Genomic DNA, 72,089 nt, shown 5'->3' on the forward strand with positions numbered 1-72,089 from the left:
GTGTGTGTGTGTGTTTACGCGTCTCTCCTTGCTCATTCAAATGAGTGTCACATTATTCTGTTGAAATCTGATCTTCTGTGGACTGTAAAGGGAAATGAAGCTTCACCCTGTTTCTCTGTTGCTCTTTGAGGAAGGTTCAGAGGCTTTGAATTGTGTGTGTGAGTCTGTCTGCTGTCTGGCTCTGCAGGTGACTGATCCACAGCAGCTCTGATGTGACTCAGCACTGCGTCTGTCTGTGTGTGTGTGCATTTAGGGATGACACCGCCTGGATCGTTTAATTTTTGTATGAGAGAGAGAGAGAGAGAGATATTGTGTTGTTGCATTTTAATGCACATTTTGTGATATCACATTAAAAATTTAAGCAAAAAAAACAGGGATTGGAAACTCCAAGCGTTTCCTAAGTGAGCATTAAAAACTTAAAAGTGTGGTTGATTGGGATTTCACTTTTTTAACTTCAGTTAATGAGTAATGCTGCTGTTTTAGCATAAACACACTTTAGTTACAACACTCTTTAAGAACTACAACAAGATTCTTCATGGGTTGGTGACATCACTAACCCTAAAAGTTACATAAGCCCCGCCCCCAGGAACATGCAACAAAGGCCATGTTGAGAAGAGGAAGAGTTGTTGTAGTCGAGCTCAAGCTGTCATATCCGTCTTTCACATTTATTGCAACACAAATGCAATAAAGCAGCAATAAAGCAAGATGACAACATAAGTTATAACCGTAATTCAACTAAACTATACATGTTCTCTCTTAATGCAGCATATTTTCTCTGGATCATCATACAACAGTTCCCATATGAGCGACTTATAGATTATCATGACAGAATATGCTAATCAATGACTTGAAGATAGTAACCTCATAAATTCGTCAACTAACCCTTCCGAAACGTCCTGTCTCATTCTACATGTTGTCACTTCTTCTTGAGTCTCTCATTCATTGTCCGACTGGTTTGAACAGAAAAGGCTGAACAGTTTCTGAGCTGCTAGCACAAGCTTGTGAAGCCCCGCCCCCTGTATAGAAGAGGGCGGGGCTTCACAAGCTTGTGCTAGCAGCTCATTTGACCTCTGGGGTTTTTGATTTTGAGCTAAACCTTCACACACACTCTAGGGGACATCAGACTTTTTTTGCATCTTGCAAATGGGCATTATAGGATCCCTTTAATTGAGATTAATGGAGTCAGATACATTTTTTTATCCATTAAGAAAACATGCACATAAACTTAAAGACTAGGCACTAATGTACAAGTGGCAAACCCATTCACTAGCGCTGGTATTGACTGCTCAAGGTTTGGTACTATGACAGCCATTATATTTGTAGCAAGTAAAAGGAATTTCTTTGTTTTGTTTTGCATGTTTTTTCCAATAATTTTGTAATGTTTAGTTATTAATGAATAAGATGTGAAGTCTGGCTCTGTACGGCAATTCTTCCTGCTAGTTCCAGTCGTCTGTTGGCATCTGTCTGAAATGTCTCTCTGTGCTCTGTGCAGGAGGAGGTTAAGCGATGAATAAGCTACGGCAGAGCTTCCGGCGAAAGAAAGACGTTTACGTGCCAGAGTCCAGCCGGCCGCACCAGTGGCAGACAGACGAGGAGGCTGTACGCGGGGGCAAATGCAGCTTCGCTGTAAAGGTAATGGACACACACACACACCCACACACCTGTGCTGAACCACCTGCAGCTGTCAATCATTTTCATGCTGTTCATGCTAGAGATGACTAGAGCTTTGAGGCACTTGTTGTCTGCTACTGTTGTGCTTGTCTGAACACTCATCTCTGACATGTTTTTGGAAAATAATATGCTGTAATTCTCACCGTTCTTTGATGCACTATATGGGCAAAGGTTTTGGGACGCCTGCCTTAACATGCACATGAACTTTAATGACATCCCATTCTTAATCTGTAGGGTTTAATATGGAGTTGGCCCAGCCTTTGCAGCTATAACAGCTTCAACTCTTATGGGAAGGCTTTCCACAAGGTTTAGGAGTGTTTGTGGGAATTAATGACCATTCTTCTAGAAGCACATTTGTGAGGTCCAGCACTGATAATAATAATTCATTACATTTATATAGCGCTTTTCTAGGCACTCAAAGCGCTTTACATAGAAGGGGGAATCTCCTCAACCATGTTGGATAAGAAGGCCTGGCTCAAAGTCTCCGCTCTAATTCATCCCCAAGGTGATCTTTTTGGGTTGAGGTCAGGACTCTGTGCAGGCCAGTCAAGTTCTCCTCACCAAACTCGCTCATCCATGTCTTTATGGGCCGACGCTTTTGTTGGAACATCCCCAAACTGTTCCCACAAAGTCTGGAGCACGAAATTGTTCAAAATGTCTTGGTGTGCTGAAGCATTGAGTTTATTTCACTGGAACTAAGGGGCTAAGCCCAACCCCTGAAAAACAACCCCACACCATAACCCCCCTCCACCAAACTTTACACTTGGCACAATGCAGTCAGGCTAGTACTGTTCTCCTGGCAACCGCCAAACCCAGACTCGTCCATGTGATTGCCAGACAGAGAAGCGTGATTGGTCACTCCAGAGAACACGTGTCCATTGCTCTAGAGTCCAGTGGCGGCGTGCTTTGCACTTGATGTAAGCCTGATTTATACATCTGCGTCGGACCTACACCATGGGCTATGCGTCAATTTTTATTTATACTTCTGCGTCCTTGTTCATGTTGACGTGCAGCTACACATGCAGAGGGAGCATCTGTATCCCTGAGGATGGGGGTTCTGGCAGACCAATCACAGCACTTGGGGTAGGATCGACGCCTTGTTACATTTTTGGAGAGGTGCACATCAGGGCACAACACACAGCCTATGATGTAGCTATGGCGTACACTTCACGCAAAAGTATAAATAGCTGCTCTTGGTTTGATTGCGACTGTTAAACTCTGGATTATATGCTAGAACCATTGTAAATTTAATTTGGGCAATTAAAGGATAATTTAACAAAACAGCGTTAAAGCCAGGATCCCATGAATTAAGGACAAAGCCCTTTTCTCTTTAAATATGTTTTATGAACCTTTTAATAGTTTTAAAGAATTTTAACTGAATTAAATTGATAACGAGAGCCTCAAGAAAGACAGATGTCTTACTTAAATGAGGTATTATTGTTTTTAAAGGGTTGTTTCTACCCAAAATGTCATCATTTACCCACCCTAATGTCCAACCATGAATTACTTTCTTTCCTTGGAACACGAAAGAAAATCATTTGAATCTATTTTTTCTAACACAAAATAGAATAGCCTAACCAAAATGGTTTGGTTTCCAGCATTCTTTTGTGTATCACAGAAGAGAGAAAGTCATACAGGTTTGGAACGACATGAGATGGAGTAAATGATGAACGCATTTATTAGCAATAAATTTACTTTACTGCATCTTAGCTCAACATCAGTGCTTTACTCTAAAGTGCATTTCTATGTGACAAAAGTCCCTGTCTTAGTTTTATTTATTTATTTATTTATTTATTTATTTATTTATATTTAAGTCCCTAAACCTAGCAAAAACGTTCACGTGGGAACTTGTGGGCCGCCTGGGCTGGATTTGTCCAGGGCTGAATTTTAGCCCCAGGCCAGTCCAGGTCTCCACGTTCTAACCATCAGCGCTCCAACCATCCAACTCTCGTTTTTTTTTTCTTCCTGTAGATGTCTTTTTTTTTCACCTCTGTTTTTAGGCTGGCTTATTATTGTACCATAAGGTCACAGTAAATCGGTGGCCTCTGGTGTGTGTGTGTGTGTGTGTGTGTGTGTGTGTGTGTGTGTGTGTGTGTGTGTGTGTGTGTGTGTGTGTGTGTGTGTGTGTGTGTGTGTGTGTGTGTGTGTGTTCTGTTGTCGTGTCCTAAATTTACTCATCATCTGAGCTCTTATTTCTCCACCTGCTGATCATAAATATACTCAATACAGCTCTCTGTGTGTGTGTGTGTGTGTGTGTAAAGCAGTGAGTCAGTGTTTTTATGGCTTGTGCTTTTGTTCAGTTGAGGTGCTTGGATTTCAGGAAAATGACATCCAGTGAATTGGTTGTTTTGGTGCATAAATAACTCTTCTTTTTTTGAAGTCCTTCTTAAAGGAATAGTTAACCCAAAATTGAAAAATTCCTCATTATTTATTCCCCCTCCCAGGCCATCCAAGATGACTTTCTTTGGTGAAGAGTAATTAAGTTTTTTCTCCATATAATTCAAGTGAATGGTGCTCAAATTTCTTTGTAGTTCACGGATTGGTTTATAGTGAAACTGAAGTTTTGCACATCCTTAGCATTAATCAGTTCATATTTTTAGCACTCATCATGGATGTCTTGATGAATAGATCTGTGTTTAAAAGCAGTCATGCAGTTCTGAGCTCATGCACATATTAGCTGCGCATTTTTTCCCAGTTTTACGAGCCACTTAAAATGTCAATGGAAATCTAATAAACAATAACCCCGGGATGCGTGTTATAGACCGTTAAAGTATAAAATATAATTCTAAAATTTAATCTAGGCCATACATTGATCAGGCATAACATTATGACCTTATATTGTGTTGGTCTCACTTTTTCTGGCAAAACGGCCCTGACCTGTCGAGGCTTGGACTCCACTAGACTCCTGAAGGAGTGCTGTGGGATCTGGCACCAATATGTTAGCAGCAGATCCTTTAAGTCCTGTAAGTCACAAGGTGGGACCTCCATGGATCGGACTTGTTTGTTCAGCTCATCCCACAGATGATCAATTGGATTGAGATCTGGGGAATTCAGAGGCCAAGTCAACACCTCAAACTTGTTGTTGTGCTCCTCAAACCATTCCTGAAGCATTTGTGCTTTGTGTCAGGAGCATTATCCTGCTGGAAGAGCCACAGCCATCAGAATACCGTTTCCATGAAAGGCTGAACATGGTCTGCAGCAATGCTTAGGTAGGTGGTACGTGTCAAAGTAACATCCACATGGATGGGAGGACTCAAGGTTTCCCAGCAGAACATTGCCCAAAGCATCACACTGCCTCCGCCGGCTCGCCTTCTTCCCATAGTGCATCCTGGGGCCATGTGTTCCCCAGGTAAGCGACACACTGTGATGCACTGTGTATTCTGACACCTTTCTATCAGAACCATAATTAACTACTTTAGCAATTTTAGCTAGCTTGTCTGTTTGATCGGACCACACGGGCCAGCCTTCGCTCCCCACGTGCATCAATGAGGCTTGGCCGCCCATGACCCTGTGGCCGGCTGCAGTTTTGGAGATGTCTAGCATCACAATTTGGCCCTTGTTAAACTCACTCAAATTCTTACTCTTGGCCATTTTTCCTGCTTCTAACACTTTGAGGACAAAATGTCCACTTGGTGCCTAATATATCCCACCCACTAACAGCTGCTGTGATGAAGAGATCATCAGTGTTATTCACTTTACCTGTCAGTGATCATGATGATCTTGTTAGTTATTTTTTAGTTTGCAAATGGAAAATAATCCATATGTTTTGGGATATTATGATTTAATTCTACCCCCAAATTCTCAATACTGTAATGCAGTTGCTGTTTACAAATATACTGATTAAATAATATACTATTAAATTATCCATGTATAATGACATATGACATTGATAACTTTTAAATGTTTTTGTAACGCACTACTATTTCTCCATCAGGACTCAGCACAGACCGGGCCAAGTTTTGATATCTGGCTATTGAGATACATTTTTTTAAAATGTCTGATGACCATAAAGTTGAGTTGTGTTGAGGACACACTTTATGTAAGCAGTCCTGACTGCTCAAGAAGAGGAGCTCTATGAATAACTCTGTGCCCATTTCCCAGCTAAATTACTGCTCTGTTCTTTTACAGGCTATGGAAAACGGCTGCTCTCGTGGTTATAGACAGCTGCTGTTCTCATTCATGCTCAATAACTGGTTCATAAGTAGGGATGTGCACAACGACTAAGTTCATTAACGCTTAAACAGAAATTTTGAAACTGACTAGTTAGTGCTGCACCTAGCAATTTTTTTGATCAGTGATTAATATGTTGATTTTTTCAAACAATAGGAGAAAAAACAAAAAAATATACATTTTATGTCTCATTATGCCCAATGCAGTCCTCCAAACAATGTGTAGTATAAAGCATATGAAAGCAAATATTGTAAATATATATATATATATATATATATATATATATATATATATATATATATATATATATATATTATATATATATATATATAATATATATAATGTATGTATGTATGTCAGCAATGCTGTACATTTATAAGCAATAAAAGGGTTAAAAATTGATTTTTAACCTAAAAAAAAACAATTTGCTTACTATTTAAAGCAGAAATTAAGATTATTAAATTAAATGAAAACTAAATTAACAATTATAATAAACATAAACAAAAGCTGTGTTGAGTACTTTCATCTAAACCTCTTAACTGCATCTGGTTATAAATCTTTGTCTAAGCCACGTCTCTGTGGTAGGTGTGGTGGCCTATAGCTGTTGTCTATAGTGATGCTATGAAAATTGTCATGACTGAATTTCATGATGTAAAGTCTTTGATGGCTTTTAAAGTGCTTGCTCTCACCACTCTGTATCGTGCTCCTAAGTCTGCCAGATTTCTTCTCTGAACTGAATGAACTGCTCACTCTGGCCTTTGCTGTATCCTCCCGTTATGCTGCTTGGTGATTTCAATATCCATTTTGACACCGTCTGCTCCAATGCCAGTGACCTTACGTTAACTTTGGACGATTTCCGTCTTGTACAACATGTTGATTTTCCTACTCACTGTCATGGTCACACGCTTGATCTTGTTTGCGCTTCAGGAATTAGTAACGTCTCTGTCTCTGGATCTCACACTGGTATGTCTGATCATAAACTGATAACAATTAAAATGTGACTTTCCTCTTCCTGAACCTCTTCTCAAAACTACTATTAATTATCGCAATGTTGATCCTCTGTCATTCTCAGACTCCTTTAATGCATCTTCTCTGTCTTCTTACTCTGCTTTCTCTTGTCCGTCTGCTGTTTTCTCTACTTACAACTCCACTATCTCTGAAGCCTTGGACAATCAGGCCCCTATGATAACTAAGCTAGTACCTTCATCTCATGCCTTGGCATACACCTGAGCTCTGGCTGCTTAAACAAACTGGCAGACATCTTGATCGCCGATATAGGAAAAGTGGCCTGGAGGTGCATTATCAAGATTTCTGTGCTCACCAGCTGAAATGCAAGGCAGCTCTTAATAGCACACGTACAGATTATTTCCACCACATAATCAACATAATCAACCGACCTAAGACATTATTTTCAACTGTTAAACTCCTCACCTCAGCCCATATAATACACCCTCTCTAGCTTTACTCCCACTAGTTCATCCTCTGTTAACAACATAATTGCTCAAACTAAAGGCTGCAACATACTCCGCAAGAACAGAGAAAAAAGTTCTCGTTCCCAGGGCTGCGATAACAAAATGACGTTGTGTTGTTCTCACAGCCCTGGTTTGGGAGTTCTCGACACATCGCCTGAGCAGAACTTTTTTCTTGCGGGTGTTCGAGAACTATTGTGTGATTGGTCAGACATTTAAAGCGGCCGTGGTTAATGCGGAGAAACGCAGATGATCGGCACCTGCTTTTCTCGTGAAGTATGGGATGTACTGCCAGAACGAACTTTGTTCTTGTTCTTACCACCTCGAGAAAACGAACAAATTTCTTTGTTCTTGCAGAGTATGTTCCAAGCTTAACTCAGCTACTTGTCAGTTAGATCCAGCGCCTAGCTCACTTCTTAAAACCTGCTCTCATACCATCTCATATCCTATTGCTCATCTGATCAACTGTTCTTTTTCTGGGTCTGTCCCGCTATCATTAACAGCTGCAGTCAGTCCTATTTTAAAGAAACCTGGGCTGGATTCTTCAGTTATGAATAATGTCAGACCTATATCTAATCTTCCTTCTGGTTCGAAGCTGCCTTAAAAAGTAGTTGCCGCCTCAGCTACAAGCTCACCTTTTCTTTAACAATCTTCCTGATCCCTTTCAATCAGGCTTCCGGTCAGGCCACAGCACTGAAACAGCGTTGGTAAAAATCACTAATGACCTGCATCTGCATCTCAATCAGTCTGCTGATTCTGGTTGTCCTAATGTTCTCATCATGACCTTACAGCTGCCTTTGACACTGTCTCATGATATATTTACCTCTTGGCTATCAGTTATCAGCATCATGGGTAGTGCTTTGTCTTGGTTATCATATCTAATAATCTTGTCTAATGACGGAGAACTACAAAATGTACAGTGGTGAGGGGACAGGTTTCAGAACCACTGGTTTAACCGACTAGTCTCGCACATCTCTATTTTTTTCCTCAGGTTTGGGCGCCATTTTCTTCATATTCATGTATCATACTACATGAGTCATAAAAGCCTGATGTATCAAATATGATACTAACAAAAAAAAAATTAAAATGCAGAAAAGTGTTCCATTACTCTATTACTGTATTTTTTTATATGTCAGGTTTTACAGGGTTAATATTAGGACTGGGTATTGATTGACACAAATTTCCTAGTTCATTTGATTTTGATTCACAAGTTTGCACTTAGATTTAATTTTGATTCCGATTATTTAGGATATATATCCGGTTCAATACATGGCAAATTTCCTCAAGGAAAACAAATCTCTGAACTAATACTGTATACTGTGAAATTACTATGTTGTAGCCTACTATAATAGGCTATTGAAGGTAAAAAAAAATACCTGATTTGTTTACAAACACTTAAATTGCGCTCAATTATCTTTAATATTTGTTTTATATCAGTAGTAACAAAACACTTTATTGCAGTTTATTGGATGGGAGGTGCGCTACAATGTTCCGTTCATTAAACTGAAAACGAATTGATTAATCGAGTCTTGAGATTTAAGAATCGATATTGGTTCATGAAAATGGTAATCGATAAAAAAATCGAGAAATCACTTTTTTTTAATATATTTTTTTTTATACCCAGCCCTAGTTAAAGGTAGGGTAGGTAAGAATTGGTTAAAAAATTTTTTTTCCAAATTTGTTTAAACGTTCTTTATATATCAGTACACAATTAAAATGTAAGTACTCTGAAAAAGAAAGTATAAAAATTGAGTGTCTGTAGACAAAACAAAGTTTCGAACGGTTATGAATCAGCGGATCGATTCATGATTCGGATCGTATGTCAAACCCCCAAACTGCTGAAATCATGTGACTTTGGCGATCAGAATCATGAATCAATTCACTGATTCATAACCGTTCGAAACTTTGTTTTGAGGTCGGCCCATCACTATATAAGTCGTTATTTCGTTTTTTTGCACACAAAACTATTCTCGTCTCTTCATTAAATGATTGTTTGTCCGCTGTAGTGAGATGGGCTTTGTAACGACGTCTTTAGTGCCTTTATGGGTCTTGAGAGAGGAAATTACATTGGTGTCAATAAAGGCCTTTCTGAGCCATCGGATTTCAACACTAATATCTTAATTTGTGTTCTGAAGATGAACGGAGGTCTGATGGGTGTCGAGCCACATTAGGGTGAGGAATTAATGAGAGAATTTTTGGGTGAACTAACCCTTTACTAAACAGGTGCACACCTCTAGCTGCTCTCATATGTGTGTCAGCCGATGTCACAAACTGACAATAGCCAAGCAGCTCCTGTGTGTTTTACTAGGGGAAGGGGAAGGACTTCCTCTCTGTACAATAGCTGTCCGCCACTTGGCCTGACCTCAGCCGCCACAGGAGGCTTTTGGGCGAGACGCAGTGATGTCTTCTACAAGGGAGGTCTGTGTGGGTCGGGGAGGGCGCCACTTTTTCCGGCCACCGGAACGGCAGCTCCAACAGGAATAAATGGGTCTGCGTGACCTCTTCCTTTTGGAACGGGAAAGACAGAGTGACACTGTTTCAAAGCTAAACTACTGTTTCCCTGTGTGTGTCTGTAGTATCTGGGGCACGTGGAGGTCGACGAGTCTCGTGGCATGCACATCTGTGAAGAAGCCGTCAAGAGATTGAAGACGGTAGGTGTACAAACCCACTCAACACGTCCTTCATTTGCCAAATCTCCTGCTCATCACCTTAACAATCTCCTCAGTCCATGTCTGTCCTCCTCCAATCACAACACATCTCTTTTCCTTCAGTCGACACCAAGTGATCTATTTAAAGTGTTTCTGTCGTTCTCTCCCCCTTCCGTTGGTCTCGCTCATGTTATCATGCGTCAGTTAAAAAATCTTCCAGGTTTAATAGAAGTCAAGCTCACTTGGCTGCATTTGTGTCATAATGTCAATTATACAGGAAATAATTTGGCAAATTCTACATTTACAGTAGGCATTTTTAATGGAAGTTCTGTACATAAATGTCAAGGGAAAGTATATATTCAAGAATTAAATATCATTAATGCTAACAAGACTAGTGTAGGGATGGGATGGTATGAACATTTCATATCACGATTATAGTGACCCAAATTATCAATATTATCACGGTTTTGTTAAAGGAACGGTTCACTTTAAAATTTGTCATCATTTACTCACCCTCAAGTTGTTTCAAACCTGTATGAATTTCTTTCTTCAGCTGAACACAAGGGAAGATATTTTGAAGAATGTCAGTAACCAAACAGTTAACTGAAGCCATTTACTTCTACAGTAGGAAAAAAAAATACTATAGAAGTAAATGGCTCCAGTTAACTCTTTGGTTACTGACATTCTTCAAAATATCTTCCCTTGTGTGAGGAAAGGATGACAGAATTTTTATTTTAAAGTGAACCATCCCTTTAAAATGAGCTAAAAGGTTTCAAAAAGACATGAAAACTTTTCAACAAGTTTTATATTTTATATTTAACAAATGAAATAAGTGAGTTGATGAGTTTTCAAAATCGTGATAATCAAACACGGTTTTAATGATAATTACATTTTAAACAATTTTACTATCCGTCAGTACATTTGATCATCTTTTATCATGAAACCAGTAATGACCCCCTCCCTAGACTAGTGTGAAACAATCACTTAAAGGTTCACTATGTAGTATTTTTGCAGTAAAATATCCAAAAACCACTAGGCCAGTGTTATATATTTTGTTCAGTTGAGTTCTTACAATATCCCAAATGTTTCCAACTATTTATACATTGTGAGAAAATTGCTATTTTAACCAATGAGCCGGAACGTCTGAGCATAGCGTCTGAGGGAGTCGCCTGTCAATCGCGTCATATCTGCGCTACTCTCGGTTTCTGGTTTTATTCTGCAGAAACGCTTTACTCTTAGCTGTGTAAACAAGTGTCACAGCAGTAACGTCATAACATAATTTTAAACACACTCAGATGAATCTAATATGATAAACAGAGCTGCGTTACCTCATACTCATGACCGGAAAAGCGGAAATGGCGCCGGCGACTGTGTCCCGTAAATAAAAGTCCCGCTGCTCACAATCGCACCAGCAGCCTTGCTCAGCTCTTCAACCCTCGCTCCTGCTCTGCTTCACAGTAACGTTAATAATCTCATCCATGGACATGATTTCTGCCCGAGTCCTATCCCGATTCTTTCCCACCGACCTAGCTGACGGAACAATTACATAGTAAAGCTTTAACTTTTATTCAGTAAGGATGCATTAAATAGATCAAAAGTGACAGGAAATACTTTTACATTGTTACAAAAATGTTCTGTTTTATAGAAATGCCATTATTTTGAATGCTATTCTTAAAACAAGTTTTCAAACGTTGATAATAATCAGAAATGTTACTCGAAACAAATCTGCACATTAGAACGATATCTGAAGGATCATGTGACACTGAACACTGGCGTAATGATGCTGAAAATTCAGATTTGATCACAGGAGTATATTACATATTACACTTTAAAGTATATTCGCATAGAAAACAGTTATTTTAAATTGTAATAATATTTCACAATTTCATTGTTTTATTATGTATTTTTTAATCAAATAAATGCAGCCTTGATGAGCAGAAGAGACAAAAACATTAAACCTTCTTACTGACCCCAAACTTTTGTGTATTTGTAAGTTACTGGCCAATAATCTCTATTCCTTTAACCACCTCTGAGCTCTGCCCGAACCATCAGAATCATCTGCATTTCCACTGGCTTGACTGCGGAGCGAGGGTGTTACAATACTACATAACATGCCCACAAACAAATGTCACAACAGTCTTTGAGTTTTTCAAGTTTTGATGACACTTAACATTCAGAACAGTGTGATTTTAGCATTAGTGTCATCATGAACGTCAAATTTGCAAATGTGACTGACTGAAAAAAAGGTCTGAAGTAGCTCGCCAGCACAACAAAAATAGGAAGCTGCTTCCAGTCTACAGTGTTGTTGATGTGAGTGGTGTGTTTTTAAAAAGTTGAACATGTTATCCTGAATGCTTCCACACTGGGCTTCAGCTCCAGCACTGAGTCAGCAGAACCGGTATCTTATCGTTCGCCCAAACTGCAGCACGTAAGCACGCAATCCACCAGCAGAAGGACAGGCGTGAGTTTCCTGTTTCGGCAGAGTCCAGCGCAAGACATTCCATTCTTCAGGGAAAAGGAAGTCCACCGCGCTGTCTATTCACCGCATTGACAAGGCCTGAGACGCCGCCGCCCAAGTTAAGGGCAGGAAGTTTGTTTTATTTAACAACAAAAAAAAATATTAATTAGGTATAACTATAATACTGATCTGGCAACATTGTCGCTATATGATAAATTCAAATAAGCTGATAACATCGCTTTTTTCCTCCAGAACGACTGTACAGCCAAATCAAATTTTGCTGCAATATTGTCCTGTTTAACACTGTGAAGCTGCTTTGAAACAATCGTCATTGTAAAAGCGCTATATAAATAAAGTTGATTGATTGATTGATTAAGCTCAGGGGAAAATAGAGTCGAGATGTTTGTCACTTTCCACCTGATGGCTTGCTCTGAGTTATTGCGTATCTTCTCAATCTGACCTTCTGCTGGCTGTGTTTAATCACATTAGTGTTGAAAACACTGGCGGATGTTGAAAACACTGGCGGATCAGTGCTCACATGAACACAGTGCAGCGCATCACTATAACATGCAACACATATAAAATACAATTAAATCACAGGCTTTTTGGCACCATATTACCGTCTGAGTGTTGAATGAAGACACAAACACTGAACATAACTAATAACACAAGCCTTAAAGAGGCAGCTTTACCACAAGTCATGTCTCTTGACCGTGTAACCTACTCAAACTCTCGCTCAGACGCTTCAAATCTTATTATCTCCACAACTAATCAACACTGATTAAGTTACCATCGTGTGTGTGTGTGTGTGTGTGTGTGTGTGTGTGGACGTGAGGCCTTTTCACTAGCCAATAATGTGAATTCCTCTCACTGAAAGACTGCCACCCGTGTCCAGGAAATGCATGTCTCTCTGCAGAGGCTCATCTTTATTAATGTCATCCTCTTGTGTTTATTGCGTATCGTTACTGTGCGAGCTGCACCCAACATCCTCCAGATGGCGCACACAATCATAATGATATACATGCTTCACATAAATGAAGGCTTGTTTCTGGCGAAATTAAGATTTAATGCATTAATGTGTGCATTCGCTGACTATATAATACAATAATTTTATACAATGACTTAAGAGACTTCTTGCTTAAAAGCTTAACTTAATGTATATCTTAACTTGATGAAATACAAATGCTTGGAGCTTGTCTTATTATAAGTGGGAAAAGATTTCACATGTCCTAGGTTGGCATTGGCATATACGGTATAGACACTTATTAGGCAGCATAGTAACCACAAGTGTCATGAGTTTGAGATTTTAAGCGCTCTACACAGGCAGCTAACATTTCTCTCAACTCCGTTCACCATTTTGAATTAATTTTCTCTCTGCGTTCATCACAATGCATATTGGGATGATATCCATGAAGCGATAAGTCCTTTGATTTTATCTTTTGTGATCCGTTGATGGCTTGTCACGAGGCTCCATCTTGCTTTGTAACAGAGCTCTTATCTTGAGTTTAACCTTCAGGTTTCAGAAGAATGAAAGCACTGTTTCTAGTCACTGTTTGTGTTTGCTGATGATCTTTGACCTCTGAAAATTGCAATTCACAGGGAGGGACATCAGCATAATGCCATGAGGCGCACCCTTTCTGTCGATGATTAAGCCATTCACGTTGGCACTCATTAGCCCGACATGTTTCTGCTGGCGGGCCAAAAGCAAGTGTGTTAGCACGTGCCAGTCGCTTTTCCACGCTCGCCTCCGGGGCTTGATTGGGCCTCGTCAGGGCAGGGTTGCCAGGTTTTCACAACAAAACCCGCCCAATTGCAACCGAATACCTTGGTCCAAAGCGGGCTTACTGGGGGCTTGAGGAGTGGTCAGAAACAGAGGCATAGACTCTCAACACCGCTGCTCATTTCCCATGTTATTACATCAGGATACCCACTAACTTTAACATTTAAGACATAAACATCTTCAGCTCATCTTCAGTCAAAAAAGTGACCAGTGTCACTTTCAGACACCAGTGAGTGTTTGAAATAACTTCCTTTTGATCCAATGGGGATTCTGATCACTGTATGAGGCAGAAATATAATTGGGTTTTGAATTTTGGGATTTTGAAAGGCCGTTGTATCGATAAGCTCAGACGTTATTGGTTCTGCTGTCGGTACTTTTAAAAATACACGTGGCATGACGTGTGTGTGTGTGTCAGAGACAGAGACAGAGAGAGAGAGCTAAACGACAGCCCTTAATGACGGAGGACAGAACTCAAACATTCAGCCTGGTTACACTAGATCTAGTGTGATTTTATTTTAGATTTTGGCTTCCAAAGATTAGAATTATAATATTTATGTCTAGCGCAACTTAATTCCCCTTGCAGCAGCAGTAGCCTACGCTGTCATTTCTCCATATAACTCAAACGTAGTGACAGAATCAGCACGATCGGTGATTGTTGTAAAATACAGTCTAGCTACTTTTGGTAAATTGTGGGATGTGTTTAATAATAAAAAGAGCGATTAAAAGCACAAAAATGTGCGCAAGAGATTGTTCCCAAGTCGGCGCGCGCTCTGAAACAGCCCACAACGAGACGAGCAAATCACACTTTCGGTTTCACACTCGCGTCTAAACGATCAAATGTACACATCTACGGTATGTCAAAATGACCGGCTTGGAGAGTATCTTAAACGCAATTTGTGTCTAAAATGGACTGTTGTTGGGAGAAAATGTAGTGCATCTGCCTATTATCAGTCGCCTATAGATCTGCACATCTGTCTTAAAGAGGCAGCAGTGTTTTATATATATATATAAAAAATCTCAAAAAGTACCGATAAGAATACCGTTAAAGTACCGGGCCGATAAGCAGTATCGGTAAGAGTAGTAATACCGTTAAAACCTTAACGATACCCATCCCTATATTTCGATAATTTCGATATATTGCACAGCCCTACTCTGAGCTAATCAATGCTGTTAAACAGACCTTAATGCTCTGTGTTTGTGGGCTGGTTATGTAGTATCTGTTCTCCAAACCGTGGAAATGAATGCTGATTCCGAGGGAGGAATACAGATTTCAGTCAAGGGGGACATTTTAATTTATCTCTCCTCTAGTGTTTCCCGTTTCTCTTTATTTCCAGATCTTTATGTCTGTCTGTGGTCTGCATGTTCTCTGCTCAGTATCCCTATAGCGTCAGTGGCAGTCACTCTCCGTGAAACTGCAGGCCTCCTCCTCCATCTGTTTGCATATGTTCTGATGTGAATGCATTTTGATGTTCTCTTTTTCTAAGCAGGTTTGTTCACATGACCCATTAAGAGCATCTTGATCCTCTCTCACCCCTTAAACCTCCTTTCTAACCCAATGAGCATTGCTTTCCTTCTGTGGCTGTGTATGAACTGTGTGAAATGCTCTTCAGCACAATAACTTTAACTCAGGTCTTTCTGTAACATGTAACCTCCACCTCTTTCTGTGAAACTCGCTGTGCCCTTAACTGAAGGTGTGGGGTCAGTGTATAATGGTTATGGTGGTCGTGATTACCTGAACTGAAACCCAAACCTCAGTTAAGGGACCAGTGTATATGAGGAAGCGAGTGTTAGGATTGGCGAATGGTGCACTTCTTGTTTCTCAAAGGCCACATACACACGGCAAAGCTCAGGGAATGACGTATGCATTGATGCAGTTACCGTTTTCACATGTATAGCAGCCCCACTTCCCCTCACTCCCGATGAGAACCACTGCAGCGTTTGGGAGTCACGGATCTGTAAACAAGACACATGATGCGAGCAGTTTGTGAATTCAGTTAGTCGTAATAGCCATAAATAACCAAACTCTGTTCGTACAGGACAGGAATTTAGATGCAGTATGTATCAGTGCTATTTAAGTATCGTTGAGATACTATTACAGTTTTTGGTTTTTAGTATTATAAAATAAAATAAAATAAAATATAATAAATAAAAAATAAATACAAAAATTGGTACAAATACAAAATAAAAGTTTGGGTTGTTTACATATCTGTGTGTGTACTGTGGTATAATTATTATGTATATATAAATACACACACACACGCATGTATATATTTTAGAAATATTTGCATGTATATACTGTATATGTAATTTATCTTATATATATATATGTATATGTATGAATGTATATTTATATATATATATATATATATATATATATATATATATATAAATATTATACAAAATTACATATTTTTCTTAAATATATACATGCATGTGTGTGTATTTATATAAACATAATAATTATACACAGTACACACACATGTAAATAAACACAAATATTTATTTTGTGGGCGATTAATCAGGATACATTTTTCCCCAGCACTGTTTTGATAGTAAAATAAATGAAAATGAGAAACGGTTATCAATATTATCAGATTATTTTTAAAATGTGCTGAAAATGTTAAAAAAGTAATGATACACAAAACTGAACTTTTGCCACATTTTATATTAAAAACCAGCAAATAAGATTAGCAGCACTATGCACATTTTGTTTGCATGTACAGTAAAATAATAACATTAACAACAATGACTGTATTTTAAATTAACAAAAAACATGGGGTGACTTAAACCATATGTTTATCTACCTACATGTTCGAATAAAGTTTTGACTAAAGTTTTTTTATGAAAAAAACCTCACATTTCAGCCTTTAGTCAGAATGATAAAATGACTATAGGTATTTTATCGACGCTGTAAATAATTTGAATACCTTATTATACCAATTGTTTAGCTAGTAGAATGCACGTTAGATTATTTTCCATCAGCTGGTTAAAATGTACAACTTTGCGTAGCAATTAGGCGTAGTTTTTAGGGGCTTTATAAAAATGCCCACTCTCTGACAGTAGGTGGTGCTCGAGCAGTTCACAAAGCAGCGCTGCACTTATGAACACAATACTTTACTAGGCACTACACAGACATAACATACCATCAAAACTTTTCTGAAGACCCCGTGTTTTTTCAGTTCCCGTCAGAGATGCGTTCATGTGATTCATTTATATAATTTCCCTCAGCCCTCGGTTGTAAAGTTTGTAAAATGTTGTAAAACGTCACTGCCTTCTGCCATGTTTTTACACACAAAATAAAACCTACGCTCTATGCAATTTCTCTACTTTGTTTAATGCTGGACATGGTTTACCATAAGGTTTGTAAATCGTGGTAATCGAATATGATTAATGGTAACATTAACCGCCAAGGATTTTAGCATGGTTTATCGTCGAACCGGTAACGGTTTCATCCCTAGTTTCATTGTTTGTTTTTAATTGGTGTTAGTTAACAGTTATAACCCTGGTGTGTATGTGGCCAAAAAGTGATTTTTGAAACCTTCGCACTCTTCCTCTTATAGCTGGGATGTGTGTATGGGATTAGTGAACACCGGAGCCCGGATCAGTTCTGATGCCTCCGCTTTAAAGGAAGCTGTTTGAAGTCATCAGAAGCAATCCTAATGAACTACTGCTCAAAGCTGCTGCCATCACTAACATGATAACATGATTTAGTTTACAGGATTAGTTCACCCCGAAAAATCTGTCATGATTTACTCACTCTTACTCAAACAAAAGGAGACATTTACTGGCGTGTTCATGCTGCTCTTTTCCATACAAAGAAACTGAACAGACACAAAAGCTGCTGAAAACAGGAAAGCACCATACATCAGTGTGACTTCAAGGGCTGCACAATAATTGTTCAAATGATTATTTTGCTAAAAAAAAAAAAAAAAAAAAAAAAAACGTATTGCAATTTTTAATCATGATTGTTTTCATTTGAGAAATTTCTTTTTTACTTTTCATCAGAATTATTACTCTTTTACAATTTACAATTAGTTTACAATTAGTCGGCACTAGCCATTTAAGTAACACTCTTCATAAATAATTAATGGGGGGTAGGTTATTTCTTAATTGTTAGATTCATCTGAAAAATGATCTATAGATTAATAAACTGGGGAGAAAATCTGTTAGTCGCAGCCTTATGGTCTACCTTTATAATTTCTTGCATATTTTCAGCTCAAAAACATCCGTCCACATTCACTTTTGTTGTATGAAAAAGAGTGGCGTAAACATTTTCTGAGGGTGAGTAATTGAGTGATTTTTCATTGTGTGTCAACTATTCCTTCAACAAAACTGAAATAATCAAACTCACATAGCGAAATAATAATACTAGAACTGTAACCGCACCAATAACATCACTTGTGGTGAGTGTGACGCCTGATTGGTGAGCTAGAGGTGTGATCTCCCCCTCCTCTCCTCTCCATACTTCACAACTTTGTCATTTTTAACCATCGAAGCCCTTAAACCAGAGTCCGCCCTGACACGCACTCACAGGACATTGTGTCTCAGTTCATTTGTAACCCTCTCCTGCCTTTTCCTCCCACCAACATCCCCTTACCAACCCTCCATTCCAGGACAGAAAGTTCTTCAAGGGCTTCTTTGCAAAAGTAAGTTCTGCTGTGTGCATTTACGTATCATCCCAAATATACTCTATGCAAGTACGTGGACGCAAGCTTGATTTCATATGTTGTTGCTTCAGAAATGTGTGAGATTTCAGTTCTTATGGAAATGCACTTACAGTTGGGCTCAGTTTTACACACCCCTTGCAGAATAGGCAAAAATGTTTGAAAATTAAAGGGATCATACAAAAATGATAATAATAGACATTAATCCCTTAACAATGAGAATGTTTTGTAATTATTAAAATACATAAAAATGTATTAAAATTGCATTAAAATATTTTATTTTAATATGAAGCATATATATCATGTACAAGAAGGTGGAGAGAGAAAAAGGACAGAAATAAAATCAACTCATTGTCTTTTTAGGGTGCATTGTATAGTATTTATGAGGATCTATTGACATAAATGCAATATAATATACATTACTATATTTTCAGTGGCGTAAAAAGACCTTATATAATGAACCGTTGTGTTTTTAGTGGCTTAGAATGAGCCATTTCTTTCTCCATAGGTTGTACTGCATACAAGCTGTATAATGTTCTACCTCTTAACCATTCAAATGGTTATTGTCTAACCATGGCTGCAAGCATTAAAACTTTAAAGCAGCAATTGGTTATTTAAAAATGTATATAAAAAGTGCTGCAGGGATAACATATTTTTGTAGGCTAACCCATAAGTTTGGGTAGGCTCACCCTGGTTCCCTAAAAAAATAAAAACAAATACACTGAAAAAAATTATTTAGAAAAAAAGTTACCTGGTTGCCTTAACATTTTGAGTTCATTGAAATAAAATTGAGTTAATACAATGATCATTTTTTGAGATTCGACAACCTTTATTAAAATATTATTAAAAGATTTTGTAAGCAAATTGGGTAATTATGTGTTTTATTCTTGATGACGCAGTGAAACATGCCAAATTGCGCTATTTTCATGATTTATCAAATTTTTTAAGTGGTTCAGGCACAATAATATTTTGAGTTTCTATTTATTAAACAAATTTCCTTCAATGTATCAACTCAATTTTTTTATTTTAATAAACTCAAAATTTTAAGGCAACTAGGTAACTTACTTTTTTAAGTTAAACCAACAAAAACCAACACATTTTTTTACAGTGTAGGTCCACAAAACAACTATGAGTGTCAATGAATCTTTAAATCTGTATTGGTTGACTTGATACCCATGAGTACTGAGGTCACAATAAGCATGTGCAAGTATATAAACGATTGCAGCGCATCGCCCAAGTATTCAGGTCTGTGTTTGTGTACTTGCATAGAGTATGTTTGTGGCTCAAACATGTGTGAATGTGTGTACACTTTCTTTCCCACTGATAGAGTAGTTTGCTCCTAAAACATGCCTGGAGCAATAGAAGAGTGTGTGAAAAAGGACAAACTGAGTTGTTAAACTCATTTTGGTTCCTTTTGTGTAATGAAAATGTGTGTGTGTGCGTGTGTGTGTGAAATCTCTAATTTCTGTACCCATAGGTAAGTGTGAACACACAAACTCCCCGAATCAGGATGTGTTTGTTTGGATGCCTACCTTCTGTTCTTTCTTTCTGGTTTACAACACCATGCCTGCTCCTAACACTGCTGTAACCTTCTCAAAACTCAATGTTTTTAACTTTTCTCTATTTTCAGGTGTTGTTGGTAGATGAAAGTACATTTGTATGAAAGTCGAGGAGGGTGAAGGGCCTCAACTTGTCGGAAAATCAACTCTCTTCTCTTTTAATGTCTCTCTTTCCCCTCCATCTCTCACTGTTTGCGTGTTATGTGTGTCCACACAGGCGGGTAAGAAGGCTGTGCGCGCGGTGCTCTGGGTGTCTGCAGATGGTCTGAGGGTCGTAGATGACAAGACAAAGGTACTGAAGGACTCCCAACTTACCTGAGATGATCCACCAGATCCCACAGTACAGATAAATACAGAACAGACGATCATAATGAAGAACGCTTGCTGAGTTTGGTCAGCGGAGTCGCTTATGCAGTTGTATGTTAAAACATTTAAGGAATAGTGATTGTTAAAAGGGTTAGTTCACCCAAAAATGTAAATTCTGTCATTAATTACTCGGTCTCATGTCGTTCCAAACCCGAAAGACCTTCGTTCATCTTCAGAACACAAATGAAGATATTTCTGATATAATCCGAGATCTCTCTCACCCTCCATAGACAGCAGTTTAATGAACACTTTTAAGGTCCAAAAAGGCTGTAAAGACATTGAAAAAAGAACTGCTAATTGTGATGCATCAAACCCAGTCAATAATATTGGGCATTGCTTTTGCTAGGATTAATAAACTCAATCCAATGCATCCTATATGAGATAAATCAGATATATGCCTATTACTATTATCTGCCTAAAAGCACGCAAATTAGGGATAGGCGTATCGATATGGAGTATTGATATATAAATACTGATGTGAGCATCGAAAAGTATTTATACTCAAATAAAAATATCGATACTAAAGTGTTTACATACAATGCATACAATACGAATAACCTATGTTGCTGAATAGTTATGTAGTATAGATCTATTTTCTTGCTCATCTTAAAGGGTTAGTTCACCCAAAAATGAAATTGATGTCATTAACTCCTCACCCTAATGTCGTTCCTCACCCGTAAGACCTCCGTTCATCTTCAGACACAGTTTAAGATATTTTATATTTAGTCCGAGAGCGTATCTAAGTGTATGCACACTATACTGTCCATGTCCAGAAAGGGAATAAAAACATCATCACAGTAGTCCATATGAGACATCAGTGGGTTAATTAGAGTCTCTTGAAGCATCGAAAATACATTTTGGTCCAAAAATCACAAAAACTACGACTTTATTGAGCATCGTCTTCTCTTCCTTGTTTATTTTTAAACCTCAATTAAAGATTCATGAATCAGTGAATAGATCAATGATTCAGATCGCATGCCAAACTGCTGAAATCACGTGACATCGGCGATCCGAATCATTGATCGATTCACTGATTCATGACCGTTTGAATCTTTATTTGATCTTAATCTTTATATAATCTTTATAAAAAAGAAAAAAGAAGCAAAATGTTTTAAAAATAGAAATCTTTTGTAACAACAATATACACTTTTATATTTTTTTCTTTCTTTTTTGAAATAAATCAATAATTTTATTCAGCAAGGATGTGTTAAATTGATAAAAATTGATAGTAAAGGAGATTTATATTATTTGAAAATATGTTTTTATTTTGAATAAGTGCAGTTCTTTTGAACCTTTTATTCATTAAATATATACGGCAGCAGAACTGTTTCCAACACTCATAATAAATCCTCATATGAGAATGATTTCTGAAGGATCATGATCACTGAAGACTGGAGGAATGATCCTGAAAATTCAGCTTTGATCACAGAAATAAATGATCATTTAGAGTATAATACATTGAAAACCAAATATTTTAAATTGTAATAATATATCACAATATTTTAAAGTAGTAATGTGTCCAAACTTTTGGCCTGTAGTGTAAGGTGACAGATACCATAATCTTTAGTAAATGACGGCACAAAGCCAAAGACTTAAATATAGTGTGACCTTTACATTTACTGAGCAGTAATGAATGCTGCTTTTTATAAAGCTCTTTCTGTGATCCCACGCATTGAAAATGCACAGAAAAGAGCATCTCTTCAAAACGTCTTTTAATGTGTGCGTCTTTCGTGATAGAGGTTTGCATCAACATAAGGGCTGGGTGAAATGTAGCAGTACTCCTATATTCATGGAATGCACTTTTCATATTCATCTATTACTGCCACCTGCTGGTGTGAGCCAGTCATTGCTCATCACCGGCTGCATTTTAGTCCAGCAAAGCATAAAGTCTGGTCCATACTGCTGCGTGTGAGACCATCTGACAAACATGTAAAGTGGATAACCACAGTTCAGATTGTTTTTATGATGTTTATGCAATATATTAATAATAATACAGCAGTTGTACTGACCAAAGAAAATATACTGATCTAAAGAAGCACTGCATCACTGCAGATACAATGAAGAAAGTAAAGACACTAGCTGACTTTTTAAATGTACAATCTTTTACTGATGTATTCCTACAAAAGCAAAAATTCAAAGCATTGTGTAATGATAATTCTTTATAAATCTGTTGTCTAAAAGAGAAGCTCTCTGTACTATTTTACAGTAGAGTCGTAAGGAGTTTTATAATGTTATAAAATAAAACCAATACTTACATCCCCATTTTAAAGCATTTGTTCAACACTGAGGGCGTTTTCACACCTGTAGATCGTTTGCTATGGTCTGAAACAGGGGCTTAACAATGTTTCATGTCTTCATCTGTAGCTGTTGTGACACATGCAAACACTTACTTAATTCCCGCTCTGACTGATCAATTATATGTGTATTTAATTACATTTAAAATTATATATATATAATGTATGTGTGTGTGTGTGTGTGTGTGTATATATATATATATATGTGTGTATATATATATATATATATATATATATATATATATATTATATATATATATATTATATATATATATATATATATATATATATATATATATATATATATATATATATATATATATATATATATATATATATATATATATATATATATATGTATATACACACACACACACACACACACATACAGCTCTGGAAAAAAATTACGTTTTAAAGAGTTACATTTTATTTTTAAATACTTATAATGTGTCAGAACAGCATTCTTGCAATGCACAGAGAAGAGCAATTACTCATAGTAATTTGTTCTTTTTTATAAAACATTTCACACTATGAATTATAATACTGCTTTGTTCGTTGGTCCATTGGGTCTGATTTCTTTCTCACCTCAACCAAACCACTCTGGTTCTTTTTCAATCGGGCTGAGACCACCTTTTGGTTCGGATCCGAGCGCGATTGACGCGTTCACATTATGCCTAAACAAACCGAATTAAGGGAGAAACCGCACCAGGTGCTGAAACGAGCCAGGTGTGGAAACGCCCTGTTCTTTTGTGAAAATATAAATGTAATTTGCAATAACATGCATTTTGCTTGTTTTGTTTTCAGGATCTCATTCTTGACCAGACAATAGAGAAGGTTTCCTTCTGTGCGCCGGATCGTAACTTTGAGCATGCCTTCTCCTACATCTGCAGAGACGGGACCACGCGCCGCTGGATCTGCCACTGTTTCATGGCCGTCAAAGACTCGGTGAGCGCTCATACCCATAAAAGACTCTCATGGACAGATTATGCTCCCAGACCTTACTTATTCTTATTCTTACTTATTTTCTAGGCTTGGTTGTGTTTATGGGGCGCAGTATAACCTGTCTTAATACTTCTTTCTTTTTTTAAACACCGTATTTTTCTTCTATTTGACCTTCATTCCACACCGCTGTCTTCACTGTCCTTTGAACGGCTCGTTTGCTTCCTGCTTCTATGAAGCCCATCCCTCTGAAAAACGCAATGGTCTTAGATTGGTTAGATGGCCAAATGTAGTTTCCTGTATTTTTATTGGCTGAAGTGCCAAGCACAGGTTGCCGGAAACGCCACGCCCCTTCCCATTACGGGCAGAAGTCACATCTGCAGAGACTAGCGAGGGTTTATGATGTCACTAACCCGGGAAGAAGCTCGTTGTAGTCCAAACCCGCCGTTTTTGTAGGCGATAAACTGCTGTAACTTTAAAAGACAATATCTCAGTTTGCATTAAACTTTCAGCGCTGTAACTTTGCAGATACTGTTTATGCTCAAGCAGCGACATTACACACTAACTAAAGTTAAAAAAGTCAAATTGCATACAACCACCCCTTTAATAGGCACCTCCATATATAATCATGTCTGGAACACTTAAGAACGATAGCTTCCAAGTTTATATCTTTCTAATGCAACTTTTGAAGCTTGTCTAGTCTAAGTCTAGCTTTAGTCCAGTTGGTAATAAAAATCGAACTGTTGTTGTCTTTCTTCATGAGAACCATATACTAGAATGATTTCTGAAGGATCATGATCACTGAAGACTGGAGGAATGATCCTGAAAATTCAGCTTTGCATCACAGAAATAAATGATAATTTAAAGTATAATACATTGAAAACCAATTATTTAAAATTGTAATAATATATCACAATTTCACATTTTTTCTGTATTTTTGATCAAATAAATGCAAGCTTGATGAGCAGAAGAAACTTCTTTCAAAAACATTACAAATAGTAATGTGTCCAAACTTTTAGCCGTGTGTGTGTGTGTGTGTGTGTGTGTGTGTGTGTGTGTGTGTGTGTGTGTGTGTGTGTGTGTGTGTGTGTGTGTGTGTGTGTGTGTGTGTGTGTGTGTGTGTGTGTGTGTGTGTGTGTGTGTGTGTGTGAGTGAGTGAGTGAGTGAGTGACCTGGTAATCCTTACGTTATGGGGACAAAATGTCCCCACAAAGATGGCAATATCCGAAATCCTTGTCCTTGTGGGGACATTTTTAGGTCCCCATGAGGAAAACATCTTATAAATCACACAGAAGGAGTTTTTTTGAGAAAGTAAAAATGCAGAATGTTTCCTGTGATGGGTAGGTTTAGGGGCAGTGTAAGGGGATAGGATGTACCGTTTGTCCAGTATGAAATCCATTACGCCTATGGAAAGTCCCCATAAAACATGAAAACACGACATGTGCGTGTGTGTGTGTGTGTGTGTGTGTGTGTGTGTGTGTGTATATATATAATGTAGTTTGATTAAAGCCATATTTCATCTGACTATGCCTTTGCGTCTGATGGTGTTGTTGTCAGGGGGAGCGTCTGAGCCATGCGGTGGGCTGTGCGTTTGCCGCGTGTCTGGAGCGCAAACAGAAGAGGGAGAAAGAGTGCGGGGTCACGGCCACTTTCGATGCCAACCGCACCACTTTCACACGGGAGGGCTCCTTCCGCGTCACCACAGCAACAGAGCAGGCGGAGCGAGAGGAGGTCATGCGACAGCTGCAGGACGCCAAGAAAGGTGAGGAGGCTATGAAAGAGTGACACAAACACTGGGGTTCTGGGATACACACCATTTACAAGATGCAAAAAATGCTTGTCTTACTTAGTATTTTTGTCTTGTTTCCAATCCAAATATCTAAAAGATCTTAAAACAAGATGCATTAACTATGTGAGTAAGATGACAAGATATTTTTTCGTTTGACACCCGTCAGACCTCCGTTCATCTTCAGACACAAATGAAGATATTAGTGCTGAAATCTGATGGCTCAGAAAGGCCTTCATTGACACCAATGTCATTTCCTCTCTCAAGACCCATAAAGGCACTAAAGACGTCGTTACAAAGCCCATCTCACTACAGCGGACAAACAATCATTTTATGAAGCGATGAGAATAGCTTTTGTGCACAAAAAACCCTAAATAACGACTTATATAGCGATGGGCCGGCCGATTTCAAAACAAAGTTTCGAACGGTTATGAATCAGTGAATTGATTCATGATTCGCATCACCAAAGTCACATGATTTCAGCAGTTTGGGGGTTTGACACACGATCAGAATCATGAATCAATCCGCTGATTCTTAACCGCTCAAAACTTTGTTTTGAAATCGGCCCATCACTATATAAGTCATTAGTTAGTTTCTTTGCGCACAAAAAGTTTTTCTGAGCCATCGGATTTTAACAAAAAATATCTTCATTTGTGTTCTGAAGATGAACGGAAGTCTGACGGGTGTCAGACGACATTAGGGTGAGGAATTAATGAGATAATTTTTTGAATGAACTTACCCTTTAAAACAAGCAAAAAATATCTGCCAGTCGGGTATGAAAAATGAATGCTCTGTTGGAAATCTTGTTTCTGTCCCAAACAGAAACGAGATTATTTTTCTTACCCCATTTAAGAATTTTTAGATATGGACTGGAAACGAGACAAAAAAAAAATTGCAGTGAAAGAAGCAAATACTTTGAAATATTATGTTTTAAAACAGCTGTTTTCTATGTGAATATATAGTAAAATGTAATGTACTCCTGTGATCAAAGCTGAATTTTCAGCATCATTCCTCCAGTCTTCAGTGTCACATGATCCTTCAGATATCATTCTGATTTAAGGATCTGCTGCTTAAGAAACATTTATGATTATTAATCATTGTTGAAAACATTTGAATGATTCTTTGATGAATAGAAAGTTTAAAAGAACAGATTTATTTGAAATAGAAATCTTGATTATAAATGTCTACAGTCACGTTTGACCAATTTAAAAATTAGGTTTATACATCTAGCATTAATAGTAGGTAGAACAATATATGGTGTTGATGAAATAAAATGTAAATATTTTCCATGTAATATCATGATGTGCTTATGGGCAATTACAATAAACCAAGATAATTTAATGCATTGTTTAATTTTTAGAAACTTAATGACTTTGTCACACATAATATGTTTAATTGGTCTTTATAATAAACATATATAACTGCCTTAATTTTTTTGGAATAGGGATTAACCATATTTGAGCATACTTAGCATCAAAGTTTGAAATTCACTGCATTAGAAAGAAAGAAAAAAATATCAAAGCAAGTGCTTTTTTTTTTCTGGACTATTTTTGGAATGACTTAGTGGATCTGTAAATTCATCTATTTTAATGATCAGGCATACATTGCTGTTAAAACATTTGGGCTCAGTAATTTCTTTTGTTTGGTTGATGTTTTTATTGAGCAAGGATGCATTAAATTGATCAAGAGTGTCAGTAAAGCCATTGATAATGTTACACACGATTTCTGTTTCAAATAAATGTAAAAAATAATGCATTATGGTTTCCACAAAACCATAACGCAGCACAACTAATTTCAACATTGATAATAATCAGAAATGTTTCTTGAGAATATCAGAATGATTTCTGAAGGATCATGTGACACTGAAGACTGGAGTAATGATGCTGAAAATTCAGATTTGATCACAGGAATAGATTACATTTTAAAATATATTTTACATAGAAACAGCTCTTTTACATTATTATAATATTTCACTGTGTTCACTGCAAAAAAACTCTTCTTATTTAGTATTTTTTTCAAATATCTAAAAATTCTTCAATCAAGATTAATTTACTAGATAAGTAAAATAGTATATGATATTTTTGCTTGTTTTCTGGGGGGGGAAATGAAATGAAGTGAGTTTTTGCTTAAAACAAGCTAAATTATCTGCCAATGGGGTGAGAAAAATAATTGTATTTCTGTTTGGGACGGAAACGAGAAACAATATTTCAATCAGAAACAATCTGAAACATTTTTTTCACCCCATTGGCAGATAGTTGTGATTGTTTTAGGCAAAAACTCACTTCATTTTGATTTTATTTTTAAGAAAACAAATATCTTATGTCATTTTACTTATCTAGTAAATGCATCTTGATTTACGAATTTTGAGATATTTAGAAACAAGAAAAAATGACTTTGTAAGTAGAGCACTTTTTGCAGTGTTACTGTTTTTGTTGTATGGGAGGAAAATGCAGTTTTGGTGAGAAGACGACACCTTTTGAGAGAGATTTTTTTTTTAAATCATACTGACCCAAACTTTTGAATGGTAGCGTAGCAGTGACATTGGCAACCAACCCTTCCTCTCTCCCCAGACTCTGAAGGTGTTTTGGGCAGCTCCTCTGTCAGCGTGTCCCACCCTGTGGCCCCCCTCGCTGGCCCCAATGGCTCGTCGTCCTCTCCTCCTCTGCCCATGGCCACGCTGGCCCCTCAGGAAGCCAATCCTCACGCCATTCCCCGACGCCACGCCCCCGTGGAGGCGCTCGCTCGCCAGGGCTCGTTTCGGGGCTTCCCGGCGCTCAGTCAGAAAACCTCTCCCTTCAAACGGCAGATGTCACTGCGCATGAACGAGCTGCCGTCCACCATGCAGCGCAAGTCTGACTTCCCCAGCAAAAACACTGGTGAGGCGCTCCTCTGATTTTCACCTCTCCGGATTTGCAAATTCAAAGTCGATAGGCTTTCTCTTTCTTGCTTTTCTATAGATCTATTTCGTAGAGCTGGGCATTGAATCAAATTTCACAATTTGATGCGATTCACAATCTTATAATTTAATTCAATTTGATATTACCAAAAGTATTCCTCCAAATCATTGAATTCAGGTGTTCCAATCACTTCCCACAGGTGTATAAATCAAGCACTAGGCCTGCAGACGCTTCTACAAACATTTGTGAAAGAATGGGTCGCTGTCAGGAGCTCAGTGAACTCAAGTGTGGTACCGTGATAGGTTGCCACCTGTGCAATAAGCCCGTTTGTGAAGTTTCCTCTCTGTTAAATATTCCACAGTCAACTGTTAGTGGTATTATAACATAGAGCCCTGCATTTCTGCCCGAGCCCGATGGGCCCCTAACTTTTTTCCCGCCCCTTGAGCCAGGCTTCAGGTCATTTTTCCTGTCATACCTCAAACGTGGGCCAGCTTTAGGCCTTTTTTAGGCTTTGCCTTCATTTTCTATTTTAGACATTTATTGATTAAAATAAATAATGAGATGTGCTGCGCTGGTGGAAACAACAAGAGGTTGTGGTGGAAACAAAAATGACATGGTGTAGTCAGACATTACTGCGCCACGCATCGCCACAAGTAGCCTAAAGCCTTGTTTATACTTTCGCCTGGCTGCGCTGCTCGAGCCTCCGCTGACTGCGCTCGCTCCTCAAACGGACGAGGCGTTTATACTTCGATGCGCTCGCCGTTTTGCTATTCTTTGAAACGACAGAGGGCGACTCTAAGTAATTGTTCTATAAACCATCAGGAAAAGCATCGAGAAGAAGTGGGCTAATGTACACAGGTGATGATATATATTTTAGCACATTTCACCAAAAACCACAATACAAAAGATTTGTGTAAAACTCAGTACACTTGGCTTTATATTATTACTTGTGACATGAGAACAAAATATATGTATGCAACTAAATTAACAGTCTCTTAAATATTTCCTAATTTCACTAAACATTTTAGTGTCATGATTTATTTATTTGATTAAACATGGATCTTTATTTAAAAGGGCTTATTTCTGCTTTTGTAGGCTCATTTTATAAATATAAGTACCTTATTTGCATGTGCAAACTGGCGGCCAGTGTGATGAGACGTCATGCTCGGCTAGATTCGCCGAGAAGTCGTTCATCTTTGGAGCCGCTGTCACAAAAAATGCGCTGCACACCGCCAGACGAAATGGGGTACCCAACGCTTGACCGCCCCCTCGGCGTTGACGTCAATTTTGCCCCGCGCACCCTCGCGCTCAAGCGGACGCGCCAAGTATAAACAAGGCTTAAGCCAACGCGCAAACGGCCATAGTGAAGACGAAAATAGGCTAAATCTTAAAACACAATCATCTTCATTAAAACTAAGGAGACTGAATGATCTTACCAGTGCTTAGCTCGCCCTTTCTCCCGTTGCGGGCATTGATCTTGAAATGAGCTGATGAACAAAATGCAGCTCATATCTGTTGCTTTCGTTGACGTGAACTCCGTTCAATGTGCATATAGCGTGGGATTTATATTCATTTTGCTGAGAGGTGTAAGGTAAGACAACCTGCATGCTTTTTATTTTTATGTTTATTAGTTTCGATTGTGTAGCCTGTTTCGTTTGTGAGTGCCGTTGCGAGCAGCATCAGCCTCAGCTTGTCAAAAATGGCTTTTCACTGTGGTGGTGGTGGTGATAGTAGGATAAACATTTAAACTAACATTGTGATACTTGAAGTGTTTTATATCTATGGATTATATTATAAGCAAGACAATTCAAGTGTTGATTTGAGAGGCTTAAGCGTTGGTTAACTCACTGTCGGCCGCTGGTCGTTTTAGAAAACATTTTTCTAAATTAACTTAGAAACTAAACAAAATATAACTACTTTGACATTGAAAACAAAACTGAACTATTTTAATGGCTGCAACAGTGTGATAGGGAGGATTTAAAAACCTCGGGCCGAGAATTTTGATAAGCTCTCGGACACGGATGGCTAGGGCCTATATTTGAGGCCCGTGCAGGGCTCTATTATAACAAAGTGGAAGCAATTGGGAACAAAAGCAACTCAGCCACAGAGTGGTAGGCCACATAAAATGACAGAGCAGGGTCAGCGAATGCTGAGGCGCACAGTGCCAACTTTCGGAGTCAATAGCTACAGACCTTCTAAGTTTGTGTGGCCTTCAGATTAGCTCAAGAACAATGTGTAGGGAGCTTCATGAATGGGTTTCCATGGCTGAGCAGCTCATCCAAGCCTTACAAATAAAAATAACAACTTTACTCAACAATCTCTTCTCTACCTTGCCAGTCTCCTATGCGATTCATGCAAGCACCACAGCACATGCATGTGATCATGCTCGGCCAATAGTAAAACGCAGTACTCTGTGAATTGCCCAACAATGTGAATAGTGTAAGCGAGTGACAGGGAAAAGAAGAGATTGTTGAATAAAGTCGTTATTTTTGTTTGTTTTTGCGCACAAAAAGAACTGTGGCAAACATCACGCCACGTTAAAGAAATTATAAGATGAGACTTTGTTTCATATCAAACGTAACAAAGCATAAAGCTTGTTGGATGGGAAGCGTGCTATAATGTTTAGTGAAGTTTTGTCCATTCATCAACTGAAAGCAGCATAGACTAAAAATTTATTCTTGGGGTTTAAAAATATCTATCCGTTCATCAAAATTGACCCATCAATATTTTCAAGCCAGCCCTACAATATTGGATGTCCTTCTCTCTTTCTCCTTCTCTCCTTCTTCCTAAAGCCTTAAGAGTATTATTTTGTTGCCTTCAAGGCGCAAGATCCTTTCAGGAGCTGTAGATAGTGAGTGTTGTGCTGTGTGTTTGTCAGTGCCGGAGGTGGAGGGTGAGGGCGACAGCATCAGCTCTCTGTGCACTCAGATCACATCCACCTTCAGTGGGCCTCCAGAGGACCCGTTCTCGTCAGCACCGATGCCCAAACCCACCTCCTCACCGCAGTCGCCCTCTGCTCCAGGTCAGCTTCACTCTCACACTCTAGTGATATAGTGATCTTTTCTGTGTAAACATATAGTAAAATGTAATCTATTCCTGTGATCAAAGCTGAATTTTCAGCATCATTACTCCAGTCTTCAGTGTCACATCCTTCAGAAATCATTCTATGATGATCATTTGCTGCTTAATATTTAGAAAGTTTAATAGAAAGTTTAAAAGAACAGTATGAATTGTGAGTAGAAATCTTTTGTAACAAAATAAACGTCTTCACTGTCTTTTTTAAGTGTCCTTTCTGGATAAAACTATTCACACCGCCCCCCCCCAAAATTAAAAAAAACAAAACAACAATCAACCTCTTACTGACCACAGACATTTGTACAGTAGCAGGGCTTGACATTAACGCCCGCCAGGGCCGGCTTTAGCTCTTTGGTTGCCCTAGGCGAGATGGAGTTTTGCGCCCCCCACCCCTCCCCACCCCACTCACTTTTATCGTCTCTATTCTAATTCAGCACGTCTGTTTTCCTAGGCCTACCGCTAACCGAGAAGCACTTATTATAAAACACGTTCGACGCTTTATTTCCACTTTTCAAACATTTTCTCACTTTTTATTGAAAATAAATGCCTTTCCGATCTGATATGTGATGGGAAAAGGGAATAGAGCGAGTGTGGCAAAAGGCGGGATCGAACCTCTGATCAATCTGCATAATATCTTGATGCCATGCGTCTTACCTCTACACTACAGCCACTGTAGAGAATTTGGTGAACACAGCATATTTGTCTTTAATGTAAATAATATGGCATCTTTCGTTAGGCTGCTCCTGTAAAAAAAACAAAAAAACCGAGAGGCCGTATTTATTTCCTTCCGACGCCCACGTAGAGAGCGTTTGTACTTTTCATAAATAGCATGCATACGTTATCCATATTTATAACGAACCGGACTTTTGATATTTAAATGACATCCATGTAGGTTATTGATTATTGTCAGTGAAGTAATTATGTAGAAAAAGTAATTATGTAGAAAACTAGCAAGTGATAGCTTAGTGACAATATTAATAATATTTATAAAAAAAATATTAGTTGATAAGATTGATACTAAGTAATTTTATTTTGTTTGACAACTTATTGGCTGAGATAAGAAGACTAACCTCTATACTGGGCTTTCTTTTTTTCTCTTTTTCCGTCCCTGTGCATCCGCGGGGTTTAGACGCCTCATTTTTGATGAACGCACAAGATGAGCACTTGCATGACCTAGCGCCTGAACTAATAATCAATAATCATCACCATCAATTCAATCTAATAATCAGGTTGATAAGTAATTAAACGTGTAGCTGAGGGGGCGCCCTATGATGATCATGTTTAATAAACATTATATTGTATTTCGCTTGTTCCGATTCTATGCTTAATGGGAAGTAATGGACGGCACTAGAGAGCGCGCTCGCGCCCCTAACACAATTGTCGCCCTAGGCAACCGCCTAGCTCGCCTATAGCAAACGCCGGCCCTGACGCCCGCCAAAACACGTGTGTATTTCAGCAGTGGTGCAGTCACTCCTACTAAGTACTTTGGCAGGTTGAATTAATATTAATATATACATTTTTCAATTGTAGTCTTTAAAAAAGACATCTCAAATAATAAACTAAGTGCAATGTAATGATGCTAAAAATTTAGATTTTTCAATATTTATCAGTGATGCGCGGGTCAATGTCTAAACAACCCACACCCGACCGATGTTTTCAACTAACCCGCCCGCAACTCAGACCACAAAAAAAAGAAGAACATTTTGTACCCGACCTGCTTCTCGACCCGCTTTTTTTTAAAGTACTAAATACTCGTCATAGCGTCAATTTATTCATTTATTTGTTTCATTTTCTTAACAATTATGCTGCATGTATTTATCCAGTCCAGTGTTGGGTAAGTTTCCTTTAAAAAAGTAATGAATTACTAGTTAAATCTACAATAGAGTAATTAGATTACTGTACAAATTACTCTCTCCAAAATTACTTAATTACTTATTACTAATTACTTTCTAAATCAACATCAACTAGTTAATGATTCAAGAATGGACATGAAACCACTATTTTAATTAATTCAAATACAAAATATAAAACTACATCAATTATTCTTGACTGACCAAAGTTTTACATGTAAGAAGGATTGATAAAAACAAAACATTTTAAAGTTTTGATATTAATTCCACTTTTGTATTATGTATAATTGTTATACATTTTTTATACTGTATTTAGTTCAATTAAATGTGAAGTAACTGTAACTAAATTACCCAAAAACTCAGAGTAATCCCTTACTTTACTTTTTCAAGGGAAAAGTAATTAAATTACAGTAACTAATTACTTAGTAACTAGCTACACCCAACACGGATCCAGTCTAATTGAAGTGTGCGTCTCTCCTCCGACTTTCCCAACAAAAATCCCGCCCCCTCTCAGAGAACACATAAAACTGACATTACTGAGCTATATGTGTTTAAAAGTAGCCTAATGGTCCAATGGCATTGCTCAGTTCAACGTGTTGGGAATCGGGCTAATCGGGCATTTTGTCCCTCGTCAGGAAAGGGGTTAAAAGGACTATAAGATGCCGTTGGTGGCCTAAAACAGAAGATTAGCCTACTTATTTTAGCTTTCCTCGCGCTGTGTAGAAATGATATTGAATCGACTGTCCCTGGGTTGTTTCTTCTCGCCTCTATGACTCGAGCTGTGGAGCTGAATGTGCGTCACTGGCTGCACTTCTGCTGGAACGCAGAGGATCCTCCTTGCCAATGGATTTCATAGTAAATTGTGTCTAGTACTATTACAAAGGTTTAATTGGCATCTTTATTTCAAACGACCTGACTGGCCACGACCCGAATATCATTAAAAATATTTTGGGATGACTCGTAACCACAGGTGACCGCAGGCACCCGCTCATTTTGGATCAACCCGCGTATCACTGATACTTAGCAATACTCATTTTCGGCAGAATTGACACAGATACCAGTACCAGCTATTCTCTCTCTCTCTCTCTCTCTCTCTCTCTCTCTCTCTCTCTCTCTCTCTCTCTCTCTCTCTCTCTCTCTCTCTCTCTCTCTCTCTCTCTCTCTCTCTCTCTCTCTCTCTCTCTCTCTCTCTCTCTCTCTCTGTCTCTCTGTCTCTCTCTCTCTCTCTCTCTCTCTCTCTCTCTCTCTCTCTCTCTCTCTCTCTCTCTCTCTCTCTCTCTGACAGCGAGTGACACACAAACCCCCCTCCTCTCAGTTACTCGCTTCATTTGCTCAGGATGAATATTGTTGAATTTCGGAGTGGGATTGCATGTATTGCACATAATTTTACTTATTTCCACAAATTTTGTTCACACCCAAAGTGCGCGCACATAAAGCCACCTCTCAGCACTAAATTTAGTTATATTTTCTGCTGTTTATTGCGCTTAAAGAGTCAAAAACACACAATTAAGTCAAAATGCTGATCTTGGTGAGTATTAACGTAAACAAAGTTTTGTTTTAAGTGAACATAAACAGTTGAGAAAGAAAAGGCATGTGTAACAGTATAACGGATCCGCGCGTCAGGTCTTAGTGACAAGAGCCTAATATTCCTGCTGCCAAATTACGAGATAGTATTAAAAATATCTATATGGCAGTTTTCTATGGTATCGATTGTCAAATTTGTGGCCAGTAACTTTGGAAAACCACTAGACACAGTGTTTGGTGAGCAAAAAAGTTAATGTCAAGCCCTGAACGTGTGCGTGTGCGTGTGCGTGCATGCGGGTGTATGTGTTCTTTTATATATGGTTTATGAGGACACAACTGTGAATAGTGACATGGGAATTGCAAAGTAAACATGATTTACGAGGACACTTCCTGTAAACTGTGTAAACACTAAACTGTGGTGTTTTTTTTGTGTGTATTTTTTTAAAGAATGGGGAAGGTTTTGTGTGATGGTTCAGGAGTGTGGTTAGTACAGGGAGTACACAATTTGTTGAGTATTAAAACCATTACATCTATGGATAGTCTCCGTTAACCACATATTCAAGAATTTGTGTGCATGTGTGTACTGACATGTATATAGCTAAACTAATCAACAACTAGAAAGTAAATTAGTCAACCATCTCGATTACTAATACAATGTTTATGTCGCTCAGTTGGAGGACAGAGGAATTATTGCGATCCAGGGCTAGTCAATACAGACCCAACACCTTTACTAGTGGCAGAACTAATCACCTAGTCTTTTCAATCCCGTGTGTGTGTGTGTGTTTGTGTGTGTGTGTGTGTGTGCGCGCGCGCGTGCGTGCGCGTGCGTGTGTGTGGGCATGTTTTTGTGACATATGAGGACACAAATGTAATGACATGGGTATTACAAGGAGAGGGTGACTTATGAGGACATTGGCCATGTCCCCACTTTTCAAAATGCTTATAAATCATACAGGATGAGGTTTTTTTAGAAATTAAAAATGCAGAATGTTTCCTGTGATGGGTAGGTTTAGGGGCAGGGGCAGTGAAAATACGATAGAAAATACGGTTTGTACAGTATAAAAACCATTACGCCTATGGAAGGTCCCCACATTTTGCAAAAACAAGTGTGTGTGTGTGTGTGTGTGTGTGTGTGTGTGTGTGTGTGTGTGTGTGTGTGTGTGTGTGTGTGTGTGTGTGTGTGTGTGTGTGTGTGTGTGTGTGTGTGTGTGCGCGCACATACCTATGTGTCAGCACTCTTGCTTGTGTCCGGCTCTGTCTCTAATCTACACGTCCTGTCTGCTGCTATAGTCAACGGTGCAGTTCCTGCCTTCCCGCCGCCTAGTGTCACTGTATCTGCTGCAGCTAACTCGCCCGTGCTGCCGCCCCCGCTGCCTGTCCGAGAGACTAACCCCTGGGCCAAGACCCCAAACACAGCCCCCACCACAGCACAGATAGGTAAGACTTCTGGGCTTCCTGTGCTGACCATGCAGAATAGGGTCTGAGAATCTCATCACTCATACTGTGCGCTGGATACTTTCATCTCAAAATTGGTCATTTTAGCTGCTAACTGTAGTTGCAACTGAGCAGTCAGTCATTGCCACAGTCTGATATTTCTGTCAAAATATTTGAAAATATATGATTGTATCAAAATATAGGGTAAATATATAGAGTTGTATGTGGCATTCACATGTCGAAATTGTAAATCAGAGAAGAAAACACAGAGATCTCCTCACTGCAACTTAATTTCTGCACTCTCACGAATGCTTTCATCACTAACAGTTAAAACACAATCAAGTCACCTTTATTTATATAGCGCTTTTTACAGTGAAGTTTGTTTCAAAGCATCACAGTGATAACAGGAAAATATTGTAACAGAATTTAATAGAAAATAATATAATTAAATATTTAGTGTCTCCAACTGAGCAAGGGCGACAGTGGCAAGGAACCCAAACTCCATCAGGTGACAGAATGGAGGAAAAAAAACCTTGGGAGAAACCAGGCTCAGTTGGGGTGCCAGTTCTCCTCTGGCCAAACAAAAAACAAACAGTGTAAGATTATGATTCTGGCAACTTTACAGGTTATAAATCAGATTAGATCCGAACAGTCAGACTATTTGTCCAGTTTCATCATGACAATGTCAGTAGCTGATTTATTGTGCAGTATAGACGGCCTCATTGATTATTACGTGAGTTTTGGCGAGAGTGACAAACTCACGCTATTTGATTGACAGCTCCAGCAATTGTAAAAGGAGCATTCTTTTAGCGCTTTTCCATTGCATGGTTACACTTGGTACGGCTCGGCTTTGCTCGCTAGTCGCTTTGCTTTTCCACTGCATGGTATGGCTCGGTATGATACAGCACGGCTCGCTTTGGTTTTCAACTGCACTTAGCACTGCTTTAAAGTGGGCGGGCTTATATAATGATCGTTATAATTGCCTCTACTTCTCGGCATGTGAATGTTTTAGACGAAGACAAAGAAGTTTGTTTCAAAGGAGGCTGATGGTAGCAAATCCAAATGCTGCTAAAAACAAGAGAGTCTTACGCCGCATTCACACGGGGCGTAGGCGTTAACGCTTCCCATTTACTTTGAATGGGTGACATCATCCGTTGCCGAACTGAATTGTGGGTTCCGTCGCGGCGCTTCACTCGCGTTGCAAGCGGCAGAAGTTGAAGAATTCTCAACTTTTCAAGCGCCAGCGCAGGCGTCATCCAATCAGATCGCCGTATGCAAATATCCTACAGCAGACGCTAGCCAATTGCGTTCATTACTGCTCCGTGAACCATCCAGACCATAGACCGTTAAAAATCCAGACGCAGCTCCTGGACCACTACGTGATATTCTTCCCGCTGTCGGCGCCTTTTCAGGATTTAATGTACTTAACAGCTTCGTGCACCTGTGCAGTGCGCTGACAACAACTACACGGGCAATCGCGCTCGCACATACAACCAAAAAAGGCGCTTTTTTGTGTTGTGTTTTGGTCCAAGCGGCAAGTTAATGTGATTGGCTGTTGTCACTATGACGATTGCTTCAGCACCCAGCTTCAGCCACGCCCTCCGTCAAGCGTTAATGCCTACGCCCCGTGTGAATGCGGCGTTAGGCACTCGTACAACAAAGCGCAGGTGACGACATCACTTGATTTGCTCAACGACGCATGAGGGTAAACTAATCTTGTATTTAGCAATGTGTTTTGGGTCTTAAACGCTATATCACTGTCACAAAAGCATATAATGATAGTGACGATTTACTCTGAACAATCTGTGATCTACAGTGTTTGTCACTTTTTAGTATCGTTACGGCACGCTTGGAACCTCAACCGAGGTAGTGCTATTTAAGGTGAACCGTACCGAGCCACACCGAACCGCACCATGCAGTGGAAAGTGGCCATTTGATTGCTTTCTGTATACAATTTAATCACTATTTAAATTAGCGATTATTTTCATGCTACTTGGAGAAATGAGAGTTTAATTAGTGCTGCTTTCGGATAACAGGACGGGTGTTAATTACTGCGGGTGTAGGGCGGGTAATAATAACCAATAATCGGAAAACAAAAAGCAGTTGAAGGATGACGTGCTTAATTTAGTTATTTATCTGACTTCAGTATAATTAATCTGATGCTGTTAAAGTTGTTGTTATTCTTTAACCACTTCTTCTTTAAATGTAAGTCTTTCTTGATAGGAAAAGGTAGGATTTAACCTGAACGTTTAGATAACGTCAGTTGCAATCACTTTAACTTTCAACATAATCAGTGACAAAAGGAAAGATCCTCAAAGCTTTTAAAGAAGAAGACACATGTATTAATGAAGTTACCGGTTTAAATATATAGACAGAAAAATGGATCCACATACTGTCATAGAAGACTTAGTTGTAACAAATAATGCACTGCTGTGCAGAAGAGGCCGTAAAAGCCTTTCACACTGTGCTGGAGTGGCCGGTCAGCGGTTCTCTTTCCTTCTTTTACCCTGAGCAAAGCACTGTTAGACATGAGTGGAATACCAACACCGAAACCAACTGACAGGAAACCAAAAGCTATGGAAAAAGGATGGTGATCAAGAGGGGAGAAGTACTCCTCAATGCATTGTTCAAGCAACACTACATCGATTGTAGACTAGGATACTTTAATATCTCTACTTCAGTTCACCGTTCAGGTCCATTTATAAGCTGTCAGGTGAGACCAAACAGGACATAGTTACATTTAGTAGATAATTAGTATGTAGTAGAAAGTACATTTGTCCTGTGAAGCAAATGGTAAAGATGTCATCGAGGTGCAAACTACTCAAGTTTCCCCCTAAACAGAACCAACCCATGCCTCAGTCAGCATATTGATGAATCTTTTGCACTAGATGGGCATTAGCATACTGTGTTGATGAAGGCCATTGTGCCACGTTTAATTAACATGTATAAGGTTATATAGGATCATCATATTTTGATTACCGAAAACCAGGACACTCGGCCCGGCAATGAGATACTCAACTCGAAGTTTACTCAAAGATTCCTTATTAATTATAAAGTATGCCCCCTCTGTATGGATAGACAATTGTTATTTTAGCCCCTGGACAAGACTTGAAAACTGGACATGTCCTGGGGAAACAGGACGTTTTGTCACCGTATGGTTATTATATATATATATATATATATATATATATATATATATATATATATATATATATATATATATATATATATATATATATAAAAGGATTTCTGTAGTATTAGGGCAGTAAAGAGTTCTACTCATATTTGCTCAGCCTTAAACAGGTTTACTAAACAGGACAGGAGCAGGGTTGGGTATCCATGGGCTACAATATTTCAACATAAAAATAAAAATAAATTCTGTGCAAACAAATGGTCTATGGATTGGCTTTTTGGGATAGCTGGTTAGCTGCTGTTGTAATGTGTAACCAGTCCCTTCAGGATTTCGTGGGAATCTTTTCTGAATCTGCAGCGGCTTTTCTCAAATTTTGCGGCAATATTTGCGGCATTTCTTGTGTTTTTTTTTCTTTAGTGAAAATACACCAGACTTTTCTGACCTCAAGAACCACTGGATTCTGTCATTTCTGAAACAGGGTTTTCGTGGGGTCTTTCAAAATCACAACTTCAGGCATTAAAAAGTCTTAAATGCGCTGATATTCGCATATTATTTATAATAATATGGTAAATGTATTATGAAACATCCCACATTTTTTATCTTGTCATTTCATTCATAATGGTCTTAAAAAGTCTTACATTTGACTTAGTGAAACCTGCCGAACCCTTGTAAAAGAAGAACATTTAAGTTCAAATTTAATACCAAATAAAACAAAAAATCAATAAAACATTTTATTGCAGTTTCCCACATGATTTTTGTGAAACTATGGAGGCATAGTTGTCATATGATATGTTGTATATATTATGTATCAAATATGATCATCAGGCTTTTCAGGAACGTTTATTTGTTCATCTCTCAATCGTCATTGTAGGCCTATTGCATTGTGTTTTGCTTTCATCATAAAACTAAGCCTTTAAATATAATCCTTTTTATAATTTTATCATTTATCATCCAGACATATTACTGGGAGCTATAGAGTGACAAATCATATTTATATGCATTTTATGCAAGTAGTGTGCTAAACTATTAAAGCTACACTGTGTAACTTTTTTAGTTTGTTCTTAGCTAAAAACACTTAGTTCTTTCAAAAATATATGTGCTCATTAATGTATATTTCTTTCTTTCAAGTAATAAAGTATTCTCGTAAGTTTATAATATGCCATTGAAAATGTTGCTCCCTATTTTTTCAGACTATCAGGTGTCCTATTCTGATTGAAATTCTATCTGCGTTCGCGTTAGTTCGTTTAAAGATGGGCTTTAGCATTTCTGGGCACATAATCAAAGATCTTTCGTCTCCGTCTCAACGTATGTTTGATACTGACGTCCTATTCAGCGGTCGTTCGGCATCGTCTCAGAACACTGCGCGCTCAACAGAAGTGGCTGGCTTACGTTTTATTTTAGATTTGCTTCAAGGCATATCTTCAACGTCTATCCTCATAAGAGCAATCTTAAATGATTTATATAAAGTCTAAAATGAACAAAAAGAGTTGTGAGAGAATGAGGCGAGATCCATAGACAGTATAAACAGTGAGATCCGCGTGTCTGTCTGCTCTTAAAGGGACAACAGCCAATAAAGTTTCCTGTCAGTAAAGTTAAAGAACAAAGGGAACAGAGAAAATGACTCGCTGCTCTTGACTAAATCACTTTTGTAGCTTTAATAAGGATTAACTATTTAATTTATAGTTAATGCAGTGCAGACTGCATATAACTTTGATAACTTTATTAAATTTCTGTTCAGAATTTTAGAAACTGTTAAGACAGGAAGGGCAGGAGTAAACATGACATTTATTATGGGTTTATGTTAGCATTGTTTTAAGTTTACTTAAATTAAAAACTGTTATATTTTTGAAGACTAATAATAAATAATAATAAAAATCAGTAGCTGTATTAATATCAGTAATACTGGCCTTCATTCATAAAAAGATGCCATTTAAACAAGTATTTAAAATATACTGTCTTTATGTTGTTTCTACATTAATTTGATTAACTGAAATTATTATATTAAAAAATATATAAAAAAACGTACAAAAACATTTCTTTTTTTATTGCGATTAATCACAGAAAAGAAATTGTGATTCATCTAGTTAATGTTTTTAATCGATTGACAACACTAGTTTTTTAAATTCAACAACTTATCACAGTTATATAAATGTAATATTTGGCTCAGGTTTTGTTGTTGGAAAAAAAACACTAAATAATTTAATTGCTGAATTACCAATTATTAATGTAAATCAAATGTGTATGCAGTAATGCTTCTCCTTAACCAACCTTTGTGAATGTTGAGATGTATTTTACTGTGTCTGAATGAGGATTTCCTCCTGGTGTCGATTCTAAATATGTGTTATATATGTCAAAATCTGTGTAAATAATAGAAAGGTCGCTGATTAACACTTGCTATTCAGTGTCGTGATGGTTTTAAAAAATATTCTGAAGGTAGTAAAAAAGGTATTAAAAAGTAGTCAATTTAACTTAAGGATTGCTGTATATACCCTGAGTAGCCAAAGAGGGACATACCCATACATTTTTAGTTTAGGTCACCCAAAAATAAAAATATTCTCATTAATTCCTCACCCTCATGCCATCCGACACCCGTCAGACCTCCGTTCATCTTCAGACACGGATGAAGATATTTCTGTTGAAATCCGATGGCTCAGAAAGGCCTTCATTGACACCAATGTCATTTCCTCTCTCAAGACCCATAAAGGCACTAAAGACGTCGATACAAAGCCCATCTCACTACAGCGGCTCTACAATCATTTAATGAAGAGACGAGAATAGTTTCTGTGTGCAAAAAAAACTAAATAACGACTTATATAGTGATGGGCCGATTTCAAAACAAAGTTTCGAACGGTTATGAATCAGCGTATCGATTCATGATTCAGATCGTGTGTCAAACCGCCAAACTGCTGCAATCACATGACTTGCAAATCATGAATCGATATGCTGATTCATAATGTTCGAAACTTTGTTTTGAAATCGGCCCATCACTATATAAGTTATTTATTCATTTTTGCTTCATAAAATGATTGTAGAGCCGCTGTAGTGAGATGGGCTTTGTAACAAGAGGAAATGACATTGGTGTCAATGAAGGCCTTTCTGAGCCATCGGATTTCAACACTAATATCTTCATCCGTGTCTGAAGATGAACGGAGGTCTGGCGGGTGTCGAACGACATGAGGGTAAGGAATTAATGACAGAATTTTTTTATTTTTGGGTGAACTAACCCTTTAAACTGCGAAAACCTAGCAGAATAAATGGCATGCTTAAAAAAATGTTCGTCATGTTTTTCTTTTCCTGTAGGGAACGAGTGGCCAAATCCTGCACCAGCCGTGGGAGCCCTACCTGCAGTCAGCGCAACTCTTTCCACACCGGCCTCCTCTCACAAACGCACTCCTTCGGAAGCCGACCGCTGGCTAGAGGAGGTGACCAAATCTGTGCGTGCCCACCAACCCGCCGCCATCGTGAGAACCAACACGCCTCCCGCTCAGCAGCCCTTCCCCGCCCCCGTGCCCATCCCCATGGCCCCCGCCCCGTCCGCACCCTTCATCCCGCCATCTGCGGTCCCTGCCGTACCCCCACGCCAGCCGGCGTTCCACGCACAGGCGCCCGCATCCTTCCCAGTGTCCAACGGGATCCCGTTCATGCAGCCGAGCTTCCCGGTGGTCGGCATCACACCTTCTCAGATGGTGGCCAATGTTTTCGGCTCCGCCACACAAACTCAGCCCGTTCCTGTCCCAGTGCCCCAGACGCAGCTTCAGTCTTCGCCCTTCTCCACACCACCAACAGGCCAGTTTGACACCCAGGCCATGTGCAGCCCCTTCGGGAAACCATTCCTACCTCCGGTGTCGAACGCCACAGCGCTCCAGCCGCCCAAAAGCAATGCCGCTTTTAACGGGGCGAACAACTGGGCGGTGGTTTCGGCACCTGCACCGTCAATGGCAGCACAGCATCAAACCGATGCCTTCGAAGCCCAATGGGCCGCACTGGAGAGCCGCTCGCAACAACGCACCGCTCCTTCGCCCACAAACCCCTTCTCCAGCGAGCTCCACAAAACGTTTGAGATCCAACTCTAAAGTTGAAGGACAATAACTATTGAGTGAACGACCCCCGAAAGCCACGTCAGCTCCATATCTCTGTCTTTCAATTTCTTTGTCTGTTCGTCCATGTTTGGTTTTTGCTCATGACATGAACAAACGGAAACTTGGGGGTTGATGAAGGTGCCCCCAAAAACGCACGTCAGGCGTTTATTCCGCATTTGTGTCCAGGATGAATTAAAGGGTTAGATCACCCAAAACTAAATGTATATCATTAACTACTCACCCTTATGTCGTTCCTCACCCGTAAGACCTCCGTCCATCTTCAGACACAGTTTAAGATATTTTATATTTAGTCAGAGAGCGTATCTAAGTGTATGCACACTATACTGTCCATGTCCAGAAAGGGAATAAAAACATCATCAAAGTAGTCCATATGAGACATCAGTGGGTTCATTAGAATCTCTTGAAGCATCGAAAATACAGTTTGGTCCAAAATTAACAAAAACTACGACTTTATTCATCAATTTATTTGAGGATTGATAACAATCGCGGAAGAGAAGACCATGCTAAATAAAGTCGTAGTTTTTGTTATTTTTGGACCAAAATGTATTTTCGATGCTTCAAGAGATTCTAATAAACCCACTGATGTCTCATATGGACTACTTTGATGATGTTTTTATTCCTTTTCTGGACACGGACAGTATAGTGTGCAGACACTCTCAGACTAAATATAAAATATCTTAAACTGTGTGTGAAGATGAACGGAGGTCTTACGGGTGAGGAACGACATTAGGGGGAGTCATTAATGACATCAAATTCATTTTTGGTTGAACTAACCCTTTAAAAGTGACACGATGATGGTAAAAGGACTCTTTGGATGCTCCCCATATTACTCAGTACTCCCTCTACCCGACTAACCCGTCTCACAGCGCCCCCTAGCAGGCTGGATGACTGCTCTCTACCAGAAGGACGAGGCACTTCACAGCCCTTCCGGGTTCACAGGGTTCTTGTAGAACTTCGCAATCGGAAGGGGAAGAAGCAAGAGAATGCCAAAATCTTTATTTTTATGCATTAAGTATATTTTAAATAGCTTTGAAATTTAACTGAAGAGCTGTAAATAATCTTTCCAAAGGTGCAGGCTTATTTTGTGTGCATACAGGAAAAGAGCATATATATATAAATATACATATATATAGGCGTGAGGGATGGTTTTCATCTCTTTCTTTATTCGGTTTTAGTCTACTGGCCACCATGCATAGTTTGGATGTTGTAGATAATTGAAATGGACCCCGGCTGGGTTTGAGGACCTTTGAATCGCACAGGTCCCAGACAATCTTTCATGCTGTCATTTTAAGCTTATTTTTTTGTACTATAGTATCCGTACTTTGATTTTTATTGCCTACATATAATTATGGTTTTTTAGCACATTTTTAATGAATTTTAACACTATTGAAAGTGTCATCTTTAATTTTATTTCGATAATAAGATATTCATTTTAGCACGAGCACTGTACTAATGGATGATTTGGCCACCTGTGGTCGATGTGGCATTCGTGAGCTTTGACGTTCACGCTCTTGAAATTTACCTGTGGTTCCAACTCTAAAAATGCAGTGAATGTTGTTTTTGTTTTGTTTTTTTTTGTCTGCTCTTCACGCAATCCCATCAACACTTTTGTGTTATCAGACATGAAGATGATTGGCCCTGTTTTTAGGTTTTGATTCCATTTTGTAAGTATTGCATTGTATTATTCCAATTCGTTACGGAAAATTTAATCTAAAAGATTGAATAAAATGTTGGTGGTAGAGGAAAGCGGTTCTGTGTGCTTCTGTTCCACGCGTTTCATGATTTGCTGTGTATTCCTGTATCTGTGAACAATGTTTTGCAACTGAGGATTATGAATAAACTTCATCATAAGATGACCTGCATGCTCTTGCTCAAGGAGGCAAACGCGATGCTGCCGCCTTCTCAAACTTCATCCAAAGGTGTCGAAAAGATATTGATTTATGAATTATTCTATGCTATGAATTAATATATTTTACCTGCTCACGAACAGAGACAGCAAATGCACTTCAAGTGCATTATTTGGGAAAGGGACTGTTAGTCAAGTCCCTCTCATTTCCACTTTATATGAGGAAGGGACTAAATGGCATGATTTTCTCTAACTGGTCAAGTATGATGAGTCTGAATAATTCTCTTATTTTCTATTGTGTATCACTGTATTTTCAGTTCAATGACTATTAAATTCTTTCCATATTATTCAGGTGTAAATTATTGTCCAGCACTGCTGACACAAACATGCTCATGTGGTACTTTTGCCAGCTTTTAAAAAACATTTTAAAGAAATTGCTGGGTAAATATCTATTTACATAATCATTGGCATTAATAACTTTGATGAAATATACTGTTTAGTATTCAAACATCTTCAGTAAGACAAAAAAAAGTCATTCTATTTGAATTCGGCGTAACTGGTGTTGGCATTTCTAGAGGACAAAATACTTCAATATATAATTCTTCAACAGATGTTTGAAAAATACGTCACATTTGAGCGTTCACAGGAGATGCCTCAGTCACTGCAGGTTTTGTTTTGTTTAGTGTAATGTAATGAGAAATACACAGACATTGCTGAAATGGAAAGGCATGCAAATCAGACATCTAGGCGCATTACAGAAATGAGAATTGTGTGGGTGTTGTGCTTAGTTTTCTGAAAATTATTTCAAAATGGGATTTTTTTTCTTCATTTTTATAAAACAGCATTAAAGGGTTAGTTCACCCAATAAATGGAAACTAGCCCATTGTTTACTCACCCTCAAGCCATCCTAGGTGTGTATGACTTTCTTCTTTCAGACGAATACAATTAGAGTTATATTAAAATGTCCTGTCTAATTCAAGCTTTATAATGCCAGTGAATGACGGCCAAAAATTAGAAGAGCATCCATCCATTATAAACGTACCTGACTAATCCTCTGGGCGTTTAATAAAGGCCTTCTGAAGCGAAGTGATGCATTTGTGAGAGAAAAATATCTGTATTTAACACTAATATTCTGTTATAAAATATTAAATATCTAGCTCCTGTCAGACCGCCTTCTGTATTTTTTGAACTGAACTGTGAGAGTCGTTACAATTTCTGTGTAAGTTGAATACGGTTGAATACTCTCACAGTTCAAAGAATACAGAAGGCGGTCTGACAGGAGCTAGATATTTTACTTTATTAAGACGTGTTAAATACGGATATATTTTTCTCACACAAATCCATCGATTCGCTTCAGAAGACCTTTATTAACCCCACTGTAGCCATGTGGAGGATTATTTATAATGGGTTGATGATACACTTTTTTGGGCTGCTATTATAATGCTTGGATTAGCTAAGGCATTTTTTTTATATAACACTGATTGTGTTCGTCTAAACATTCATTCACTAGTCCCTATGTTAGTCCACCCTACTCGTTATTGCGGTTTAATGTGGGATTGAATGATTGCAGTGCACTCAATAACGTCCACAATATTGTCGGACACCACTACAAATGGCTGTCCCCTTAAGTAGTGCCCTATTTGAAGCTATAGGGGGCGATTTCGGATTCTGCCGCAGGCCTTTTTTTCTTAAGAAAGGTGCAGCTGCGCTTCTCCAGCATTAGTGGCGCTGTGGCGCTTGTGTCCTCTGCGAGCGCTGATTAAATCAACCCAGCGAAGAAGAAGCGCCTGCAGCTGTTCATCATAAGAGTGTGTGATGTGTTTGGTAGTATTTGCTCATTACACTGACATCTATTCAGTTTTCAGGTACGTAAATCCTCCGCAACATTCACACGAAAATGACTCGTTACATAGTGATTTATTTAGATGTGCGTGTCTTCTCAGTCCGTTGGGATAAAGTACAGCATCTCTGACTGACATAAACACAAACACACTGAGATTAAAGTCATTCATTCTTCTGAACGCACGGTGAACTCTTCATCAAAGCGCTGTTTCAATCATCTGCTTTTAGATATTAGTCGTAACTGTTGTCACAAACGCACAGTAGGTTTTTAAAGAGTGTTTATTTCAACACAAATTAAGTGTCTATGATAAGGCAGGTCCTTTGGCATAGTTGTTTTCAGTCGTTTATACACAAAACAACAGTAGCGTTGACCATTTGTGTTGTGCACTTTTACAAAAATGTACCTCAGTGAGCCAGGATTTCTGCCAAAATATCAGTCATTACTACAAAACTGCTGTAACTTTTTGTTAGTCGGTGCTGTTAACAACAACAACAACAACATAGTGAAGAGATGAATTTTAAATGTATGCTTTTGTATAATAATGATTATTATTGTGTTAAATGATGGTAGAGTAATATGTTGCTTAGGTTTATTCATTGGTCCAATGAATTTATTTATGTTTTACCATTCTTTGCATCAAATTATATAAATGGGAGTTAGGAGCAAAAATGCTAACACAATTCACGAAATGGAGAAAGGATGGTTTCGAGTGCTGTTTTCTTAATATCAGCACAATTGCCAATTTTTCGCAACTAGTGTATACAATCAATATCGCAAGTTCAATTTTAGACACTGTCCTTTTTTTTCTTCTCTAGTTAATTTTTCCTAAATAGTTCCAAGCAAACCCCCAGCAGAATCGTTTTGTCGATGTGTCTCCATGCAACAAACTGTGGTGTTTCATTGGATACTGATTTCATTTGATTGACATTTTTAACTTCTAATGTATGAATTTAATGTAAAAGATAATGGATGCATTAAATAAGATTTGAAAATTTACCTTATAAAGGTTAAAATGCCCCTGGAAATTTAAAGGAATGGAAAAGTTAGTTTGTCAATGTAGGCATGTTGTTCATTGGGACTTGCTTATGACATGTTTTAATGTCCAGGGTCACACTTTATTTCCATAGTCTACATTAGACACTGCATGTACACTAATTTGCATTAGTGTTAGTAGAATAAGTTGACATATAGTTGGTAAAGGGTCTTATTGTCAGTAGAATGTCTGTTGGGGAGCATCAAAATAAAATGTTAGCAGATTAAAGAGTTAGTTTACCCAAAAATCAGACACCGTAAAACCCGTAAGGCTTTCGTTCATTTTCTGAACACAAATTAATATATTTTTTATTTAATAAGAGCTTTCTGTCCCTCCTTTGACGGCTACACAACTACCATTTTGATGCTTCAAAAAGTTCATAAAGAGATCATAAAACTAATTAATATGAATTTGAGTCCAAATTCTGATCTGCTGAGGTAAGATACTGATATGTGCGTGAGAAGCAAGAGTCAAAGAAATGCCTCATGGGCTCTAGCAAAACATTATTGTCTAATAAGTCATATGGATTAGTTTTATGATCTCTTTATGAACTTTTTAAAAATATCAAAGTGGTAGTTGTGTCTTCATTTGTGTTCAGAAGATGAGTAAAAGTCTTCTGAACGGGTTTGGAACGACACGGGTGAGTAATTAAAGGACTAGTTCACCCAAAAAAAGAAATTTGTCATTAATTCCTCACCCTAATGTGGCTCGACACCCGTAAGACCTCTGTTCATCTTCAGACACAAATGAAGATATTTTTGTTGAAATCCGATGGCTCAGAAAGGCCTTCATTGATGTCATTTCCTCTCTCAAGACCCATAAAGGCACTAAAGACGTCGTTACAAAGCCCATCTCACTACAGCGGCTCTACAATCATTTATGAAGCCACGAGAATAGTTTCTGTGTGCAAAAAAAACTAAATAACGACTTGTATAGTGATGGGCCGATTTCAAAACACTACTTTGTAAAGCGTCGAGCCTTTATGAATCAGCGTATCGATTCATGATTCGAATCGCGTGTCAAACTGCTGAAATCACGTGGCTTTGGCGATCTCGAACTGCTGATTTGATACACTGATTCATAACGGTTTCGAAGCTTTACGTGTTTTGAAATCGGCCCATCGCTATTTAAGTCGTTATTTCGTTTTTTTGTTTGCGCACAAACTATTCTCGTGGCTTCATAAATGATTGTAGAGCCGCTGTAGTGAGATGGGCTTTGTAACGACGTCTTTAGTGCCTTTATGGGTCTTGAGAGAGGAAATGACATTGGTGTCAATGAAGGCCTTTCTGAGCCATCGGATTTCAACAAAAATATCTTCATTTGTGTTCTGAAGATGAACTGAGGTCTGACGGGTGTCGAACGACATAAGGGTGAAGAAGTAATGACAGAATTTTCTTTTTTTGGTTGAACTAACCTTTTAATGGCAGTCACGTAGTTGCAAAGTTAATTATAGTTAGTAGAATCTCTAAAGTGAACTATTAAAATACATTTTTACCATTTTCGGTTTTAGTGGGGAGTTGGTGTAGCTGCAATGATGTCCAAGCAGAGCACATTGACCGCAGCTTTGGCCACTATGCTAGGAGCCACTCTCGGTGGTCTCTTCCTCTGGCGCAGCATCCGCACTCAGAAGAAAAAGGCCCTCAAGGGCCCTGCTTCGGCTGAGCCCATACAAGCCCAGCTTGAAGCCGAAATCATCCCCTCTCCAGAGCCGCCAGCACCGCCACAAACCCAGAAGCTTCTGCGAGCACAAACACTGTTAGAGGTGCCGCCTGTGATCGTGAGCTCTCTGGAGGAGTGGGAAGCGCTTTGGCCTGCGTTTCAAAAGGACCTTTCGGTGTGTCCGGTTTTGGGATTGGACTGTGAATGGGTAAAAAGCATGCGTGTAAGCATGGCTCTGTATGTGTCCGAATGTTAAAGGGTTAGTTCACCCAAAAATGAAATTGATGTCATTACTGACTCCCCACTAATGTTGTTCCTCACCCGTAAGACCTCCGTTCATCTTCAGACACAGTTTAAGATATTTTATATTTAGTCTGAGAGGGTATGCAAACTATACTGTCCATGTCCAGAAAGGGAATAAAAACATCATCACAGTAGTCCATATGAGACATCAGTGGGTTAATTAGAGTCTCTTGAAGCATCCAAAATACATTTGGGTCACTTAGATACGCTCTCGAACTAAATATAAAATATCTTAAACTGTGTCTGAAGATGAACAGAGGTCTTACGGGTGTGGAACGACATTAGGGGAGTCATGGCATCAATTTCATTTTTGGGTGAACTAACCCTTTAATGTTGTCTCGGTAGCATCAGTGCGTTCCTTCACCAGATGTCGTCTGCTTCCACAGGTGTCTGTCAAAGGCAAGGCCTCCGCGGTTTCCTTACTCCAGTTGGCAACGTTCTCCGGCCGCTGTATGCTGGTCCGACTGCTGACGTTTCGTGATGCGCAGCTTCCTCTACCTAAGGCTCTCGTGGGGGTCCTGTCTGACCCCCGTGTGCTGAAGGTCGGGGTGGGCTGTTATGAGGATGGGAAGCGCCTCACCCATGATCATGGTCTGAGTCTGAGTTGCACCGTGGACTTGCGTTACCTGGCCCTCAGACAGAGGTAAGGCCTCAATTTGATCTCAGGCTTTACAATCATTATAATTTTACTCTCGAAGTAAACCAGTCAGCTTATTTATAGAGCTCTAATTAAAATACTGTGTTGTATGAAATCACCAAACATGCATTAAAGTATTACATTAATACTATGTAGTATTTTTGCAGTAAAATATCCAAAAACCACTAGGCCTGTTTTAAATATTTTGTTCATTTGAGTACCTACAATATACCAAATGTTTCCAACTATTTGTAAATTGTGAGAAAATTGCTATTTTAACTAAGGACCCGGAACGTCTGAGCATAGCGTCTGAGGGAGTCGCCTGTCAATCGCGTCATATCTGCGCTACTCTCGGTTTCTGGTTTTATTTGTCAGGAGCGCTTTACTCTTAGCAGTGTGAACAAGTGAACGCACGGAGTAACGTCATAACATCATTTTCAACACACTTAAATGTATCTAATATGATCAACAGAGCTGCTTTACCTCATAATCATAACCGGAAGAGCGGATCAGTGCAGGCGCCCGGCGACTGTGTCCCGTCCCGTTATAATAAAAGTCCCGGTGTTCGCGAGGCGGGTATTTGTTTAATAATTGCTCCAGCGCCTGTGCTCAGCTCCACAACACTCACTCCTGCTCTGCTTTACAGTACAGTAACGTTAATAACCGCATGCATGAACATGATTTCTGCCCCAAAAGTCCTATCCCAATTTTTTTTTTTTTCCCCACCGGCTGTGAGGTGAAGACCACTTGTCCCAAGATGCTGCGCTCAAACTAGGCGTCATCAAACTACGCATTTGTTTTGAATAGGCGCCCTCCAGTGGACGGAAAGTTGCATAGTGCACCTTTAATACATTTACTTTATTATTTAAAAGATTGATCTCGATTCAAACACCCACGTGAGCATATTGCTAAATGATAAAGCTCTGTCTGTTAAATATTTGACAAGTAAACATTCAGATCACAGTAATACTGGAATAAATGTTTATAGTTAAAGGTGCACAATGCAACTTTCCGTCCACTAGAGGGCACCTATTCAAAACAAATGTGTAGTTTGATGACGCCAAGTTTGAGCGCAGCATCTTGGGAGATGTGGTCTTCACCTCACAGCCGGTGGAAAAGAATCGGGATAGGACTTTTGGGGCAGAAATCATGTTCATGGATGAGATTATTAACGTTACTGTACTGTAAAGCAGAGCAGGAGTGAGTGTTGTGGAGCTGAGCACAGGCGCTGGAGCGATTATTAAACAAATACCCGCCTCGCGAGCACCGGGACTTTGATTATAACGGGACGGGACACAGTCGCCGGGCGCATCCACTGATCGGCTCTTCCGGTTATGATTATGAGGTAATGCAGCTCTTAAATGTATCCAATATGATAAACAGTGTGTTTAAAATGATGTTATGACGTTCCTCGGTGCGTTCACTTGTTCACACTGCTAAGAATAAAGCGCTCCTGACAAATAAAACCAGAAACCGAGAGTAGCGCAGATATGACGCGATTGACAGGCGACTCCCTCAGACGCTATGCTCAGACGTTCAGGCTCATTGGTTAAAATAGCAATTTTCTCAATTTACAAATAGTTAGAAACATTTGGGATATTGTAAGAACTCAACTGAACAAAATATATAACACCGGCCTAGTGGTTTTTGGATATTTTACTGCAAAAATACTACATAGTGCACCTCTAAGTAACTTGACCCTTCAAAGATTCATTACACCAGCAGGTGACTGTTAAAAATGTATTTGTCATTGAATCATTCATTCAAGAGATTTGTTCAAAAACTGATTCATCCAATACATCTACAAATGTCAAGTCACATTTATTTAAATAGTTCTTTATACAATACAGATTGATAACAGAACTGGAAAATAAGTGTTCATGTTATAAAATTCATCAATCATGAAACAAATTCAATCCAGCTTTAAAGAGCTCTACAGAAGACAAGTGTCATCATTATTCAGTGTAGTGACTCAGTGTTAGTGTAATTATCCATCTCGGTTCAGTTCAAATGTTTAAGCTGAGTGTTCAGTGACGATTGGCAGTCATGATTTCAAATCTCAATGGCTCTCATTTATCAAGTGCATACACCAAATTTCCAGCGTACACCCAAACCCACGGTGACTGAGATTTATCAATATGGACGTTGGCGTACGGCACGCTCAAATCCTCTGCCGAGCAGCTCAGGAGGCGGTGTACGCACGTTTGGAGTTAGTGCGAAAAAAATGTGCAGAAAAACAATTCCTAACACCACAAAACGCACTGACAAGATATGCTATATTATGACTCACTGTAAAAAAACAACAACAACAACATAGTGATTATAAACTTCAGTGTTTCTTTTTGTGCAACACGAACTTCAATGTTTAATTTGTGTGATACCAAACATTTGATTTGTAGGCATGTATTCCTGCAGTTGCGAGCCTGTGTGCGCTTTACCTGACGTTTCAGGGTTAGGCCCGGCAGCTGCGCACGCACTGGGACTGAAAATAATTCAGACTGACAAAATAATAATGACATTCTTCTTCTTTTAAATAATAAAATAAATAATAACGACATTCTTCTTCTTTTAAATAATAAAATAAATAATAACGACATTCTTCTTCTAAATAACAATAAGCGTCATTTAATAATACAAATAATAATAAGAATCTTACAAATTGTCATGCAATTATTAATGTGAATGAATGGTACTCCACATCACATCATCATCACTATCGTACACCCCAATACATGTGCCGTGATACGAAATTAAATGCTAATTGTTTCAAAACATGTGCTGTAAAATAATGCATTGTGATGGTAATTTATCATCCAAACAGCTATTTAACCCTCATGTGGTGTTCACCTTTGGTGTTCCTGGTCAAAAATGACCGGCCCATAAAAAAAAAAAAAGCTTATAAATCACTCATTAAACCATATTTTTCACCCAATCTTGGATTCGATCTTTTTGTCAACATGTTTTCTTTCAATTAGGACTGGTTTTATATTTTGATTTGCATCTGAATAATCATAGGCCTCATTTATTTGAGAGTAGGCATTTCATTTGAGTAATTTTTTATTTTTTTGAATAATTTTGTAAATATTAAAGGGGTACTTCAGCGCTGGGAAGATGAATCTGTATTTAAACTGGGTCATCAATGCAGTAGAAATGTGAAATTATTTTTGAATTTGGTGCCTTCTAGACTGAGAAAAGACGGAAAATGTATTTTTGTCTCATGGGGATGAAAGACTACAATTCCCAGAATGCTTCGCTGCCCTGTGAGGCCATTCCCAAAGCCAACTTGATTACTGTGACTGAGTTAGAGAACAGACACTACAATTAAAAACTGAACGTGTCTGTTCAATATAATGAGTGAGTCACCGCGCGAGTATCACAGCACTGAGCACTAACTGTACGAGTGATGAGAGCTGAGGTAATCGCGATCACACTCGCGGCATACATTCACAACGCGTGTTCAGTCTGGCACGTTTCAGGTCATGCCTTTGCAAGCTTAACTTTCATAGAAATGAATTTGAGAAGTTAAAAGACTTACATTGCTCACCATAGCTCCGTTTAAATAATCCTGTAGCTGCAAGCTGAGCTCTCCCTGCAAGCTGAGTGTTATCTCCCATCCCCCAATGCCGGATTCAAAACATGCGGAAATGGCTCCTTCTGCTGGCTGTAGTCTTTAGCCTCTGGGCAAACATTCCTCCTATGATGCAAAAATCGTCAATTTGCATCATAGGAGGAATTTTTCCAGAAATAAAATGCATAAATCTCTCGTCTCAGGGAGATATGAGGAGGGAAAGCACAATAATTTGAATATACTCCAGGGTTTCTACTGATACAAAGCCATATGCTAATCGCTGAAGTAACCCTTTAAATAAAATCAGCAGAAAATTGGTATTGTTGATCACACTAGTCTACTCTGTTTCACCAGGAATTTTGTTTTGAAACTTTCGTTTTGTAAAAAATATGGCACATAGTCACACTTGTGGTGTTCCCGGTCAAAAATGACCGGCCTATAAAAAATAGTTTATAAATCACTCATGCCATATTTTCACCCAATCTTGGATTCAATCTTTTTGTCAACTTGTTCGCTTTCAATTAGGACTTGAACACCACATGAGGGTTAAACTGCTGTATTACGCTTCTCAACCCCCACACTATTAACAGTACTCGTATTTTGGTCTATTTTGTGTTTGTGGGCGCCTTTAATCCCACTCTTTTAACTCCCAAATAAAACAATTTTGTTTTTTCCACCTGATGATGGTCTCGATCTCCACATCGGAGAACTTTCGCTTCTTTGCCGTCTGCCGTGTCTCCATGGCGTAAAATGAGGGCGTCGGGGAGGCGGAGACTTGAATATATAGGGGCGTGTTATTCTAATGACGATCAATTGTATTGCGCACACCTGGATTGCAGAGGTGCGCACAGCTTCATAAATCAGGCGGTGAGAGGAGTGTAAGCATAATCTTAAGCCATCATATACGCCGTTTCTACGCAAGATTGATAAATGAGGGCCTGTAAGTCTGTGACACTTGTAACCGCTTACGGTGATGTTGTCTGTGTTGAAGGCAAGCGGTGCTGAATAATGGTTTGAGTCTGAAGTCTCTGGCTGCAGATCTGCTGAATGTCACCCTGGACAAATCTCTGGAGCTGCGCTGCAGTGACTGGGAGGCGGATGTGTTGACCCAGGAGCAGGTGAGGAATAGAGCCTAGGTCTCCAACCCTTCACTGTCCTGCAGAGTTTATTACCAACCTGCTTGAGATCACCTGGCCTGGGAAAATACATTTTATTTATTTTTTCAAGCAATCCTGGGGCCTATTGCACAAAACTAGGATAAGGGATTAAGCCTGGATATCTTGGTTATCCTGGCTCTATTTATTCGCTAATATATAGTCATCTTTCATTATCGTTATCGTTCTTGGTGTGAATGTGCCTTCAGGGTATGTTTACACCACAGCGGTGTACTAAATCTTGCATTTAGATGACAAGATCACCAGTATATCCCGGCTTTATCCCTTATTCTAGTTTTGTGCAGTAGGCCCCTGGAGTGCTTGATCATCTGGTTCGGGTGTGTTTAGGGCTGCAACTAGAGCTCTGTGGAATGTATTTTTCAATCCCGCCAGATTATGTACCGATCTCACCTAAAATGTGTTCGTTTTTTGTTTTGTTTTGTCCTGTTAAAGTGCTGTTTCCGTGTTTTTTTTTCTTCTTTCTAGGCTTGGTTGTGTTTATGGGGCGCAGTATAACCTGTCTTAATACTTCAATTTTTTTATTTTTTTATTTTTTACACCGTATTTTTCTTCTATTTGAACTTTATTCCACACCGCTGTCTCCACTGTCCTTTGAACGGCTTGTTTGCTTCCTGCTTCTATGAAGCCCATCCCTCTGAAAAACGCAATGGTCTTAGATTGGTTAGATGGCCAAATGTAGTTTCCTGTATTTCTATTGGCTGAAGTGCCAAGCACAGGGTGTCCGGAAACGCCACGCCCCTTCCCATTACGGGCAGAAGTCACATCTGCGGAGACTAGTGAGGGTTTATGATGTCACTAGGGCTGTTCGATTCCAGGTTTTTTGGAGTCGACTCCGATTCCCGACTCCCGCTGTGGGAGTCTATGGAATCGACTCCTCGACTCCATTTACTTTACATCAATACAGGGTTAAAAATCAGACAATTGCTGTTGTTACACACTTAAATTATTTCCTTGCAACACAAAGTCCTAAAATCCTCTTGTTAAAACCGCACACTTTTGGTGTGGCCATCCAAATTAGTTCAATTTAGCGATGACTGTCGTGGCTATCAACATTTCTGTATCTATTACATAACCTAGGAAAAGTTACGAAAAAAGATGTTGTCGAGTGATGGCGCTAAACGCACATGATCATTGTCTTAAAAGGTGAGTTAAAGATACTATAAAATAATGCACACTATTGATGCGTTTCTTCTTGATATTTTTATGATTTATGGTTAGTTTAATAAACACATGGTAAATCTATATTTATTGCAATAATATATAGCCTACCATCAATTATACCAAAGCTTGCATGGACAAAGCATATAATTACAAACTAAAGTCGCCATGATTGTTTTTTATTTCTAAAGTAAGCACTCAAATAAATGTGTTTGACAGTTTCTGCGACGTACAGCTCTCTGACATGGTGTACACAACGTCAGTGTATTACCTCGTGGCTTGCTTCATTTCACTCACTCCTTGCTTCAGTAAATTCAGTAAAATAGAGCGATTTCGGACACGGTAACAGAGTCAACACCGAGAGTCGATTCCTGTACTGCAGGTAGACTCCGACTCGGGGGCTATTCAGAGTCGAGGAACCGACTCTTTTGGAGTCGACTCCCCATCACTAGATGTCACCAACCCAGGAAGAAGCTCGTTGTAGTCCAAACCAGCCATTTTTGTAGGAACTGCCATAACTTTAAAAGGCAATATCTCCGTTTGCATTGAACTTTCAGCGCTGTAACTTTGCAGGTACTGTTTATGCTCAAGCAGCAACATTACACACTAAAGTTAAAAAACTCAAATCGCATTTTTTTTTTTTTTGGGTCGATTCAACATTTAAATTCGGCGTCAGGCCGTTGGTGAGAAGGAGAACTGAGATTTGGCTTTGGCGAACTCATCAGTGCATGGGAATAAGAGCAAAATTGATTAAAACGAGCAAGTAAATAAAAACTGAACAGACAGAAAGCAGTTAATGTTTGCTAGTTGAGTCACCTGTAGTCCTGTTGGTTGTGTTCAGGTTCAGCACGGACGGCTTTCATCAGCGCTAGTTCCTTAGTGTCTGTTTGGTGTGTCTCTAGCTTAAGAAAATATGAGCATTTGGGACGGGTGAAAAAATAACATGATTTTATCCTGACCACATGTTATGACAATAATGTCCAGTTGATGGCAGCTGCCTGCTCTTTAGTGCTCTTTAGAAATCCTTAGTGCACTGCTTAGGGCCTGGTTTCACAGACAGGGCTAAGACAAAGCCAAGATTAGGCCTTAGTACAATTAGGATATTTAAGGAGCTTTTTTAAATGTGCTGTAGAAAAATAAAACATTATTGGTGTGCATCCTGAGACAAAACAATGGCACTGACACATTTTAAGATGTGCAAGTTGCTTTCAGTTAAAACAGCTCAAACATGCATTTTAGTCTGGGACTAGCTCAAGCCTTGTCTGTGGTACTGGGGGTAGAAGTTATTTAATTATTTTTTAGACATTATCCAACTATTATTTGTCTTTTTTTTTTCTTTTCTTTTTTTTAAAGCCTTTTTTGTTTTTAATGCTCAGTCATAGACTCCCATTCATTTCACTCTCTCTCTGTCTGTAGTTTTGTCGTCTGCCGCTTTAAGGCCACTTCACACATCACTGACAGACACAGGCAGATGCCGTCAGTTGCCAGATCACCGCATGTCACTTCTCAGACATTTTTAAGAGGCCGTTCACACACAGCGCGTTCCATTATTGTAAACGCGCTACACGGACATCTTTTACTGTTGTTTTGTGTCTTTTGCGTCATCTCGCACATGACACAGCATTATAAAAACACAGTAAACTTTTAACTTTTACAAAACGCATCTCTGGACCCTTTGTTTGTTTTCTTTTTTTTTCTTTCAGTTTTCGTTCCCCTGACCTGCGTCTTGTGTTTTTAATAGCTAAAACACATTCTGTGTGAACCGACCCTATCATTCAGCATGTTCAATCAGCGAAAACGAGCTCCAGCAGACTCTGAACATGCTGATCTGACAAAACCCAACAAAGAGTCTGTTGCCGTCTGACGCTCAGTGCTCAAGCTCTTAAAATGGGGTGGGTTCTAGTCTCTCGTATCCAGACCTTCAGTCTGACAGCCGACTCCATAGCAGCTTTCATTGTCTAAGGGACCGCCCAGAGGCCGACTGACTGACATGTAAAGCAACCACTCACAGTTTGTTTTAGAGGCGTGAAAATATAATGTTGACGTCACTACAGTAACAGACCGGTGTGTAAAACTCTTAGATGTCTATACCGAGAACTGCACATACTTCCAGTGTTTAGTTGCCTCTTAGTGCTCATTGTCACATTTGTAAACTCGACAGCGTTCTTCTTCCAGGAGGGAGTTTGGCGTAACGGCATTTGTTTCCAGGTGGACCACACATCTCCTGGACGTCGCGTCGGATGAAAACTTCAAAAATCATGAAGTGTGTCCAATTAAGTGTGCCGTATGTATCAGACTTTCAGCCAACGGTGCATGGCGGGCGGATTCTGATAGGATGTCAATCAAAAAATCTTTCTGAAAGTGATTCCAGTTAGGTCGCTCCATTGTGCCGTTATAGTTTTCGTATGGACTTTGCTATTCTTTTTCACTTAGGACAATTTAAAAATTTAATTTTTATCTTTTCATACTATATCCACCAGATGACCTATGCAGCACATGATGCCCAGATCTCTATTGCCCTGTTTCTCCACCTGCTGGGGTTGAACAAAGAGCCCCGTCTGCCCACTGAGGGTGAGGCAGCGTTTACCCAGCTGGCCTCCTGTTGCCAGGGGCTGGTTGATGTGCCCTTTAGGGGGCGCTATGGTGGAGAGGGGGAAGAAGGGGAGAGAAGGCGGCGGAGCCGAAAGTCCACCGTGGACAGTCCTGAGTCTGGAGACCAGCAAGTTCCAGACCCACGGCGGAACAAACGCAAACCACTAGGAGTCGGTTACTCGGCCCGGTAAGGAATATTTTAGCCTGGTTAAAACCAAACCACTCTCAGTAGTAACGGAGTTATGGTCTGGCAGAGCTTCATAAGCCGTATTCGGACTGGATTAGATTAACATGGGGACGTGGGGGTAAAGTAATTATTACCAGAGGTTCTCTGTGATTATAGTCCCGTCTGAATGTGCCATCTCGGTAGTCATTACGGACAATGTCAGTAAAGGTTACAGAGACTTTTACCTTCTGTAAAAAGGTCCGGAAAAATTACCTCAGGTAATACTAATCCCGTTCGAATAGACCCGCTGTAAAAATGCATGGTAACATTCCGTAATTTCCTGTTTAAAAGTTAAAAAAAAAAAATGCATTTTGCGAGTTTGGAGGCGCTTGAAGCATTCGGTTGTGTTGTAGGTGGAGGGACAACTCTGTGGCAAACCTCCAGTATTTTTCCGCATATCATTTAAAGCAAAAAGATCAAGCTCTGAAGATCAAAGCACTTATTAGAGGCACAACACTTATTTTAGGTCTAGGAATGTGTCTATTTCAAACACAATACAATCAGAATAGTTAGACTGTACCTAACTGTTTATTAAAAACACATATAGCCTGAGGCGGAGTTCAGACTGGCTTTTATGTTGTTTGTTCACATGATAACAGCAACGTCATACGCACATGACGACAACAAGGTTACTGTGGTGCGGAAAGCGAGTTAATCCCAAGGGGGTAATCTAGCGCTCGGAAAGCGTTCCACCCATAGGGGCTGCCATTGCTAACCAAGCCATCACCTGCTGTTAGCATCCCATTGACTCCCATTCATTTTTGAGTCACTTTGACAGTGAATAACTTTACATCAGAGGCGTTGAAAGACTCCATTTGTCCATTGTTTATTTCTAAAGAAACACGACAATGCATAAAAGTCTCCATTACCTTGTATCTTACACCACCCGTAGAAGCTGTTTTTGTAAAAATAGGTTAACAATTGCGTCATAACCATAGCGACTCTATCGCACAGTTGAGAAATTACCGTATAGACCTGAGGAGACGCTCGCAGGCAATCTTTTACTGTCTATGAGACAGTCGGGGGGATATGAAGACATAAAGTCTGATAAAGTCAAGGGAGAAGAATGGGGAGAAGCCCATAGTGAGCCAAAAGCAACGGGAGAAAATATTTAAACAACGTGATTCAGATTTCACTTTCCACAACTACTAGAAGACCTCCAGCTGTCAGACAGGAGGCTCCCGTCTCATCTACGTCGTCAAGCTCAGTCAAGTTCACTCAGCCATCAGGAAGTGAGTGCCTCTGATTGGCCTCATTTTCCGCCGTTGAAGTCAATGGGATAGCTCTGTCCATTTCTTTTACCGTCTATGGTTAATCCTCCCACTTCTGCTAGTTTAACTAAGATGTCTTATCCCGCGTGAATTGGCCATTACTATTACAGACGTCCTGAGGTAAAATTACTTTACCCCCCACGTCCCCATGTCAATCTAATCCTGTCCGATTAGGGCTATAGACAAATCATTTCCAAAGGGGCGTCACCAACAGACATCGCTCAAATGCCTCTGGGCGCAATTGAATAGACCTAAAACCAATCAGAGCGATGAACATGACGTATGCAGAGGGCTCTCGCTATAGGGGGTCGCACTCCGGACGTGAAGCTCAGCGTCGCGCCACGTCTTAAATTCAAACACATTGTTTTCAATGAGTGTATGCACAACAGCAGCGACATTCGGCGCCTGTCCACAGCGACTCAGGAAGCTGATCAGAATTCTACCGTGCCACAGAGCGCCATTTCAAGGTTTTATATTAAATGTATATAATATTTCCCTCAAATCGTCAATGTACATACTGATTTCACCCTTTTCTACAAGATACACCCATCGTTTCTTGCAGCTCTTCTGTCAGAAGTTGATTCAAAATTGAACTTGCGTATATAATGTGCGCGTCTGCGCGTATTTAATGTGCTGTAACTGGATAAATAAATGCTCAAACCACTCGTGGAAAAATAATGATTAAAAACATGCTTACGCCATCAGGACACACATTTTGCATTTTCCCTTGAATGTGTAGGCTACTGGTATTTTAAGTTGTTTACAGATCGTGTTGCATTGTTCCTTGAGGATTAAAATTACAGAGACAATTACTTCACTCATTTTTGCTTCCACTTAACAGCAAATATGACCAGAATGTATTAATATTTTAACTGTTTTGCATGCATGTACAGCGAAACTAGGATAACTTAAGCATCACATTAATGAAAAGATGACTTATTCATCAATTATTACTTGTTAGCCTACTATTTATCAGTACTACTACACAGGTTAGAACATCATCTACAATATTGATTAAATATGTCACTTAAGACCAGCGCATGCATTAAGTTAACCCAGAGATCTGTATGAATGACATTGCTGGATCAGATCCAATACATACTGGATGATGGATCGTTATGGTAATGTCATCGTGCTACAGGCTGCAGCGAGGGGTGTCTCCCTTTAAGACCCATTCGTTTAGCCACCAAAGGGGCAAGCTGGTATACCAGACTTTTGCCTTCTCCAGTCGGTATGATAGCGATAACCTATTTTATAGATATAAAGGCTTCGAGTGTTGTTCTTTGCTCAGGTTTTAACGAAAAGGAAAAGTTCGCTTAAAACGGATGCGCACTCAATATCTGATTCGAACAAGTGATGTTCCACGGTGGCATCCATCTAATGTACAAAATCTGCTTCACCGTCGCTGCGCTGTCGTCATCGTGTGAAACCTGCCCCAACATTTCTGATCGGTGCCGTGATTTCAACGGATTAGAAATGGACTTGAATGGGCTCTTTGCCAGACTCTTTGCAGAGCAAATCTAAATTTGCCAAAAGTTGTCTGGGTTTTCCCAGGCTAGGAATATTTGGTAGATTTTCCTGGAATTGGTAATGCATCTGACTAAAGATAATGAAATGCTTTTCTTTCGATATGATGTTGAAGTTGAGAATACAAATTAGAACAAACCTTTTGCACAATTTGTAATATTGTAATATTTAAATATTTTAAATATTTGGATCAAAGGATATGAAGTGAGTGTTTTTTTTTGTTGTCTTCATTCAGGAAATCACCCCTTTATGATAACTGCTTCCTTCATGCTCCTGATGGTCAGCCGCTCTGCACATGTGACAAGAAGAAAGCAAAATGGTACCTGGAAAAGGGTATAGGAGGTGCGCAATGTTATAAATGTGGAATTTATAAATGCTACTTTGATTTACAGGATACCATCGGCCCTGATCATTGGCTGGGTTTAAAAAAAATCAGCCGATGGCCAATAGTGAAAATAATAGCTCTTATCGGCCAGTACCAGTACTGATTATTGGCCGATACATCTGTGCATTGCCCGTTACGGTGCAATGCACTTACAATTACGTACTAAGGAGACCGTCAAAAAAAGCATAACCGTTTATTATATTTACAATGATAAATATTGAAGTGGGCCAGGATCCAAAAAAGGGTTACACTGTATTTTAAGTTGCCCATGTTAGTGTAACTACACAATTTAGTACTGAGTAATATTAAATAACTTGTACTTACTGTAGGTTATTGTTTGGTTTAGGGTTAGTTGCTTGTTTAAGTTACTGTTATTACTTTAGTTAGTACATATAACGTGCAACAAGGAAACTGTAAAAGTGTTAGCAAAAATGTGGATGGTGGACACTGGGGTTGTACTTTAACTAGTTGACTTAAATGCTCTGCCATGACGCTTTAAGCTTAATGTTGACTAGTCGCTGATCATTGCTTATAAAGGGGGGGACAACAGGTCTGCTTTTATACTCCGTTTACAGCGTTTAAAATGACAAACGCATACTCTGAGAGCGCTCCACAACATCTGTAAGCTCAATTAATCAGGTGACTGCACAGCTTTTAAACAGCTTATTTTACATGTAAGCTAATCACCCTTAATTATAAAATAATGGTTTAAGATATGATTACTCATAACTGCATATTTTACAGAAATGGCTTTTAAAGATTAATGTTTAAGTGCAAAAATATTAGTAATTCACCTTGTGCTTTTAGTTCGGTCAGGCGGTAGCATGTGGTCTAGACACACAAGTCCAAATATTTCAAAGCAACTGAAGGTCAAATTGGATGTTGGTCAGAGCGTGAGAAGACGGCTGTACTAGAGCGGTATATTAGTTTCGGGTTCAAAATGATCCTTTGTATAATGTCTAATATAATTGAGTAAAATGATCTGCACATGATTTTAATCTCAGAATTGGTCAGTGAAGATCCCTTCGTTGTCCGGCTGCTGTTTGAGCCATCAGGCCGTCCCGACTCACAGAAAGACTACTACCTCACAGCCAAAGAGAATCTCTGTGTGGTGTGCGGAAAAGCCGAGTCTTACATCAGGTTCGTCTTGTGATTTCTTGAGTTTGTTTTGAATTATTCTTTTTTCTCATGCATTTGTTACCACTGTTTTAATTAATTTCTATGTAAAGCACTTTGAATTGCCATTGGGTATGAAATGTGCTATACAAATAACTTGCCTTGCCTTGCCTTGAAAGTGGGACTTGTCTTCTCAACTTCTGTTTGTCCATTTTAACCTAGGAAGAACATTGTCCCACACGAGTACAGGCGTCACTTCCCGGCTGAGATGAAGGACCACAACTCGCACGACATCCTGTTGCTTTGCACTTCCTGTCACGCTGCCTCAAACGTGCACGATGGGATCCTGAAGCAGCAGCTGGCCGAGGAACACTCGGCTCCGCAGGGGTGCGAGGAGGGCATTCGGCTGCTAGAGGACGCGGACCGACGACGGGTGCGCTCGGCCGCACGGGCTCTCCTCAGTGCCAGCAACGGGATGCCTGAATCCAGAAAGGAGGAGCTCCTGTCAGTCATCCAGAGCTTCTTCTGCAGCGGACAGCAGGAGGTCACGCAAGAGATGCTTCAGAAAGCTGCAGCATTGGAAACCAGGTTAGATTCATATGCGAGTGGCAAGCTCCCGCAGTTTCTCTTGAAGCCAATACGGAAGTGACTTAAACTGTAGTTCATTGACTGGCCACTAGGGAGCAGAATCTCACTGAGCCCCATGTTAAAATGCCCAACTTTACGGGAGAAAAAAACATGTTTACAGCCTGTTACAAATTGGGGTTTTGGTCTAAACGGTTAATTTTGCCCTTCATGACAACTGTGAGGGGGTGAATTTTTTTATAAGTCATTTGTTTACTTTATATAAAGCCTTAAGGTTCTGCATAGTTAAGGGTGTGTCCACTTTGAGTGACAGGTGGATTGCCGTTTGTCTGCTGTCTGTTAGTCATCGTGTCACCTCAGCTCCGCCCACATCCTGCCTCTTTGCCCATTTTCTGTTATCCAGGCGTGATTAATTGATGACGCGCTGCTAAGATGGCGACGGCCAGCTCGTCTCTACTGTCTCTCGCACTTCAGAATCCTATGGGTGACGTCACAGACACTACGTCCATATATTTTTATAGTCTATGTCTCTACTTATTGTAGCTTATTTTGACCCCCCACATAATAGGTGGAAAGTTTGGCTGTCAACAAATATTCTAAATTCGAATATATATTTGAATAGTACAACAACAAAAAAATGAAAGAAGTTGGAAAAAAAGCGCCTGCGGAAGTAGCAGCGTGGCTGTCTGCTTTGCGAGTGGGTGCGCTCATGGGCGTGCCAGAGGGTTCAGCAAATCCGCTGCTTCCACTGGTTTATTTAGGGTTTCATGTCATGGAGAAGTTCCATGTTTAGCACAGCAGAGCTCGCACGGAGTGTTCAATGTGCTGTAAAACTTCAATTAATATTTGTTTCAATCACTGAATAAAGCCTGCTATATTTGGGACTAGAGTCGCGACCTTAAATTGCTTGCACAAAACTCTTGATCAGCTCTCAAAGTTTGTTCATTTAAACCGTTATGCGCAGAGAGAGTGAAGATGAGGGCGAGAGAGTTTTTGTGTAATACGTTTATATACGTTTAATTTAAATAGACTGACTATACAGGCAGTTATGTCTCTGTATTAATTTGTCCTGTTATTGACGTAATGTGCGTCATTAACAAAATGTGCAACCAGATGTTCGAATATCCGTGTTTTTTAGAGGGAATATTCAAATGTCATTTTTAAGCAATTTTTACAGCCCTAATGGGAAGTGGCCACCTGACAGCTCAAATCAAAGTGCCCGTATTATGCTATACTGCCCGGCCAAAAAAGTCGCTGTTTGGATTCAAATGGGCAAATTCTTAATGAGTTTATGATTGGATGATTATTGCAGTGATTATGATGTTTTTAGCATGTTATGTTTGGCATCAGTTCTTCAAGAACTAACTGATGGAGTGTGTAGATTTTCATTTCACATCATGGTTATATTCCAGGATGCCAATGTAAAGATTCATCAGTTTAAACCGTGAAAGAATGGTTGGGAGGGATCACCTTCGAATACAGAACCCTCAACGGCATTAAAAAGTTAAATTACCCAAATTTAATTTTTATTTAGGGTTTTTATGTGCACAAAAACTATTCTCGTGGCTTCATAAAATGATAGTAGAGCCGCTGTAGTGAGATGGGCTTTGTAACGACGTCTTTAGTGCCTTTATGGGTCTTGAGAGAGGAAATGACATTGGTGTCAATGAAGGCCTTTCTGAGCCATCGGATTTCAACACTAATATCTTCATTTGTGTTCTGAAGATGAACGGAGGTCTTACGGGTGTCAGACAACATTAGGGTGAGGAATTAATGACAATTTTTGGGGGAATTAACCCTTTAACTTAAAGGGTTACTTCAGCGGTTTCTTTCAATATAGGTACAACTAGTTGGGCCAAGTTGCTGAGCACCAGTTCTGTGTGTTGTCATGTGTTAATGTACTTACGAATGTCAAGATTTGGACGGATGGGGTTCTGAAAGTTGATGTCTTCTTCTACCTTTGCAGGATCTTCAACGAGAGTTATGTGCCACACGGACTGAAGGTAGTGCAGGCGTATGCCGAACATGGTCTGCGCGGCCTGATGGAGCTGGAGCGCTGCTGGAGACAACACTTCCTGACCAGCATGCAGCCCCGCCATTTGCCCCCTCTCTGGTCCGTCAACCACAACCACGACAAATATCTGCGCAAGTATGGCGAGGACCTTCAAATTCAGCTCAATTGAGCTCCTCGCCACTCGAACAAAAAGACCTTGTGCTACTACTGCTAGAATAGGAAGGTTCCCACTGCGTGTTTAACACCTTGGTGTCCTGTCCTATGTCGTTTGCGTGTGTACCAGAGAGACTCGCCCTGGCCACAGACAAGCCCTGGTGTTGACTTCCAAATGAGAAAAAAAACACAACCTAAGACTAGACTGTGGCCCCAGATTGATCGGGATCTAAGGGACCAGATGGAGATTGGGTACGAGACTCTTTGGGGATCGGAAGCCACTGTGGTGAACGGCAGAACGTTAACCTCAAGGATGGTGTGAGAAAAAAAATGGTGAAAATAACAGCGTAATGTGCACACTTTTTAATGTTGAAAATGTTGAAAAGCATTCTCATTTCCCTGTGAAAAGTAGCGTATACTGTATTTTAACCAGCCCGAACCTGCTCTTCTTAAATCCTAATCGTCAAGTGAACACGAGATTCATAGGCGGGTTTGAGGCCATATTAAATATTTTGTTGTGTGTTAAATCAGTTTGTCTTTTGAGGCTATAAAGAAATGCCATTTTTACTTAAATGCCAATAATGGAGCTTTATCATTTCGGTTTAAGATTTCAGGCTGTTTTTTTGTTCGGTGGGTTTTGAGGAAAACTCCATTTATCATTGAAAGACTGGACCAAATTGAGCACAGCTTGGCACGTCATCTCTGTACTATAATTCTCTGAAGGTCAGGACACCTCCAAAACACACCAGCACATCTTTCGGTGTGTGTATATATACCCCTGACCCACTGAAGATGGGATAAAATGATGCTGGAAGAAATGAATTATCAACATTCTTCCCCCGATCAAGATTTCCCAGTGCCAGTGTGTGTTTTATTTGCAGTTACAGCCAGAGAGATTCAGCTCCATGGATGTTAACGCATATAAATGGCCAAATCAAGAAAACTGACATCTGAGCCTAACATTCATAATTTAACTTAAGAAACACTACAGCTTTCCTTTTTATTTGCATTTGTCAAGATGCAACCTATTAAAAGTTGCCGTGTTTCCTTAATGTCAAATAAAATAAAATAAAATTCATATCTTAAGACTGGATGAGTTGGTGGTTGTCAGTTTTTCTTTACAATGTAGATACGTATACATCTTATCCTGCATGACCGCTGTACATAAAACAATCCAACACTCGTACAGGTTTACTGTTTATTACTTAGAAAACCAAGATTTAATAAATAGTCTGTAGAAATGTTTTGGTCACATCAGTGATGTCGGGTCTTAACATCTGATCTAGTGATTCTGGTACAGCAGCTTTAAGGCCTCTTCGATTGTGGCATCAGAACAATCTGTGTGTCAAATGACTGTTTTGGACCAGTGTCAAATATGCTACGTTTCACAGTAAAAGTACACACAAGTTAAACTCCAACAAAATGGGGTGTGTTACAAACATCTCGTCACATTTAGGGCCAGTCACAGCATGTAGTTTGGTGGCCAAGTGTAGTGCATAGCGTTTGTCAGGTAAGCAATACATAAACATTTAAAGACTTTCCTGTCTCATAAAACGTGAACATACAACTTGGGAAAAATATTAGTAATGACATGTACATCAAGTGGCACAACTAACATTTAAAATCCCTTACTATACTACTCCATTATCCAGTTATGAAGTCATCATCGCTGGTGTAACGTGAGCATGACATTGAAGTAGATTGTCAAACATTAACAATAATAGTTAATGTTAACTTAATAGTTTGGAGTACAGACCTTGTATAATTGTGTGTTGTTGAACATCAGTAATCATTTTCAAACAGCTGAATGATTTACAGTGAAGTCCAAAAGAATTTAGTATTTTGATTGAGGCACAACCACATTTTACCAACCATCTGCTACTTATTGCTTTTGCATCTATCTATATATCATCTTGACTTAAGAACACAATAGGAATCGTACAGTTCATTGCAGTGACAGAATAAGGCAGGGTGTCCAATCCTGCACCTGGAGGGCCAACGTCCTGCAGATTTGAGCCTGGACAGGGCAGTGGTCCTCCCAGAACGGGTTTGGACACCGCAGGAATAAGGCATACATTAAATCTGCCATTTGCTCAGTGGAGATCCTGTTATGCTTTACATTTTCAGTCTGTATTATTAAATCTCACTGGTGTTTTCATTAGTTTTGCTGGTGAAATACAGTGTATTTTCTTTGGGGGTAAACAAGCTGGAACAGACATCATTCTGTGTCCTGTCTGAGCATGCAACACATGGGCTGGTTTCAGGCTAGAGTTGATGGCGCACTGAACTCTAGTGGAAAGTTTACTTGACATCAGTACATTGGCTGGTGTTTTCTGAACTTCAGTTCGGACCAAGCACTTTGCCTTGATACATTCTCACATCTGCTGTACAAGGCAGTTTTCACAGGTTAAGGCTGTTGTGCCATTTTAATTCTACATGAACTGTACACCAAGCTGCCTTTTCAAGTGAACTCTGGTTTGGTTCCTTATCAAAATAACCGAACAACGTTAAACAGACCTAAATCCCCATTAGAAGAGAAGTCTTATTACATTCACATCGAAATGGGATATACAGACATTCAAACCATCTCGTCTTAAACTGATAGAAGACTATAAATTACTGAAATGTATCTTCACAAAAAGGTTCCAAAAAACCTTCCCAGATTCTGTTCACTCTATTTACACAATAAATAATAATAGATGGGACTTTCTTCCTCAGGAAAAATGTATAAAATTAGTTTCTGCTGGATGTGGATGGAGATGTACAGGCTATATTGGTTGCACTTTATTTTACAGTACATGTACTTGCAGTGTACTTAGATCAGGGCTTGACATTAACTTTTGCTCACCAGCCACTGTGGCTGATTCCCCAAAGTTACTAGCCACTCAGCATTTCGGCTTTAAATCAAGACCAAAGTCAATTCTATATTCCAAAGCATTATTGAATTACAACACTGAAAAAAAATCATTTTTACTGCTTGTTCAAATAGCTTAATTAGACTTAGCTGAAGCAAATACTATTAGCTATACATTTGTCCTAACTTCATTTGATTGTGTTCAATCAACTTAAATATAAGTCAAATTGAATTTTACTTCATCCGTTTGTGTTGCATTAACTAAAACTGGGCGGCGCTTGTTAGTTTCCAGCATGCTTTGCATATGGCTAAATAAAGAGAGAGAATGTGTTATTTTATATGTAAAAGTGTTATTTTATATGTTTTGAGCAAGATGAGAAAGGGAAAGACTTGATTGTGTTAAATTCTATTATGTTGGAATTATTAGAAGAATTTAAATCACTGGGTTACCATTGTGGAGAAGAATGGAGCATTTGCTTAGGCTGTGGACCTGTTACGGCTTCGCTGAAAAAAGAGATTCTAATTCTTATTTAATTTGCTTAGCATTTAAGATGCTAATGTGTGCTATTGCTAGCTAAAAGTTTGTCAACTATCTAGAGCAGTATTGTAGTTCAGTTGTGAAAGATAAAAATATATAAACTTGAATGCTTGAATCATGTCAGTGAGCCATATAAAATTCACTTTGAGACTACCTAATTGGGTCTCTTAACATGTATTCATTCCATGATTGGTGAAGTTACACCAACAATTTTAACTTAATTCATGTGGGACCGATGGATACAATTAAATAATGTAAATCCAACACACTTTTCTTTAGTGAACAGCTGATATGTGTCTATTCTGCCGAAAAATAGTTTTAGAAGCGTTTCAGATATTTCAGTCTCGATATGTATGTATAGTTTATTACACTCACCTAAAGGATTATTAGGAACACCACACTAATACTGTGTTTGACCCCTTTCGCCTTCAGAACTGCCTTAATTCTACGTGACATTGATTCAACAAGGTGCTGAAAGCATTCTTTAGAAATGTTGGCCCATATTGATAGGATAGCATCTTGCAGTTGATGGAGATTTGTGGGATGCACATCCAGGGCACGAAGCTCCCGTTCCACCAAATCCCAAAGATGCTCTATTGGGTTGAGATCTGGTGACTGTGGCGGCCATTTTAGGACAGTCAACTCATTGTCATGTTCAAGAAACCAGTTTGAAATGATTCAAGCTTTGTGACATGGTGCATTATCCTGCTGGAAGTGGCCATCAGAGGATGGGTACATGGTGGTCATAAAGGGATGGACATGGTCAGAAACAATGCTCAGGTAGCCCGTGAAATTTAAACGATGCCATTTTTCCAACTGTGCAAATTGTAGCCTCTTTTTCCTATTTGTAGTGGAGATGTGAGGTACCCGGTGGGGTCTTCTGCTGTTGTAGCCCATCCGCCTCAAGGTTGTGCGTGTTGTGGCTTCACAAATGCTTTGCTGCATACCTCGGTTGTAACGAGTGGTTATTTCAGTCAAAGTTGCTCTTCTATCAGCTTAAATCAGTCGGTCCATTCTCCTCTGACCTCTAGCATCAACAAGGCATTTTCGCCCACAGGACTGCTGCATACTGGATGTTTTTCCCTTTTCACACCATTCTTTATAAACCCTAGAAATGGTTGTGCATGAAAATCCCAGTAACTGAGCAGATTGTGAAATACTCAGACCGGCCCGTCTGGCACCAACAACCATGCCACGCTCAAAATTGCTTAAATCACCTTTCTTTCCCATTCTGACATTTAGTTTGGAGTTCAGGAGATTGTCTTGACCAGGACCACACCCCTAAAGGCATTGAAGCAATTGCCATGTGATTGGTTGATTAGATAATAGCACTGAAAAATTGAACAGGTGTTCCTAATAATCCTTTAGGCGAGTGTATATCAGATGTCTTTTTAAAAGACTACAATTGAAAAATATATTATGTATAAATTCAACCTGCCAAAGTGCCTATTAGGAGTGACTGCGTTACACACCACTGCTGAAATACAATTCGACACGGGTGTTAATGTCAAGCCCTGTGGGTAATATAATGGTTTAGGGGTAGGTTCAGGTTAAATATCTAGTTATTACCCAGTTAATGTAATTACTGTAATAAATACATAGTATGTACATGGGGAACAGGACTGTAAAATAAAGCGCTACTGCTATTTTCCCAACAAAAGACTGGTGAATCCCGAAGCTTTCTGTTTATCTTGCACTTCCTTCCTCTCCATCTCATAGTTGTCCTTCTAGCATGCTGCTGACTGCCTGATCAAGTGCATGAAGCTGTTGAATCTTATGTTTAACCCCT

General features: G+C 39.2%; 3 protein-coding genes across 7 annotated transcripts in view; 2 read left to right on the forward strand and 1 right to left on the reverse strand.

Moving 5' to 3' along the window:
• The first annotated feature begins 1,481 nt into the window (after window positions 1-1,481).
• Window positions 1,482-44,103, forward strand: numb (NUMB endocytic adaptor protein). Of its 4 annotated transcripts, XM_067456189.1 has the most exons (10): window positions 1,482-1,632; window positions 9,887-9,961; window positions 18,810-18,842; window positions 20,637-20,711; window positions 23,884-24,024; window positions 25,576-25,780; window positions 28,375-28,680; window positions 31,580-31,723; window positions 36,441-36,587; window positions 43,018-44,103. In XM_067456189.1, exons 1-10 carry the CDS (start codon window positions 1,507-1,509, stop codon window positions 43,788-43,790), a joined length of 2,025 nt encoding a protein of 674 aa, XP_067312290.1. In that variant the 5' UTR covers window positions 1,482-1,506; the 3' UTR covers window positions 43,791-44,103. The 4 variants fall into 4 exon arrangements, with proteins under 4 accessions (XP_067312290.1, XP_067312292.1, XP_067312291.1 ...); XM_067456191.1 differs by lacking the exon at window positions 36,441-36,587; XM_067456190.1 differs by lacking the exon at window positions 18,810-18,842 and having other exon boundaries at window positions 43,018-44,102.
• Window positions 44,104-47,425: 3,322 nt separating this feature from the next.
• On the forward strand, window positions 47,426-67,999 carry exd2 (exonuclease 3'-5' domain containing 2). 2 transcript variants are annotated; one of them, XM_067456193.1, is made up of 9 exons: window positions 47,426-47,528; window positions 50,050-50,421; window positions 50,888-51,144; window positions 55,698-55,824; window positions 59,520-59,818; window positions 62,891-62,997; window positions 64,045-64,180; window positions 64,379-64,744; window positions 66,708-67,999. In XM_067456193.1, the coding sequence occupies exons 2-9, from the start codon at window positions 50,071-50,073 to the stop codon at window positions 66,922-66,924; spliced, it is 1,860 nt and encodes a 619-aa protein (XP_067312294.1). In that variant the 5' UTR covers window positions 47,426-47,528; window positions 50,050-50,070; the 3' UTR covers window positions 66,925-67,999. The 2 variants fall into 2 exon arrangements, with proteins under 2 accessions (XP_067312294.1, XP_067312295.1); XM_067456194.1 differs by having other exon boundaries at window positions 50,050-50,406.
• Window positions 68,000-68,094: 95 nt separating this feature from the next.
• LOC137091602 (BRD4-interacting chromatin-remodeling complex-associated protein-like) overlaps window positions 68,095-72,089 on the reverse strand; it is a 15,806-nt gene continuing 11,811 nt past the window's right edge. Inside the window, exon 14 of the mRNA XM_067456195.1 lies at window positions 68,095-72,089. This exon is cut by the window's right edge and continues 634 nt beyond it. Within this exon, the coding sequence (XP_067312296.1) occupies window positions 72,014-72,089 (76 nt within the window). The 3' untranslated portion in view covers window positions 68,095-72,013.

Source organism: Pseudorasbora parva, chromosome 10 (assembly GCF_024679245.1).
Source record: "Pseudorasbora parva isolate DD20220531a chromosome 10, ASM2467924v1, whole genome shotgun sequence".
NCBI lineage: Eukaryota > Metazoa > Chordata > Actinopteri > Cypriniformes > Gobionidae > Pseudorasbora > Pseudorasbora parva.

Excerpts from the sequence above, each read along its gene's own strand:
- numb (XM_067456189.1), top strand. The coding sequence starts at position 1,507 with ATGAATAAGCTACGGCAGAGCTTCCGGCGAAAGAAAGACGTTTACGTG. Across the intron at positions 24,025-25,575 it reads TCATGGCCGTCAAAGACTCG|GGGGAGCGTCTGAGCCATGC; the intron begins GTGAGCGCTCAT and ends TGTTGTTGTCAG. Across the intron at positions 28,681-31,579 it reads CTTCCCCAGCAAAAACACTG|TGCCGGAGGTGGAGGGTGAG; the intron begins GTGAGGCGCTCC and ends TGTGTTTGTCAG.
- exd2 (XM_067456193.1), top strand. The coding sequence starts at position 50,071 with ATGATGTCCAAGCAGAGCACATTGACCGCAGCTTTGGCCACTATGCTA. Across the intron at positions 59,819-62,890 it reads GGAGTCGGTTACTCGGCCCG|GAAATCACCCCTTTATGATA; the intron begins GTAAGGAATATT and ends GTCTTCATTCAG. Across the intron at positions 64,745-66,707 it reads GCTGCAGCATTGGAAACCAG|GATCTTCAACGAGAGTTATG; the intron begins GTTAGATTCATA and ends CTACCTTTGCAG.